General features: G+C 46.0%; 3 protein-coding genes across 4 annotated transcripts; 2 read left to right on the forward strand and 1 right to left on the reverse strand.

Annotated features, from left to right (window-relative positions):
* The first annotated feature begins 1849 nt into the window (after positions 1 to 1849).
* ASCC2 (activating signal cointegrator 1 complex subunit 2) lies at positions 1850 to 28282 on the forward strand. Of its 2 annotated transcripts, none has more exons than XM_081892325.1 (19): positions 1850 to 1976; positions 4908 to 5007; positions 6737 to 6898; positions 8181 to 8351; positions 10704 to 10833; positions 11488 to 11555; positions 12399 to 12509; positions 13537 to 13649; positions 17041 to 17115; positions 17894 to 18001; positions 18790 to 18858; positions 19195 to 19269; positions 19662 to 19830; positions 20444 to 20658; positions 21562 to 21681; positions 24054 to 24278; positions 24624 to 24732; positions 25304 to 25380; positions 27914 to 28282. In XM_081892325.1, exons 2-19 carry the CDS (start codon positions 4927 to 4929, stop codon positions 28083 to 28085), a joined length of 2250 nt encoding a protein of 749 aa, XP_081748451.1. In that variant the 5' UTR covers positions 1850 to 1976; positions 4908 to 4926; the 3' UTR covers positions 28086 to 28282. The 2 variants fall into 2 exon arrangements, with proteins under 2 accessions (XP_081748451.1, XP_081748450.1); XM_081892324.1 differs by having other exon boundaries at positions 1851 to 1976; positions 25301 to 25380.
* Positions 28283 to 30795: 2513 nt separating this feature from the next.
* UQCR10 (ubiquinol-cytochrome c reductase, complex III subunit X) lies at positions 30796 to 33105 on the reverse strand. Its single transcript, XM_081892626.1, has 2 exons — positions 32909 to 33105; positions 30796 to 31044 (listed from the first exon to the last, which is right to left on the reverse strand). Exons 1-2 carry the CDS (start codon positions 33047 to 33049, stop codon positions 30994 to 30996), a joined length of 192 nt encoding a protein of 63 aa, XP_081748752.1. The 5' UTR covers positions 33050 to 33105; the 3' UTR covers positions 30796 to 30993.
* A 180-nt stretch (positions 33106 to 33285) lies between these two features.
* ZMAT5 (zinc finger matrin-type 5) lies at positions 33286 to 46644 on the forward strand. The gene is made up of 6 exons (XM_081892597.1): positions 33286 to 33430; positions 36267 to 36417; positions 37687 to 37749; positions 38795 to 38875; positions 43281 to 43392; positions 45544 to 46644. The coding sequence occupies exons 2-6, from the start codon at positions 36291 to 36293 to the stop codon at positions 45671 to 45673; spliced, it is 513 nt and encodes a 170-aa protein (XP_081748723.1). The 5' UTR covers positions 33286 to 33430; positions 36267 to 36290; the 3' UTR covers positions 45674 to 46644.
* The last annotated feature ends 15242 nt before the right edge of the window (positions 46645 to 61886 follow it).

Below are 61886 nucleotides of genomic sequence, written 5' to 3' on the forward strand. Positions count from 1 at the left end.
TGCTTGTGGGTTTCACACAGGCATCTGGTTGGCTACTGTGAGAACTGGATTCTAGATTAGTTGGGCTACTGGCCTGATCCAACAGGTTCTTCTTACCTCTCTCAGCCAGCACCCATTCTCTTTCTAATACCCCTTCTCTCTCTCTCTCTTTCTGCCACCCCCTATCCCCTCACTCTTCCTTCTCCTCGACACCCCCATTAAATTAGTCCATGGGCCACATGTGGCCCATAGGCTGCAAACTGCCTGATCCTGCCATAAAGAAATATTGAGAATTGTCGACTGCTGAAGGCCCTGAGCATTCTCAGGGCCTTCACTCCACAGAATGAGAGTTCCCCTGGTCCTTTTCCTGTTGTGAGAGAATAACTTTCAAAACAGTTTTAGGTTGCAATCATAAACAAACTGACTGGGGTGCAAACTACACTGAACACAGCAGGGGGTTACTTCTGAGTAAACCTGCATAGAATTCAACTCTGACAATTTAAGTTTGGGAGCTCAAGGCAGTGTACACTCCCTCTCAATTATAGTGTTGGACTAGGACCTGGGACACCAGGGTTCAAATCCCCACATGGCCACAATGAAACTCACTGGGTGACCTTGGACCAGCCACTGTCTCTCAGCCTAATCAACCTCACAGGGTTATTCTGAGGATAAAATGGGGAGAGGAAAAACCATGTATCCATGACATCACGGGCAAATGTATCAAAAATTTGGAGAACCTTTATTTTAGATACTGCAATTTGTATTATTGGTGCTCCAAGGTCTAGCAGATAGTCCTACTTGAGAAATTTCCCACAAATTATAGTGGCTTTAGTTTTAAAAAAGTCAGGTTTCCGCCCCGCCCCCCACAACATGGTTTGATTTAATCTCATTTACAAACTAAGAGGCACAAGGTCAGATGGTTCCTACAGCTTATGCTAAAATTCAGTATAAACCATAGTCAGCAAGGTTTCCTGCTCTTCAATATTACTCTTCTTTTGTATTAAGACACACATATTGAAAAAACACAGGAAACAGTGTTAACATTTGAACCACCATTTGGTTAGCAGACCGGTAAACTGTTTATATATATACATCCTTACTGCCAAACATATAGAAGTATCTGCTTATTTACATAGGATTCCATTGCAACTGTACCATTTCAATAATGTTGTTATATGCAACTTGTTTTCTCTTCTGGTAAGTTCTTTCTTTCAACAATTCAAAGATATAATTAAAAAAATATTAGAAATAAAAGGGGGGAAACAATGTGTGCCACCTTGAGCTCCTTGGAGTTGGATATCACCCAATTCCAGGTAGCACTGTACAAAATATTAAAGCACAATAAAACACCAACCATTAAAAAAATAAATCCCTGTACAGGGCTGCCTTCAGGTTCCTTCTAAAAGTCATAAAGTTATTTATCTGTTTGACATCTGGTGGGAGAGCGTTCCACAAGGCAGTCGGGTGCTGCCACCGAGAAGGCCCTCTGGCTGATTCCCTGGTTCCCAGCATGGAAGAGCTGCCAATATTCCTGGTGGCAGAGTATTGTTTCCGGGGGCGGGGAGAAATTATGCCAATTCCAAAACTTTAATGGAGTTTTAGTCGGAGCCCCAGATTTCAACACCATGGAGCATCTGAGTAACCAATTTTCTGCCAAAAATTAATATAAAACATTTACAGTGTGGGCATACTGAAAACTGTTGAATTGAACTTAATTAACTCTGGTTTCAAAGGGTCTACACTTAATCCCGATCCAACCCTTTATCACCCGCAAAAACTGGAAACAGAACCAAAGCTTCTCTCCTGCAGAGGAGCGTAATATGACGATAACAACTGCTACGTTTATTATCTCGGCGGACCTTCCTCCGAACCGGAAGCGCTTCTTCGACCCCGGAAGGACTAGGCCGGCAGGGAAAACCGGGTGGGAGACTATTATTTGAGCCTTGTCGAAAAGAAACGAAAGCGGCCGGGAAAGCTGGAGGGCGTCCGGGCCTCGGGTCAGTGGCTGACTGCGGGGCGCTGTGAGGGAAGGAGGGGAATGAACCGAAGGGGGCGGGGCAGGCGCGCGAAGCAGAGGAATGGCCGTTATGACGTTACACGGGCGGCGTGGCAGCTGGTGGTGGTGGTGGGGGGGTTGGTGGCCAGTGACGTCGTGGCTCGCGGGGTTCGTTAGTGGGTGGCTGGGCAGCGTGGAGCCCTGAGTTCGAATCCCCCCTGGAGCTATGATGTCGTCACCGGATGCCCGTATATTTAAAGTTCACCATTTACATTATTTAAAAGTTATGTTTTATTAAACGCTTACCTGCCTTCCTCCAAGGAGCTCAAGGTAGCGTGCCCGGCTCCCTCCCTCCTCCCCATCCTCTCAACAACCTTGTGAGGGAGGTTAGGCGGGGGGCTGGAGTGGGTTCGAAAACCCCTTTCAGCATAATAATAATAAATAATAAAAAATAATGATAAATTAATTCCTTATAGCCAGTCCATCTGGCTGGGTTTCCCCAGCCACTCTGGGCAGCTCCCAACAGAATATTAATAATAATAAAAATAATAAAAATGCAACGAAGCATCAAATGTTAAAACATCCCTAAACAGCGCTGCCTTCAGATGTCTTCTAAAAGTCAGATAGTTGTTTATTTCCTTATATCTGATGGGAGGGTATTCCACAGGACAGGCGTCACTACCGAGAAGGCCCTCTGCCTGGTTCCCTGCAACATCAGTTCTCACAGTGCGGAAACTGCCAGAAGGCCCTCGGAGCTGGACCTCCATGTCCAGGCTGAATGATGGGGGTTGAAACGCTCCTTCAACAGTGATGTTGGTGCTGGGTGACTTTGCTTATTTACATTATTTTTAAAAAAATTAGTTGTGTTTTATTAAGGCAATGCTCAAGGTGATGTACCTGGTTCTCCCCCAATCCAACCTCTCAGCAACCCTGTGAGGTAGGTGCGGTTGAGAGGAAGTGGCCAGATTTCCCCCTTCAGCAATTGGGTGACTTCATTTTACACACACACACACATTTACAGTACAGTGGTACCTCAGGTTACATACGCTTCAGGTTACAGACTCCTCTAACCCAGAAATAGTGCTTCAAGTTAAGAACTTTGCTTCAGGATGAGAACAGAAATCGTGCTCCGGCGGCGCAGCAGCAGCAGCAGGAGGCCCCATTAACTAAAGTGGTGCTTCAGGTTAAGGACAGTTTCAGGTTCAGAACGGACCTCCGGAATGAATTAAGTACTTAACCCGAGGTACCACTGTATTAATATTAATATTTATTTACATTTCTTATTCTGTTTTGCATCCCAACCTTCCTTGAAGAAGCTCAAAGCAGTGCCCTTGCCTCCCTTCCTCCCTCCACCCCCCCCCATCCTCTCAAAACACCTTGTAAGTTAGGCTGGGCGGCAGTGATGGCTCAATTCCCACCTTCAGCATTGACTTTGTTACTGGGTGACATAATGTTTTTTTTTAATGATTATTTTTATATTATTTTAAAAGTATCATTATATTTTATATCCCTGCTTTCCTCCAAAGATCTCAGGGTGGCATACTTGGATTTCTCTCCCCTCCCCCCACACTCCACTCCATTCCCCATTTTAACCTCAGCAACGCTATGAGGTAGGTTATGCTGAGAGGTAGGGACTGGCCCAAGGTCACCCAGTCAACTTCCAGGCCAAGTGGGGATTTAAACCCTGGCCTCCCAGGTCCTAGTCCAATACCCTAACCACCTCACCGCAACCAGCTCCTTCCCAGCTTAACCTCCCACACAAGGTTGTTGTGATATAAAACTGGAAGGAGTACACTGCCTTGAGCTCCTTGAAGGGGGGATATATCTGTAAGAAATAAATAAATAAATAAATTATTGAAGGGCGGGTAAGGGTACAGTGGTTATCTGCTCAGAGATTTCATCTTCCCTCCTTGCAGGGAAGCAATAAAAAAGAGAGTCATACTGTTTTGGTTCTTACTCTTTTCTCTCCTCTGCTGCATCACAGTGTTGACTCATGTTATGTTTGTTGTCTACTAAGACCCTAGATCCTTTTTGCATGTACTACTCATCTCCTCCTGTTGTGTTTTGAAATGACATCAAATCTGCATAGAGTGGAGAGATCAAGTGTGATATATAGACCTGATAATATACCTGTTCCACCTCTGATTAACAGCTCAAGCATCTTAGAAATATACCATAAGCTCTTATAGTTATCTCCCAACTGCATTCCAGAGAACCCCAATAAAGCTAGTAATAGGAAACAAGCTTGGCTAGATGATGCTATAGGAATGCTGCCGTATACTGAGCCAGACCATTGATCCATCCATTTCAGTACTGCCTCCACTGGCTGGCACTGGCTCCATGATTTCAGACAGGTCTCTCCTAGCTCTGCATGGAGATGCTGGGGACCAGACTTGGGACCTTCTGCATGCAAGGCACAAGCTCTAACCATTTAGCTAGACCACAGAGTATCAGCCTGAGGCAGTGGCTGCTCAGGAGTCCACAAGAAAGCTAGTCAGAAACGTACCCCACTGTACAGAATAGACTCCAGATCCTGCTGGATTACGACTCCCTTCATTTCTGACAGTTTACTATGCTGGCTGAGATTGACAGGTGTTGGAGTCCAACAACACCTGTCTCCATCTCTGATTCTGTTGCCTTTAGGATATTTGTATTGCTTTGTACACCTTAAGATTCCCTCACTCCCTGGTGCCTATTCATGAAGCGGTGACCAATATCTCTAAATTATGCTTAGCTCTCTGGGCCTCGTGCAGGAAGCCCAAAAATACTTTTCCTCCTGAGTTGCACATCAGCTCCTCTGTTTGTGTAAAAAACATAGCTGATGTCTCTAGGTGTGGCTGCTGTACTAGGAGCAACCTGTCTTGCTTGTTGCTGGTTGTGCATTCTTGAAACAGTTCCTGATGCAACCTGTCTATGTGCTTATGTTTTAAAGGCAGAGATAACACAGCAGCATGCCAGCACTGCCACTGGATGAGCTCCAGTTGACAGAGAAAGATTCACTGACTGGGAAGATGAAAACTTTACCCGCCCTGGTAAGCGGGGTGCTTTTATTTTTATTTTTTTGCAGTTCAGAAGCCTGACCCATTCTCTTCTTATTTTTGTTAATGCATAGAATAAAATTAGCTGAGGCGTGAAAATGCAGTATATGACTCCTTTGACTTGGGGTGGGAACCTCCTGAGCATGTTTGACTCCAGCTTCCATAATCCCCCATTCACTATGACCAATAGTCAGGGATGGTAGAAGCTGCACTCCAGCAACATCTAGAGGGCCACATGTTTCCCTCTCTGGGTCTACACTGGCTGGTTGCAGGTTTCTATGCTATTGGTCCTATGCTCTTGAAGGTTTCAGACAGGGCACTTTCTTAGCATTACCTGGAAACTCTGGGGATCAAACCTGGAGCTTTCGGCATGCAAAACAGTTGCTCTACCACTGAGCTGTTTTATACTGTTCTAAAATTGGTCCAAAAGCAAATCAAGTACAATAACAAAATAGAGAATTCCCTTCCTCTTTTTGCCTGGTATTCCTGGTTATAACTGGAAACCTAGTGATCTGGCATCTGTCCACTGAACTGTAGGTTTCCTGCACTAAAAACAGAAACTGCCCTAAAAATAGCACAAATTAGCAAGCTGTGTAAATTATGCAAATATTTGTTTTGTCTAATGCATTCTGTCATTGTTTCTATTTTGCATAATTTATCCTGCTTCTCTTCATTATGGGGAAAACCAGTTGCTGTTTAGGGCACCACAGCCCCACCCCTACCCACCAGAAATCTCATTTGGCCTCCTCTCTGGCTTCTGATTTTTTCCTCCCTCTGCTACACCAGGAAGGTTTTCTCAAACTTGTCCCAGCGAGCTCTCTAGCTGCAAAACCAGTTTCATCAAAAACCACGGTCGGACACTAAAAATACAAAATGGAAAAACTAAAGCAAAACCTAAACCACATGGAGCAAAATAAATGGATATGTGCTTTTCCTGTGAGTAGCACTGAATCCACAATTCCCCCTTCCAGCTCCCTTGAAAAGCTGTCACCTGTGCACAGTCACAGTAGATACTACTCCATTAGGGCAAATAGGGCACTCTAACATGTCTGCCTCCACCTGCCTGCTTTCTCACTTACTGCCTGTCAGCTTCTTCCTCCTTAGTCTCAGTGTTGCTCTCATGGAGCTCAGTAGGGAGCAGGAGGATGGAGACAAAACTAGAATTGGTTGGCTCTGCCTCTCATTGGTTTGGCTCCATCTACTGATTGACCCCATGCCTTCTGCCCTACCAGTCCCAATGGACACTGGTCACCCCTGGAATACGGGTTTTCCATTTTCATACTATGTTGTGGCTGTTAGTGCAGGATCCTGGCATATTCTCAACACATCCAAAGGGTCTCTCCGTCCAGCTTCTGCTATTTTAGTTTTGAAAACACGTGAGCACGAGGAAGGTGCCAGCTCTTATCTTAACAGGAGCCAGGCAGAGTCTGTTGTGACTTCTGCAGGATTCTAAAAGTGTCGTTTGCAAGACAAGGAGTTCTTCCCAAACCGCCACCCAGCAGGCCCCTTGTGATGAAAGAGAAACAGGAGCAGTCAGCAAGCCAAAGGCAGCAACAAATGAGGGGCTGGATTCCTGCTAAACCACAGGCCAAGTTTCTGACAAATAGGAGAATTATCCCTGGTGTGCCCAGGTTTCTGAGATAGCTCAGAAAGCCAACACCGAGGACTTCTGTTTAGTCTTTGACCTGTTGACATCCCGTGGCATTCCTCCCCCTCTCTGCAGCATCCTGAAAAGAAAACAGAGCGGTCTTTTGTGATGTATAAGCCCCCACCGAAAGCCAGAGGCGACCGTGCCCTGCTGGAGGAGTTCTGGGAGAGAGCCAAGTTTGTTGCAGATGACCTGGAGTGGCTTTTGACTCTGCCTCATGACAAATTCTGGTGCCAGGTATAATTTCTTTTGTAAAGGAAGAAAGAAGCATGTGTAGATGTGTTGGTGGTGACATACTTTCATCGTCATAAGTCCTCCTTCTATACTGGGTTGGCGAACCTTTTTTTCATGCTGGAGGCTGCATTTCCCTCCTGGGCGACCTTCTGGGGGCCATGTGCTAGGGATGGGTGGGGCCAGAGGCAAAAGCGGGTGAGACAAAAGGTATGAATCGTTCCTTTCTGCAGCAGGCTAAGTTCCAGCCACGAAGAAGTCAGGCGTTTCTACACCCCCAGTCGTACACACATCTCTCGATCCGGGCAAATGAGAGACATTAACTGTGTTCAAGGACACATATCAGTCAAGTGAAAGCAGTCAAGGAGGGGGCAGGGAAGGGTTGTGTACTAGAGAGAGTCCTAGGGGTTGTATTTCATCCCTAGCCCTCAGGTTCTCCACCCGTTCTCACAACTCTTTAAGCCCTACCCTTTCTTCTTTCATCTGAGCACTCTAGCACCGGCTGTAGAAGCATCAGTAAGGACCTCTAGGGGAGGGGTGAGGAGCCTTTGGTCATCCAGGTCCTGTTGGACTCCAACTCCCATCAACCCCAGCATTTCAGGCAGGCAGGGATGATGGGAGTTTGTGGTTCCAACAGCAATTGAGGAGTGGGCTTCCCCATTTCTGCTGCTTGAAGTAAGGGGAAAAAATGTAACAAATGCAGTTTTGATAGTTGAGGCTGAGAGTTATGGACACACCTTTTGTGGGTTTTTTTAGGAGGACCTTGAGTCTCTAGTGTTACTGAACACAGTAAAAAGATAGTATTCAGGATCATATTTTATTCAAGATGTGACATTTTATTTACCAGATTCTTTTATTTATTAAATTGTAAGTTATCTTAATGCTTCCTTCAATACCTCAAAAGGCATAGCTTGAGATTTTGATACATGAATCAATAGGCTTAACCAGCCAGTTAAAAGGCAATTAAAATGGTCAGTGGTCCTATTTATTTATTTATTTGACTCTGTAAATGAGTATAATACGGATTATAAAATCCATAAAGGGGGTGAGGCCAAGCCTCTGCATTACACTCAAGATAAATGTGTGATGTTTTGAAACTTTGAAAATGTCCCCCCCCCCCAAGTGTCCTGGAATCTTTGCTTCTTTGGCGCAGCCTTCATCTTAAAATGTTTTGCTCACTTGTTGATTCAACGTGCAATAGACTGACATAAGTTCCTCCGGTGATCTGCTGTCCTGCTAGGCAGCCAGATTTCTTTTTCCCATGAGACCTTTTGTTTCCTTGTGGCAGGTGATATTTGATGAGACGCTCCAGAAATGCCTGGATTCGTACCTGCGCCACGCCCCTCGCAAGTTTGACACAGTGGCGGACTTGCCTCCAGAGGTGAATGACCTCCAGAGACGCCTCCATCGGAACGTTTTCCTAACCTTCCTCCGCATGTCCACTCACAAGGAGTCCAAAGTAAATAATTTCTTTACTCAGCCTGCTTTTGAGATGTGTGTACATGTTTTTGTGTGTGGAAAAATAGCAGGTTTCTGTTTGTCTTTCCTAATGGCTTTCCCTTCATAGCCTCTACCTGGAGTTTCTCTCATATATATATATATATGTGCCATTCCCTAGTCATTAATGAATAGAAGCACAGTTACGCTCCAATATATTCAAATGGTTTTCGGGAAATGTTAATGTATTTGTTTAGGTATATAGCCCATTCTGTCCTGAAGGCCGAGGTGGGAAAGAACATTTTCTTCTTTCCTTTCACCTTCGCAAATAACATGTGTGGTGCCTTTTCAGCCAAAGAGGAGCCCAGTTTGAACCTAGGTCCTGATCCAATATTCTGTCAGCTGTTTCCTCTGGGGGCTCCTATGTACCTAAATTGCCTTGCCACCAGGGAGGTTCAATTAGTTGGAACCTTCAAAGAGATGTAGTTCCATGGAGGCTATTTATTTCAGGGGCAGAAAACCTTTATCGTCCCCAGGGCTGCATTTCCTTCTGGGCAACCTTCTAAGGGCCACATGCCAGTGGCAGGCAGGGCCAGAGGCAAAAGCAGGTGGAGCAATGAATGCCAATCTTAACGTTTCATATTAGGCCGGTTTTGATGCACACCCCTCTCTGTCCTGTATCCAGGCGAGCAAGAAGCTTGATCAGAGTTTCAGGACATTGTCCTGCCAGGCAAAAACACTCATGATGCAAAGTAAGACCATTGAGGGGTGTGGCCTGGGGAGAGGAGGTGTGGCCTGGGGGGGGGACTTCTGAGGGCCAGATAGGGAAGCCTCCATGCCTGAGGCTCCCTACCCTTAATTACCTCAACTCTTTTCAAGTTAATTTTCATAGAAGTAACTTCAATACATCCTGTAAGAAATAAGGCAAAACTGGCCGTTCCTATTGGTTTTCTCTGCAAGAACACCATTGGCTCCCTCTTTTCCTTTTTTAGATGGATTATATCCAGTGCTTAGAGTAGACCAGCTGAAATTAATGGACCTAAGTGAGCCATGTTGATTGATTTTAGTGGGTCTACTTTGAGTAGGGCTAGCATTGGAAACAAGCCACTGTTCTTAACACAGGTGTCTAATGTGTGGTCATCTAGATGTTGCTGGAATACAACCCCCATCTCTGACCATTGGCCATGCTACCTGGGGGTGATGGAAGTTGTAGTCCAGCAACAGGTGACCTCAGTGGTGTACTTCTCATATATGACCCTCTTTGTTCACTAAGGTCATTGGAAGAGCCTCTTTGCTGTGAATCCTTCCACTTTTCTGAAGTTCTGATGGTTTTTTCAACTAGTTTCTGGCAGTCATGCAAGAGGTATCCCTGGTCTTGTGTTGGGCTTCAGAGGCAATTGAAAAGCTGTACACCTCCTTCTGAGTGCCTCCAAAGCTCAGCTGAAACTTCTGGATGCCTGGTCAGATTGATATAGCCAAGGAATACATCCTTTTCAGTAGTGGTACCAATGCTGTGGAAATAAAACCCTGGGAAATGTTCATAGGTCCTGCCCTGTCACTGTCCTTAGGTATATTATGTGGATGTTTGGAGCTACAGAGGGGTGGGTGGCTGCTTGCGTGCGATTTTATCCTGTTTTACAGTGTTTGTGGCTTTAAGATGTCAGTTCTGCTGATTTAGGGAGATGAATTTTAATCTGTGCTCATTGATCATGGTGCTATGTTTTTGTCATGCTGTGAGCTGCCCTGGAGGTTCTTTGGAGGCATGTGGTATAGTCTAAATTCTGAATGCCTATGCGTACTTAAAAGCTACTCTGTAGAGCCTTTTAGCCCTAAATATACGCTGCTCAAAGGATGCTCTGTAAAGGCAGCAAAATCCAGAGCACTTTTAGATCTCTCCAGGCCAGCCCCTAAATCAAGGGCTTGTGCTCTTCCTGCTGACTATAAAGACTGGCTTGTCCTTTGTCCTCTTAAACTTTTACATCACAGCATGAAGGGCAATTACGCACACATGTGCATCATCCCTCCCTAACCCCCTCAGGGCACTTGCAGTAGAGGGCCAGCGTGGTTAAGAGCGGTGGACTCGTAATCTGGTGAACCGGGTTCGCGTCCCCGCTCCTCCACATGCAGCTGCTGGGTAACCTTGGGCTAGTCACACTTCTCTGAAGTCTCTCAGCCCCACTCACCTCACAGAGTGTTTGTTGTGGGGGAGGAAGGGAAAGGAGATTGTTAGCCACTTTGAGACTCCTTAGGGTAGTGATAAAACGGGATATCAAATCCAAACTCCTCCTCCTCATATCTGTCATGACGACAAAGGGCGTTTTGCTAGTTATCCATAAGCATCTTTCAATATCTTTCTCTCCCCACCCCTTTTTAGGATCACTTCATCACGCCATCTGTTTTTGGAGAGATCCTTTACAATAACTTCTTGTTTGATATCCCCAAAATCCTGGATCTGTGTGTGCTCTTTGGAAAAGGCAACGGTCCTCTGCTCCATAAGATGATTGGTTAGTGAGGGAATGGGGTGTGTGTGTGTGAAGTGTTGGGGGGCGGCGCCCTCTAAAAACCAGGATTTAAATCAAATTTGCCACTTTCCTCAGTCCAATTGGTTTTACTAATTGTAGGAGTAAAGTGTCTGTTTCTTAATTTACTGTTTAATATTACTTTTACTTTGGTCTAGCCAGGCTCCATTATTTCTTTACTAGGAAACAGAAAACCAGCATTCAGCTGCAATAGTTTTTAAAGAGGGGCTGTTCCAAACTGGCCCATTGCTAAGGGACATTAAAGCTTTAAAGCAGGGGGGAGGAACCTTGGGCATGGGGTCCAGATATGGCGCTCCAAGCCTTTCTGTCTGACCCTTGGTATTCACTGGTCCTGCTTTATACCCTTCCTCTGTGTTCTTGCCTAGCTGGAGTGTGTCCTTGAACTCTGATGGTGCCTCTCCCTTGCCTGGGTGGAAAATAGAGAGTGATGTGCTAAACCATAGTTTGGCTTAATGCAACATTCAAACCAGGCCAATATGAGTTACGTGTAACATGAAGAAGATGCATGGAGATCTCCTAACTAAGTGTGAAGCCTTTTGTGGTGTTGAATGTTTTAACCTGCCTGAAACCAATCTTTTTCTCTTTCCTTTCTTCCTCCCTCTCCATCCTACCCCTCAGAAAACATCTTTACTCAGCAGCCAAGCTATTTCAGTGACTTGGATGAAACCGTGCCTACAATCCTTCAGGTTGTACTTCTTGTTGGGCTTATTTGAGAAGCTCTGTTCCCATTTGTAACAGTTGTGGGGAAACAAATGTTGTTGGACTGCAGTTCCCATCAGCCCCCAGCCAGTGTGTCAATTGTGACTGACACACACCAGAAAATTGGCATGAAGGAAATGTGAACTGAAAGCTGGAAAAAAAATGCTCCCTGACCCCCATTTATAAGGAAGGGAGTTCTTTCCTTGGAGAGCAGACCTATAAAGTCCCATGTGGCTTGGACCCAGGTGACTTGAAAAATCCTATACGAACCTGCCCAGGTGCTATGATCCTTAGCTCAGCACCTGCTTTTGGTCCCATCAACACCAGAGGCACGATTGTTGGTGACCCGAGAGAGAGCCTTTTCTGTGGCTGCTCTCTTTCCCAAGAGGGGAAAGACTGGCTTCCTCTTTGTTATCCTTCCACCAGCAGGCCAAAATCTTCCTGTTCAGACAGGCCTTTGATAATAACGAAGATTCGGACTATGCTGATCTCTGGGCTGCTGTCAGGGCAAACTGGATTTTCATTGCTGGTTCTAAATGTGTTCTGATGTGTTTTAATCATTGTTTGTAACTAGTTGGATATAATTACTTGGTATTATGTAATGTTTTTAAATGTTGGAAGCTGCCATGAATCCCAGCTTGGGTTAAATGTGGGATATAAATACATTAATTTATTATAATATTATATAAATTATTATTATAATATTTATTTATTTATTTATTATTAACAACAAAACAGCTACAACAATAACCTTGGTCAGATGATTACCATCAATAAAAGGCAAAATGCACCCAGTTGTATTCCGCTTATGGACTCTTTGTTCCTTCTAGGTACTCAGCAGCATTCTGCATACATGTGGCTTGCAGTGTGAAGGAGCTTCATCCACACCACAGAAGCTGGAGGAAAGAATCCGATTGACTCCTGGGGATATTCCTCTGCAGGTGGGGTGGGGCAGGTATTTCCTGGGACCGATGTACTTCCTCCAAACCTGGCCTCAGCTTTAATCTTCACCACAGATACTTTCTCTCTCCCCACCCCACCCAACAGCTTATGTCTCATTCTGCACATGGTTGCTAGTAACACATTCCCTTCCCTGTCCTGTGACTGGGTGAGGCAGCTTTTCCTCATCACATGAATTTTCCTGTGCTTTGCGATACACTTTTTTCTGTATTGATATTTTATGTGTTCGGTTTTAAAATCTCACTGAACACTTCCTTTCTTTGTATTCTTTGATAAACAGAACCATGGGCATCTGCAATAATTCTTCTGGGGGGCAAAGGAGATGGGGGGTAAGCAGGCTAGTTTCTCATGAAAAATGAGAATATACTGCCTGTAAATTTGGTTTCATCTGGTTCTGCAAATGCTAGAAGCTTGTGTGTGTGTTTGTGTGTGTGTGTGTGTGTGTATGTGTATGTGTGTGTGTTTAATGACAGCTGGGAATTTGTGGATCAGGGCTGCATAGACACCATATATTTAAAGGACATGACTTCCCCCAAAGAATCTTGAGGAAGAGCTCTGCCCCTCATTTGTTGTCCTGATCACTCACTTGCATGGAATTTTATGTGCTTAAATGTTCTCCAGATGTTTTGGATGACAGCTCCTGGCAGCCACAGCATGGCCACGCTTGTGGGAGTTGGTCTAAAATGTTATAAGCGCATCAGGCAGGAAAAAGCTGCCTTAAAATTAAAAGCTGATATAAAGAATTGTTGGTTTGCTGCCCTTTAATGCTACCGCTTGTGGTGGGCCTAATAATGGAGCTGACCGCTCTAGGACTTCCCTGGCTCAGATTTCGAGGTGTGATATTATGCCAACTCTGAGGAGGAAGTGAACCCAGAGACTGGGGCTGGGGAGGAATCTAGGGCAGGGAATTGCTTTGTTTGGCAGCTTACTTTTAAAATAAAAATAAAATTGTGCTTAAAATCTGATTTTTTTAAAAAAATGAAAGACCTTCCTTTCTTTTCCTCCTAGGAGCTGAAGGATATTGTCCTGTACCTGTGTGACACTTGCATCACCCTCTGGGCCTTTCTGGATGTTTTCCCTTTGGCTTGCCAGACATTCCAAAAGCATGACTTCTGCTACAGGTATATTGGTAGGCTGCCTGCCTGTGTGTGTGTGTGTGTGTGTGTGTGCACGTGCTTCAATTCCACTAGATAAGTGTTGTTGGATTCCAACTCTTATCATCCCTAGCCAGTTTAGCCTTTGGTCAGGGATGATGGGAGATGTAGTCCAACTACACTGGGATCACACCAGGTTGAAGAACACTGCCTCAGAAAAGGTTACAGCTGAGAGAGATACAGATCATTACAATAACAAATACTAAATCATTTCAAAACATAACACGACAATCTAACAACTCGGTTTGATTCTGTTATATTATTTTAAGGTCATTGTAAGACAAGCATTGAAACAGATCAGTTAATGACAGATACAATAAACATCCCAAGGCGATCACTCATCAAGAAAAATAGAACCAGTACTTAAGTACTTATACCAAATGGTATGAAAGCTAAAAAGTGTTTCCTAGAGTTGCTTACAATATATATATATATATATATATATGCTTTCGTAGATTTTCACGGGTACAGGAATGCAGGTTTTGGTGTCCTCGGGTGTCTTCCCGTGTAAAAGTTGGGGTGTCTATGCGACGTTTCGACGAGGTCTCACTCGTCATCTTCAGGCTGGTGCTTTCGGCTTCTTGTTACTGGAACAGAGCAGGATCTCAGTGTTTTAGTTCCTATAAATACTGTTGAGGGGGTGTGGTGTATAGCCTCCAATGTTCTGGGCAGAGAGGAAGTTCCCAGGCTAGTGTGCCTTTTCTTCTTTTGTTCCTTAATTACTTGAGGGATATCTTGAGTGATTTCTTGAGTGATATCCTGAGTACCACTTAGGTGGGTCATTAGGTGTGGATTAGTTGCTAAAGTCTTTGTGTCTTGACCTCTTGAACTTTGTGAAGAGTTTTTCTGAGAAGATGGCTGTACTGCACTTAGTTGTGCTCTGGCTTGGCTTCGTGTATAGGGGCGAGCTGTGGTTTTGTGGCCTGTGTCAGCCAGATCTGTGTAGGGATTGCAGGGGGGTGCAGCATCCGGAGGTGCCTCCATGGTTTGGCTACTGGATGGTGTCTGTAATTTATCTGTGGAGAGGGTCTGGGTTTGGGTCTGGTGTGGTTGATTGGTGATGGCGTTCTGTGTGCCTCTGGATCTGGTGTCAGTTTTTGTGGGGAGGGCTAATTTCCAGATGTCTGGCAAGCGGGATGTGTCGTCACGCTTGTTCATGTTGTGAGGGTGTTTCTCTATCTCGCTAAATTTCTCGCCAAGCAACTTCAGCCCTATGCAGAATCCATCTCTTCACACGTTCCAAACTCCTTCCAGTTCATAGAAACAATAAAGAAGCAAAACCTACATCCTAATGACCTACTTGTGAGCTTCGATGTTGTATCTCTCTTCACACAAGTGCCCATTAATGAAGCCTTGACAGCCATTCAAAACAAATACAATCCCCCCGAATACATCTTGGACCTGACCAACCACTGCCTAACCAACACGTACTTCATCCACAATGGACAAAGATACAAACAGATAGAAGGAGCACCTATGGGATCACCCCTCTCACCGGTCATCGCAAACCTGTACATGGAACACTTTGAAACCAATGCTTTAGACAAGTCAGAACACAAACCCAAACTTTGGCTCAGATATGTTGACGACACCTTTGTAATTTGGCCACACGGGAAGGAAAAACTGGATAGCTTCCTCACACATCTCAACAGCCTACACCCCAAAATACAATTCACTATGGAAATAGAAGCCAACAACCAACTTCCCTTCCTTGACGTCCTAATCTACAAAAAACCTGATGGCTCCCTAGGACACACTATCTACCGGAAAAAAACACACACCAACCGCTACTTACATGCACAATCACACCACCACCCTGCACAAATAAACTCCGTAGCCAAGACTCTCATCTCCAGAACCAAACGCCTGGCTGACAAAGACCACTTGACAACTGAGTTACAGAATCTCTCAAATGTGTTAATTGCCAATGGATACCAGCAAAACAGGGTTACGAAGCTAATCCAAAAAGAAACACCCCCCAAAAACCAAGACACAGAAGAAAACAATGGCATGGCCCTCCTGCCTTATATCAAGGGCACTACAGATAAAATTAGCAAAATCCTCCATAAACACAATATCAAAACAGCCTTTTGCACCAACCAAAAAATAGCCAATATCCTCAGAAACCCCAAGGATAAAATCCAGTTGGAAAACCAAGGGGTCTATGAAATACCCTGCAAAGTCTGCGCAGCCACGTACATTGGACAAACAAACAGACGAATAAATGCACGTATCGCAGAACACAAGAATGCCGTCAAAAAAGAAGAAAAAACTTCCTCTCTTTTCCAACACATGAAAGAAACAGGACACGAAATTAATTTTGCAGATTCCAAATTGCTCTTTAACATGGAACATCACCACAAGAGAATAATCATGGAAGCCATCGAGATAGAGAAACACCCTCACAACATGAACAAGCGTGACGACACATCCCGCTTGCCAGACATCTGGAAATTAGCCCTCCCCACAAAAACTGACACCAGATCCAGAGGCACACAGAACGCCATCACCAATCAACCACACCAGACCCAAACCCAGACCCTCTCCACAGATAAATTACAGACACCATCCAGTAGCCAAACCATGGAGGCACCTCCGGATGCTGCACCCCCCTGCAATCCCTACACAGATCTGGCTGACACAGGCCACAAAACCACAGCTCGCCCCTATACACGAAGCCAAGCCAGAGCACAACTAAGTGCAGTACAGCCATCTTCTCAGAAAAACTCTTCACAAAGTTCAAGAGGTCAAGACACAAAGACTTTAGCAACTAATCCACACCTAATGACCCACCTAAGTGGTACTCAGGATATCACTCAAGAAATCACTCAAGATATCCCTCAAGTAATTAAGGAACAAAAGAAGAAAAGGCACACTAGCCTGGGAACTTCCTCTCTGCCCAGAACATTGGAGGCTATACACCACACCCCCTCAACAGTATTTATAGGAACTAAAACACTGAGATCCTGCTCTGTTCCAGTAACAAGAAGCCGAAAGCACCAGCCTGAAGATGACGAGTGAGACCTCGTCGAAACGTCGCATAGACACCCCAACTTTTACACGGGAAGACACCCGAGGACACCAAAACCTGCATATATATATATATATATATATATCCGAGCAACTTACCATTTTTTGAAAATTGCATACAGTACCAGATTTAAAATAGCATCTGTGGGACTATACCTACTCTAGACAGAGCTATGACCCCCCCCCAGCTTCTTCTGTATTATCAATATTAGAATGTTGTACACATATCCTTCCTTGATTTGATTTCTCTCTCGCTCTGTATATATATATATATATATACACATATATCTAAATCACAATTAGGTGTGCTTCACTTTTTTCAAAAAAGGCTTGCTGCATTTTACGAGCTGGTGGTACCTGAACTGGAGGCTGCTATTAAGAAGAGGCAACGCGAGGACAGCAGGTTTGTTTCCTGTGGAGGTGACCATTCCCCTCTGAAATAAGTGCAGTTGTCCCCTCCAGGCACAAGCCCTGCAATATATCTGCCCAGGTTGCTCCTGCAGCATACCTGAAGTTCCACCATCCTTTAGGAGCAGGTGGTGGGAAAACGTTTATGCTCCATGGGCCAGATCCTCATCAGGATTGGCTTTGGGCGGCTGCCCACCTGACAGTTGCCTGACATCACAATGACATCAGGTGCAAAGTGCAGCTACAACAAAGGCTCTCTCACTCCATTTTAGCTGTGGGTTCCTGCTAAATTCAGGAAGGGGGTTGTATAGAATCTTGCTGGACTGAGCAGGATTTAACCCCTACTCATCAGTAACTCATCCTGCTCAGTTGTGTTGTCCCTGTTCCCTGTTGTAATTTATTGGGCTGGAGGTCCCCCCCCCCCCGAGATGTAGTAGAGCCAGTAAGGTATAATGGTTAGAGCAGCTTTCTCCATCCTGCTGCCATTTCAGATGTTCTTGGACTTCAGGTTGCATCATGGGAGGGAAGCTCCATTGAGCTAGGAGAAGTCCTAGCCTGGACTTTCACCAGCGGGACTGCTTAGTTAAATCTAGCCTTTGTTACTTAATCATGGCTTTAATATTTTTTAGTGTTTTATTGAACGTATATACCCCACTTTGGAACCTTGCAATGAAGAGTGGGTCGAAGAAAATAATAGTAATAACAACTATCACTGCAACTTCCTTTTGCTTCTGTGTCAGAAATTCTCACTCCCCTTCCCTCCCCACCATCAGCTTATTGTCAGATTTGTGGAAGAGGCTGTCTCATTCTCGAAAGAAGATGGTGGAAGTTTTCCATATGATCATAAACCAGTTGTGCCTTCAGCCCATTTTGGAAAGCAGGTACTTGTTAACGTGCATGGATTTCATGCAGTGGGTTGCCCTTATACACACTCATTTCTATGACACCAGGAAAGAAACCTCAGAATCAGATAATGTTTACAGATGTTGGGGAACGAATCTAGGAGCTTCTGTGTTCAAAGCAGATGCTCTCTCACTCAGCTGTGGCCCTTCCCCTGTCACAGGAAGCTGCTTTATGTCAAGCCAAACTATTGGTCCATCTAGCTCAGCATCTGACAGCAACTGTCCAGAGTTTCAGACAGGAGACATTCCAAGTGCTACTTGATGGTGCTGGGATTGAGCCTGGGACTTTCTGCATGGAAAGCTGATGGTCTACTGCTGAGCGATGGCCCTTCGGTGTACTGAGTCAGATCATTGGTCCACCCAGCTCAGTATTGCCTGCACTAACTGGCAGTGGCTTTCCGGGCTATTTTCTTAGCCTACCTGGAGATTGAGGGGATTGAACCTGGAACCTTCTGCATGCATAGGAGATGCTCTACCACTAAGCTACAGCTCTCCACGATTTTGAGCAGAGCAGTATCTTTCCCAATCACTTGCCGCTTGAACCTTTTAACTTGAGGTGTCAGGAACTGTACTTGGGAGCTCTGAATGCACAGCGTGTGCTCTCCCACTAAGCTCTAGCTTTCTTTCCTAGGAACATGGGCTTGCCTGGGAACTGAACTCAGGACTTCTTGCTCCCAGCTCCAAGGATCAGCCCCCTTGGATGAACAAGCTGCACCTAAGCCTATACAGGTTCCTTGGTTGTTGTTAACATTACCCTCTTGTTTCAGCTGTGATAATATCCAGCCTTACATAGAAGACTTCCTGCAGATCTTCACCTCAGTGCTTCAGGAGAGGAGGTGAGAAACCTGACTGGGTGTTGGAGGTCCTTTACAACCTCTGGAATATAGTTTGTCAATGCAGCCTGGCCTACAGCAGCCATTAGCCCCAGTCAGTACAGCCGTGTTGCAAACCTGCTTTGTCCGGCAACAACAGTGGGGATGGAGAAAGCGTAGGGCAGCTGGCTTGAAAGACACACATCTCTTTCACCCAGGTTTTGGGTGGCTCATTACACTTTTAAAAACCTCCCTAGCCATTGAAACTGTTTGGGAGTCCATTTTGCATGTAAATTTCACAAGGCAGGCATTTTTGCTGAGAAGGTCTCCCTAGTAATTGTGCAGTGTTTATATTTGCAGGTTTCTCCGTGACTATGATGAGCTCTTTCCTGTAGCAGATGATGTGAGCCTCCTCCAGCAAGCCTCCTCAACCCTGTATCTTTTTCTGCTGGCATTTCTGGGGAACTTCCTTCACCAGCCTGATGGCCCCAGATGTTCTGGACTTCCACTTGCCTGGCTGAGGCTGATGGGAGTTGTAGTCCAAATCCTATGGAGGGCACCACGTGGGGGAAGACTGGCTTGCATCCTCCAAAACATTGCTCCTCTTCAAGGTTTAATGAATGCAGGCATTCACCACAATTCAGGCTTGGAATCTGTAACAATAGGGAACAAGGGTGCTTCTGAGAATGTGCAAGTTATCTTTCCCCGAATGCATGAAAATCCACAACCTACCCCTGCACATCTGCCCTGAATGCCAGGGCTTATAGTTACATTGTGTGTGATTTACATCAGATTTATCTGTGTGGTGCCTTAATGCTGTTGGGCAGAGATGAGACCAGGACAGCTTACATCCTGCAAGGAGTGGACAGTGCCTGGGAGGGAGTGGACAGGAGGAAAAAACCAGCTCACGACCTGCCCCTGCCGGAAACCATGGCCCCGGGGCTGCCCAGTAATACAGAGGGGCTAGAGACACTCAGGGAAGAAAACCACACAGAGGTGAGTCTTCAGGGCGTGCTACTAGCCTTGACTTGCTGTGAACTGGGGAACAAGGTTGTTGGGGAGCTATCTATGTTAGTCATGGAGCTTGCATATCTGTGGGATGGGGAACCTGTACCCCGCCCCCCAAATGCTGCTGGAGTCCGATCATTCCTGACCATTGTCAGGTAGAAAAGGAGGGGAGGGAGGTGGCCGGTGGTGCCCACTGGTAGGCAGAATCAACTAATTTTAGTTTTATCTGACCTCCCTCTTGAATTCTACAAGGGCAGTACTGAGGCTAAGATTATAGGTTGTGCCACTCCCTGGGCTGATTGTAAGGAGTGTTCTGAACAAAGTGGGCCCTGCTGCTCCTGAGAGATTCATCCTCCCTTCCATGTTTGCCTCTTTCATATGGAAACTTCTTTGAGCCTGCACTGCATTTAGATAATGGGGGAAAGCTAGAGGGTTGTGGGGGGGCCGAATTTGATTTATGCATATTTGGTACAAAAACTGGATGACAACCTGATGACAACCACCCCCCACCCTTCCCCTGGCTATGGTTCTGCACACCCAGCTACTTTCAGCATTGTGCCTCTTCTGGGGTAACGCTGCCTGTTGCCTTTGATGTGTCTAGTACGCTGGAGCAGCCGCGGCCCCTGTGTGCAAGGTCTCTGGGGTGGAGCTGGATTCCCTGATCTCCCAAGTGAAGGACCTGCTCCCTGACCTTGGAGAAGGCTTTGTCCTGGCCTGCTTGGAGGAGTACAACTACAGCGTAGAGCAGGTGATCAACAACGTTCTGGAGGACAAGCTGGTGGCAGCCTTGCAGAAGCTGGACCGAGCAATGCCCAGGTAGTTCTGGATGGGGGAGTTGCTTCTCTTACCCACTTGGAGCCCCTGCAGGCTGCCATGTTCTGTTTTTTTGTTTTTGTTTGTTTGTTTTGAATTTTGTTTTGCTGGCATGTTACGGACACGATAATAGTGCATCCGTGGTGGGTTTAACCTGGACCATCCACACATCATTTTTCTTTGTTAGTAGTTTTGAGGATGCTTTAAATCTGATTTTTACCTTATTGTGGAAAGAAGCATTCTTTTAAACCAGGCATTTGACTAGGAATAAAAAAGTGGCAGTGGTGCTATTTCGTATTATTAATTTTAATTTTGTTTGTTTGAATACCACCCTACACCCAGAGGTCTCAGGGCAGTTCACAGAAAAGATCACAATATATAAAATAAAAATAAAAACAATAACCCAATAATGTATTTATATATTATATATAAATATGCATATTTATAATCAGTGTATTGGTGACTGACCTTGATTGAAATCCCCTTAAATGAGCTATAGCATATGTCTGCTGTACATGTCTGCTCAAAAGCATGCCCTGTTGAGTTTGGGAGGTGCAACTCTCAGATTAGTGGGCTTAGAATTGCAGCTCCAGAGCCACAGGCTGCTGCTTGGTTTTGTGAGGAATTTTTCAAGATTGTGCTTCTGAAGGGTATGGTGTAGTGGACAGAGTAATGAGTTAAGAACTGCGTCCCCAGGGTTCATATAGCCACTTAGCCATGTTAAAGCTCATTGGCTGACCATGGGCCATCCGCTCTTTCAGCTTAAGCTTTCCCACAGGGTCATTGTACGGATAACATGGGGAGAGGAAGAACCATCTACTTCACCTTGAGCTCTTTGGAGGAAAAGTGGGATATAATAGCAATAATAAATAAAATAAATTGGAGGGCTCGATCTTTTTCTGTCAGGTCAGTGAAGCCAGACCCAACACCTCTTCTCACTTCCCGATGCAACGTTTTCCAGAACGATGAGTTTGATGTTTTCAGCCAGGACTCTCTGGATCTCTCCCGCGTGCAGAAAGGCAAGAGGTGAGTTGCCTGGGGCCTGGGCAACCCTTTCAGGCTGCGTCTGATCAATGGCTGTCAAGTTAGGAAATATTACCCATAAAGATAAAGACCCTACATCAGGAGTGGCCCTCTAGGTGTTGCTGAAAACAACTCCAATTAGCCTTAGCAAGCTTGGCCAATAGCTGGGGATGATGGGAGTTGTGGTTCAGCAACATTTGGAGGGCCAAAGCTTTCCTGCCCTGCGTAATTTCTGTGGGTTGGGATTGGCGGATCTGTTTTTCTAGCCAACAGTGTTGGGCATTGTTCCTTTTTCATAGTGCTCCGGTTTTTAACATCCCCGAGGCAGGAAGGTTCTGTCCCTTCCCCTCTCCTCCCACCATGGGTAGGAAGGAATCTGGAAAGGGCCATTTTTCAGAGAGCAGAGGTTGACTTCTGGAGTGTTATCATGAGTGATGGCTGTTGTAACCGGTATTTTAAAAAAACAAAACCTGTTTTTTGCCATTGTTTGGCGTGGTGGCAGCTCCTTTTCACAACCCCTGTTACCTTTCTAATCCTCACTCCCAATTGTTCTAATGCCAGAATACCACCTGAATCAGCCTTCACCAGCCTGGTGGCCTTCAGGTGCTATGGATAACAACTCCCATATGCCCCAACCAGCACAGTCTGCCCACCTGCTGCTCTCACGGCACTATGATAATTTTTTAAAACCACTTTGCTGATTAAGATTAAGACCACATTTGCACCATACATTTAAAGTACTGTGATCCCACTTTAAACGGTCATGGCTTCCCTCCACAGGTTATGGGAGCTGTAGGTGGGGAGCTGTTTGTTAAGGGTCCTGAGAGTTGTTAAGAAGAGACCCCTATCCCCTTCCTTGGAACTACAATCTTCAAACCGCTCTGGGAATTGTAGCTCCCTCTAGTGGTTTCCTGGTGTAAGGAAAGCCAAGGGTGGAGCCCTGGAGGGGACTTCCCCTCTGCTTCTTTGCTTGCAAGGAAGCCTTTCATTAAGTCAACACTGGGATGCCTCAAGCAGCTGGTTGTTCCAGTTGCACTTGCTCCTGAGACGTGACCTTCTATCCATGGTATGAGAGGAATGCTGCACGGAAAAGCCCAGACGTGAATACCTTGTATATCCCCGGGAGCAAAGTAATAACAATAAATTGCTGGCTTGGCAGTTAGGAAGCAGATTTTGACATTGTTCCTTGGTAAGGCTTACTGAAGCATAGGGGGTGTGGCACTGATCAAAAGTGTAGGTTGCTGGTGGGAGTTCCAGGCTTAGCATCTGCAGGATCAGGGCCCAGCGTGGCACGACAGCCCCAGGCAGTATCACCAGAAGATGTCTGCAGAAAGGACAAGTCCAAAATGTCATTTGCTTGGCTGGGATCTCAAAACCAAAGTGTCAGCCCAAAGGGAGCCAGCCAGCCAGGGAAATGGGATAGGCCAGAGACAAGGGAAGGAGGTGGTGTCATTCTCAAGAATAAGGAGCGGTCACATAGGAACATAGGAGGCTACTGATTCAGACCCATCGGTTCATCTAGTGTAGCATTTCAGACACAGAGTCTTTCCCAACCCTACCTGGAAATGCCATTGGGGAGTGAACCTGTGACCTTCTTCAGAGCAGATGCCCTACCACTGAGCTACAGCGCTTCCACATTACAATGACAATGTGGTTATATAATATAGACATTGTTCAATTTGTGGAGTATATAAATGGCTAAACATTAGAGGGAGCTGCCTTATATTGAGTCAGACTGTTGGTCCATTTCACTCAGCATTGTCTATTACACTGACTGGCAGCTGCTGTCTCCTAAGCCCTACCTGGAGATGCCAGGAATTGAACCTTTGACCTTTTGCCTGCAAAGCATGTGTTCTGCCACTGCATAACAGCGAATACCTCCCTAAGGTGAGGTAAGATTCTAGTCCTCATGGTTCCAAATTAAAGGCTGTTTTAAATAGGAATTCTGTGTGTCTTATATGAAGTCAGGCCATTGGTACATCTAGTTCAGTATTGCCCATGCTTGACTGGCAGTGGCTCTCTGGGTTTTTGAGCAGGGGACAGTGCTCCTGTAGATGCTGGGGATTGAACCTGAGACTTTTTCCATGCAAAGCCGATGCTCTGCCAGTGAGCTACAGCCTTTCCTTAAAACGCAGGAAGCTCCCTAATGCCCAGTCATGCCATTGGTTCATCTAGTTGTGTGCACTGACTGCTAGCGGTGTTCTAGGATTTAGAGGAGCCTCTATCAGCCCTACCTTGGAAATGCAGGAGATTGAATCTGGGAACTTCTGAAGCAAATGTTCCACTACTGACCCATGGCCGTTCCCCAGGGGCTTCTGTGTGGAAACCGGATCAGCCTTTGTTCTGATCTGGTTGGGCTTTCCTTGCGTTCCCAGGAGTGACAAAGCCTCAACCAAAAGTCTGGTGAATGACAAGCGCCTTGTGAATGAGCAGAGGGAGCGCTACAGCCAGTACTCTGTGATAGTGGAGGAGGTCCCAGAGCAGAGCGGAGCAGGTCTTTCCTACCCGGATGAGTATGAGGACGAATACGATGACACCTATGATGGCAACCAGGTGGGAGCAAACGACGCCGACTCAGATGACGAGCTGATCAGCAGGAGGTGAGTTTAGAGGCCTTTCTGAATGGAGCCTGCCATAATCATTTGTGTAGTGCAGCAAGTGTGTTTTGAAGGGCACTCCCTCTCCCTCCATTCTCAGCTAGGTCCCATCTGTAGCTTTTCCACAGTCAGGATGTATTTACACCGTGCAACTAAAACCCTGTGCTTCCACTTTAAACAGTCGTGGCTTCTCCCAAAGAATTCTGGGAGCTATAGTTTTTTAAAGGGTGCCGAGAGTTGTTAGGAGAAACCCCTCTTCCCCTCCCAGAGCTACAGTTCTCAGAAAAGCAATTGAAAAGCAATCCCTCTCTTTGGAACGTCTCATCCATTCATTTCTCCCTGCATTAGGCCATTTACCATCCCTCAAGTTCTGAGACCAAAAGATCAGAAAGAAGAGGACGAGGAAGATGACAATGAAGAGGAGTTGGCGGCAGCTGATGAAAAGGCGGCTGCAAAGGTGATTGTTGCAGGGCAGCTCTGAAGGGGGAGGAAGGGGTTGTGAGGCAACCCTTGCACTGCTGTTCTTTGGGGAGATGGCTCTTTGGGAACAGGCTGGGGAGGTCTCTGAGATCCCTGTGGCTAAGTGGAGCTGATGTGCTTCAGCCTATGGAGATATAATGATAACCATAGTCTGTGGGGCTGTACAGAGCAGCAGCAAGAAGATGGGTCCCTGCCCTGAGGAGGTTACAGGCTAAAATTCAACACAGAGAAGACAGTGGAGGGAGGGAAGTAAGTAAGATGTAGGGGAGGGTAGATTGGGGAAGTGCAGAGGGCTGCAAAGATCCATCTCCACAACAAAGAGCATACTGCCTTGTTGAGGACTAGGCCCTTTTCTGCGGGGATAAGGGAGGTGGGGCCCCTCCCCTTCATCCACATTGCAGATGCTGCTGGGCTCTGATTCCCATCAGCCTCAGCCAGCCTGGCCCATCAGGGATGTTTGGAGCATTAGTTCAACAGCACTTGAGGGCCCATCAGCATTTTGAACTGGACATGAACTGGGGCTCCATTCTTTCCTTCATGTGCAGCAGGACCACTTTGTGCAGGATCCAGCTGTGCTGCGGGAGAGAGCTGAAGCCCGGCGGATGACTTTTCTCGCCAGGAAAGGGTAAGATGCAACTCCCCTTCTGTGGCTCCTGGTCTTTCTACCACATGTGGCTCGACAGCCCTCAAACAGGGGACACCTTCAAACAGAGGGCTGCATCTGACAACCCTTCACAACAAACAGCTGGTCTAGCTCCCACTGCTGTATCTGTGGGACTTGGAATTCCTCTGTGCAATATTAAAATGGGTGTTATGTTGGCTGCCATGGGACACGGGTGGCACTGTGGGTTAAACCACAGAGCCTAGGACTTGCCGATCAGAAGGTCGGTGGTTTGAATCCCCGTGATGGGGTGAGCTCCCGTTGCTCGGTCCCTGCTCCTGCCCACCTAGCAGTTTGAAAGCACATCAAAGTGCAAGTAGATAAATACGTACCGCTCCAGTGGGAAGGTAAACGGCATTTCCGTGCGCTGCTCTGGTTCGCCAGAAGCAGCTTAGTCATGCTGGCCACATGACCCGGAAGCTGCACGCCGGCTCCCTCAGCCAATAAAGCGAGATGAGCACCGCAACCCGAGTCGGCCATGACTGGACCTAATGGTTAGGGGTCCCTTTATCTTATGTTGGCTACCTTTCAATCCTCTGCTAAGAAAACCAGTTTCATGAACAAGGTTGCATACTCTTGTTAGAAGATCACCAAATTCACATTTGAGTTCTTCCAAGAATTCTTGGTTGCAAGCCATTTAGGCCCAGGGACTTGCTCTGTGCTGTAACCAGCTGAGTTGCTCAGCTGACAGGAAAGCTTCCATCAGATGAATGGGAAGGGAAAAACTTTTGGGTGATTACCCCTCCTCATTTAGTCCTCCGCATCCCCTTAAATCCACTCCAAAGGGTTGGAGGACTTTCTCAAGCAGATGTTTTTAAAGTGGGAGTGTCAGCTGACCATCACTAATCTTATGGGGATGTTTTTAATGTTTGATGTCTTATTATGCTTTGATATCTGTTGGAAGCTGCCCAGAGTGGCTGGGGCAACCCAGTCAGCTGGATGGAGTATTTATATTGTTGTTGTTGTTGTACCTCATTCCTGCTGCTTCCCTGATTAGTTTCTAACTTATTTAGCATTTAAATGCATGTTATTTCAATGTCTTTTTTCACTGTCAATTCCCCTTTTCCCACCCACCCATCTTTTTTTTAATCCTGAGCATCCTGCTTCTTCACAAACCACATATTTAACTATGGAACTCACTTTGACAAGAGGCAGCAATCACTAACTTGGATGGCTTGCAAAGAGGATTGGACGGATTCATAGAGGATAGGGCTGTCATTGGCTACTGACTGCAATAGCTATGTTCACCTTTAACTGTGAGAAGCAGTAATGCTTCTTAAGAAAACTACGCAGGTGGGTGGGGAGGGGAGTACTCTGCTTGAATCCTGCTTGTAGGTTTTCTATAGAGAACAGAATGCTGGATTAGATGGGCCATTGGTCTGATGCAGCAGCCTCTTATGTTTCGGCCTTTTTGAAAGGATGTGATCCACCTCATTGTCTCCCATTTTCTTTTCACTAATTCCCTTATTTTTCTTCTGCGCCCCCCCATTAGAAATATAACTGTGAATATGTTGGGCTTTCCATTCACATATGTGCTGAATTTGATAACTTTGTGAGTACAGTCGCAAACTACTGGTCAGAACTACTTGGATGAGGGTCCTGGGTGCCCTGCAAGATTAAATCAAGGGCTGCTTCCATGACTAACTATCCTAAGGCACAATCATATCTACAAATCATAACTGTGACCCCAATGTGAATTTTCCCAGATATTGTGAGGGCACTTGAAGGCTTCCACTAAGACAAGATTTACTCCTTTTGTCCTGTCTTCAGACGTCTGAAGGAAATAAAAGAGGCAGTGTCAGAGTTTTGATTGGTGGAATGGAGAATAGTATATATCTAGTGTTCTGTTACTTTGAGGGACTAATATTTAGAAGTATACCTGAGAGCCTTTGCAGTTTAGTGGTCTGAATGTTGGACGAGGACTTGGGAGGCCTGTGTGCAAATCCGCAGTCAACCAGCCATGAACTTGTGACCTTGAGCCAGTTGATGTTTCTTAGCCCAACCTAACTCACAGGGTTTGTGGGAGGACAAAACGGGGAAGGGAAGAGTCACGGATGCCGCCTCAAACTCCTTCAAGGAAAGATGGGTTACAATGTATAATAATAAACAAGCACAGCAATCTTGGGATGGGAAACTTGGGGGATGTTGAATTCCTGCTTCCATCTGCCCAGCATGGCCAATGCTCAGCGATGATGGGAGATGTACAGCAGCTTCTGGAGGCCCGCTGCTCCCCTGGCAGAATTTTTAAGACTTTTCGTTACTTGGATACTGCCACATTTGACATATAGAGCAGTATCACTTCTGAGACGGCTGTCCCTGTGTTTTCTACAGATTTTGCATTTCAGGATTACTGTGACCCTCTGGTGCTCAGACCCACTAGGTTTCTGTCGACCTGTACTGCCTCCCCTCCCCACCCCACTCTTACACTACCAGCGAGATTTGTTGTGCCTATTTGGTGGAACTTAGCAATGAAACTTTTCTCCTTCCTCTTACACAGGCACAAGCCGGACAATTCAGGTGTCATTTTGGGCAGCGCCAAGGGACATGGCCAGAGCCGAGAGACAGTCCAGGAGCGCAGGAAGAAAGAAGCCAGCAAAGGGACCAGGGCGAATCATAATCGGCGTGCCATGGCAGACCGGAAGCGAAACAAAGGCATGATCCCTTCCTGAAGAGGTGGAGAATGGGGCAACTCTTCCTCTTAGAGACTCATAGTGCAATGCCTTTATCCTAAGGGACAGTACTTTTCCGTTCTTGTTTGTGGAGAGCATCAGCATGTAACAACCAGCAACCCATTACAGAGAACTACAACAGCTGTGCATTGTTATTTATAGGAGAATGCAACAAAGATATTTATGCAGACACAATGGACCTTGCTGTGCAGGCAGTTCCTTGTGAACATTTGTCAGCACGAATAATAATACATCAGCCTTGATGCATGAGATCAAGTTCCCAACTAGTCCACCAGCTCTTTTTTGCAAGCCCAGGGGCTACTTGTGTTCTGCCTCTGGCCTCTGTTGTGCAGAGGGGTACTACTTCTGGGGGAGGGGTTGTAGCTCAGTGGTATAGAAGCTGCTTTGCATGCAGCAGGTCTCTGGTTCAATCCTCAATATGCCCAGGTACGGCTGGGAAAAGGCACCTGCCTGAAACCCTGGAGACCTGCTGCCAGTGTAGACAATACTAAGCTAAATGGGCCAGCGATTTAACTCCATACAAGGCAACTTCGTAAGTCCACCTGAATAGGGGGCCCAATGCCCTTTTCAAGAAATCTATAGATTGTTGGCCATCATCTCCAACTTTTATTCTTAGCGAATTCCTCAATTACGCATCAGGATTATGTAAAGTACTTCATGCTTTCAATCCTGCATTGTGTCAGTTTTTTCCTCACTGCCCAGGCCAACCTAGCTCCAGCAAGCAAGATGGTGACCTCATGTATCCTCAGACCATGTTCTGGGCTATTATTATTGCATAATGATGTTCTATTTGCAACCGCCTTCCGAAATGCTCAAAAACAGAGGATCAGGGAGCTGTCAGAGAGTTCAATGGGGAAAACTGAGAAACGCCTTGGAAGTCATTTGACTTCCGAGGCGCATTCGAAAACAAGCATTCACTTCCGGGTTTTCGGCGTTCAGCTTTAGAAATGTTTGGCAGCCAAGACGTTTGAAAACCGAAGTTTGACTGTATGTTGTACTCTACTGCAGTAGGCAAGTGTGAAATCTGTGTGTAGGCATCTCATGAGCCTAAATGGGGATGAAGATCTTTAGCAACAGAGGCCTTACTTACCACTTCCTGAAGACTCCCCAAAATGCTAAAGGCTGGGAAAAGAATTGGGGACAAAGTAAGGCACGTGTTCTTAGTTTTCCTCCCTATCCCTCCAAAAGAGAAAGGGGAAATAGATGTTAGAATATGTACTTCCCAGTTCCACCCCCCGTCCCACTTTTGAACTCCACTTACATTTTTTCACTAATAGGCTGATTTAGTCACCCGTCTCTTCCACCCATTCTGTCAAATGTTTTCTTTGATAATTGCAGCCAGTTCAAACTTCAGCAAGGTTGAGAGATTCCTGATCATTAAATATGTGTGTCTTGTGCTTATGCCCAGGCTGTGGGGCTCTCCTATTCCCCCAGCACACAGCTGTTCAAATATCTGGCATCAATGTTATTTTGATGCTGGGCATACAATAAATGTACTGGCCTCAGCTAGTCCATGAGAACCCCTGGGGCCTGCCCAGCAGGTGATGGGCTAGAACACACTTTGACACAGCTCTGAAAAGCATTGATGTGTCAAAAGTTGTGCACTGAAATTTTCTCGTAAGGAACCAAAACTTCAGCCTGTCAGTTGGATGTTCTTTAGCAGCGAACCTTACCTAATGTAATTCCACGTTAAGTCTAGTGCCAAGATTTGAATCAGTGAAGTGAACCAGTTCAGCAGCAGGCGGACCCCAAGAACAGGCACTTGAAATCTGATAGGATGGCATTTTCAGTCAATACTGCAGCATGGAAATCAGCCAAAAGAAAGGTAGCATAGAGTGAGCTTTTGCTGATTTGGTCAGTTCCTGCATAATGGTTTTTACTGTGTCTGCATTGATCATGAAGCGTCAGCAGCTATTAAAAGTTAGGAAAGGAAGATTTTTTTCCATTTGTCCAGCACTGTAGCAAACAGAGTTAAAAGAGTTAAGAACAAAGGAATCTGGCTTATAGCAGGGTCAGGCCGTTGGTGCATCTAGCTCAGTAGTCTACATCTGGTGTGGGGAACCTGTGGCTCTCCAGCTGCTGCTAAACTTCCGCCAGGTCCACCTAGCATAGCCAGTGGTTAGGGATGATGGGAGTTGTAGTCTAGCAATGGGGGGGGGGGGCACAGGTTCTGCATCAATGGCCATCTTCCAGAGTAAACCTGTGGTGGAGGATGGTAGTGGAATGCTCTGCTTGAGCCTCTTCGCCTTATAGAGCAGGAGTGGGTCTAACCTGTGCCCCTCCATAGGTTTAACTCTTAACTGTCTTCATCCCCAGCCAGCATGGTCAATCAGTGGTCTGGGATGATGTGAGCTGTATTCCAACAACTTTTAGAGGATCGCAGGTTAACCAACCTGATGGAGGGCAAGGTTGGCACCCTGAACAGAAAGCAGCCCCATTCAGTGCAGATCTGCTTGAAGATTTTGCATCACTCTATTTGAGGCTTTCCAAATAAGCGAGTATTTAGAAAGCAGACACTTAAACTAGCCTTAAGCCTATAATTGCATGCAGATTTTTAGGTGAGAGCAAGCACAGAATGACATGCTTTTCATTGATTTTTTTTCTTTATCCAAAAATAGAGAGCTTAAAGTCCCACATTTCTAAGGAATCAGCTCAGAGGAAATTAAAACAGAAGGTCTGAAGTATACAATGTCTTAGAATGTATTTTATTAAGCTACATTTCAGCACAATAAGTTCATAAGCCCAGGTAGCTTGTTCTTGGGAGGATGCACTCTGGCTCAAACTGCCACATATGGACAAACATTTTCTGCCTCAGCAGCTGGTGGTCGAGAAGAGGAGCTTGTAGTGAAGATCACAGAAGATTCATCAGGAATCCAGCATCTCTGCTTCACTCGTCACGTGGCTCTTCGTACTTGTGCTTGATGTGCTTCCAGAGTTTCTGCATCATAAGAGACACAAGAATAAAGTAATCTTAAGCAACAACCTCAGGAATGGTTGTTTGCAGCTGAACAGAATACTACAACCTGGCACAGTCCACTGCTTACTGCCACCAGGATTAATGGGTGGTATTTTGCAAAGCACAGCAATACCACTCAATAGTACTCCCAAGGTGATTTCAAATAAAGATGTGTAAGTAACAAGATGTACATCTGCTTTGATAACCTGAACATGATAGGAGTGTCATCATTCCAGTAAATATGTTCATTCAGAAGTCCTGTTGAACTGAACTTACTCCATTCTCAAAAGTGAGATGAGCGCTGCACTCCATAGTCGCCTTTGACTGGACTTAACCGTCCAGGGGTCCTTTACCTTTTTACTCCCTAAAGGTGTAATTAGGACTACAGCGTTAAAGTCTATATTATGCACCCTCATTTTCTCATACAACTGCACTCTTTACTTGTCAACTGTTCTCTTTCTTTGCCTTTAATACTCTCTTTGCCTCAAAATCAGTGCTGTGGCCTCCCCAATTCTCCCCCAAAAGTACAACCACATTGAGAACAAAACATCTAGATATATGTCAACAGCAAAAAAACCCTCAGAATAAGAAAGCTTGATTTCTATTATCTTTATAGATCACCAAAGTGCCTATAAAATAAATAAAATGATGATGAGCAGATGATAGGTGCCTGCCCCAGGGAGATTACAATCTGAATATCTGTCACAGGGAAGATGTGGAGAATGATAAAAGAGGAAAAATATGCCATTATTTCAGCTACACATTCTTAAGGTTATAGTTACAGTAGGACATGAAAACTAGAAGGTTGTGGCAAATGCTTCACAGAAAACATGAGTTTGATTGACGGATTTTGAAGGAATGAGGTTGCATTCATCCTGCGATGCTACATTTTAATATTTTAATGTTTCAATGTTGTATTTTAATTTTTGTTTTTAACTTGTAATCATTCAACTTGTTTTTATTATTGCTTGTTAGCTGCCCTGAGCCCGGCCTTGGCTGGGGAGGGCGGGGTATAAATAAAAAGTATTATTATTATTATCATCCCACAGGTGTTCTGGAAAGCAGTTCCAAGCATTCTGGGCAGCAGGAGAGAAACTGCTGAATCTTTTGAGGGAGCAAGAGACCTTGATTTATTTGCAAAAGCAGCCACTTCCTATGGCTCTTTCCCAGAAGCACAGGCCATTGTTCTCTTCCATGTATAAGGTGAAACACATGTTCTTCTCAAGTAGATGCTTCACAACCTGAACTACAAATTTCACAGGTGAACTAACAGATCATAATGGGTGGTAAGAACCATAGAATAACAATGCCATGGCCTTTGGCTAGCACAATAAAAGTTCATGCATGTAATTCAGCATTAAGTAGACACTTGGGACTTGACTTGGCACAGCTTATTTGTTTATAGTTTACCTGCCATGGCGTCTCCCCAAGACTTCTAGGAACTGTAGTCCCAACTGTTGTTAGTTCTGCTATAAATTAAAGTGCGTTAGTGACTGATTAAATTCTTTCATTACCCCGCTATGCTCACAATCCTGGTAGTTAAGATTGGTCACCACTCAAGATAAAACAAGGATCTTAACAGACCGTAGTCATTGCAAGCTGCACATCCTTTCAGGCCCTCTGGCCTTCGCTTGTTTGGGAGACTGTCCTTCGTACCTTCCTGGTGGCCCCATGCAAGACACACAGAGAAAGCCCAAGCAGGCGTTCAGCTGTTTCGAAGAAGCGCGAGAGGCCCGAAGCCGGGGCCTCTCGTATATCAAGGCCCCGTTTGACCTTCGCCCAGCCCGGGCCCGCGTTCTACGCAAGTCCCCGGCTCGGGCCTGCGCGACCCTACAGGCCAACTTACCTCCTTGTTAACCTGCTCGAAGATGGAGTCCGCGCCCTGGTCGAAAGCTCGCTCGAAGAGCAAGGCGCCCACCACGACCGTGAGAGTGAAGGTAGCGCTGCGGCGTAAAAGCACTCGGTAGACCTGCTTGGCGAGCGTCATCTTCGGCAGCCTTCAGGTACCGCGCACGCGCAGCTCTCGCCCTCCTCTAGCAAGGGCGACCCCTCCGGCTGCCAAAGCTTTATGGGTAACGAAGCCTTTTCCCGCGCGGGATGATGGGCTTTGGAGTCCCACTCCAGACCCCTAACATGTAGTCTGCCGGGTAGATAAACTTCATTTCCCGGGATGCACCACGGTTGGTGTCACGTGATCCTTGAGCCTCATGCCTTTGGGAATCGTAGTCTTGTGTGCTTTCCGGGGATTTTAGAATCCTGCACCAACTACAGCTGCTAGTTGGATAGAGTACTATAGTTAGAGATGCTGCCTGCTGGGTTCCTCTACCAGGTGTGAGGGGCGAGGCCTGTGATGTCTGTGTAAAGGGAGGTGAGTAGTCTGTTGGGCTGTTTTGCTTTACTTCCTTGCCGCCCATGGCTCCGGCTCTTATTTACAGTGGCATGGTCAGCTGCCTTCTACCTGGTAAGACCCGCTTGTCCATCCTGGTTGCCTTGGCTTATACTGAGTCAGACCATTGGTCCACCTAGCTCAGTATTGTCTACACGGACTAGCAGCAGCTCTGTATAGGTATAGGCAGGAGACGCTCCCAGCCCTGGCGGGAGGTGCTGGGGAATGAACCTGAGACTTTGGTATAAAGAGGTGTGGGAAATAGCTATTACAGTGGTACCTCGGGTTACATACGCTTCAGCTTACAGACTCCGTTAACCCAGAAATAGTGCTTCAGGTTAAGAACTTTGCTTCAGGATGAGAACAGAAATCGTGCTCCAGCAGCGCGGCAGCAGCGGGAGGCCCCATTAGCTAAAGTGGTGCTTCAGGTTAAGAACAGTTTCAGGTTAAGAACAAACCTCCGGAACGAATTAAGTACTTAACCCGAGGTACCACTGTAATGGTAAATTAGCATGTACTGCTAAGGTAAGATGGGGAATATGCCGATTCTCATTCCTACACAGGAGAAATGATTTTGAGGAGATATGGAAGGTGTTTGTAGAATTTGTACTGTTAAAACCGACAGGGGTCAAACCATCGCAAGAGGTGATGAAATTTTGGGAAGCTGGATAGTTACAATGGAACGGTCTCAGGGGTGGGGTGCACATTTTTATTCTTATTTATTCTTATTACTTTGTCAAAATAAAAAATAAAATTATATATATATATCTGAGACTTTCACTGGTATCATCACATAGAACAAGGAGTGTTAACTGCTTGGCAATACAGTGTTAACTGCTTGGCAATACAGTGGTACCTCGGGTTACATATGCTTCAGGTTACAGACTCTGCTAACCCAGAAACAGTACCTTGGGTTAAGAACTTTGCTTCAGGATGAGAACAGAAATCATGCTCCGGCAGCGCAGCAGCAGCAGGAGGCCCCATTAGCTAAAGTGGTGCTTCAGGTTAAGAACAGTTTCAGGTTAAGAACGGACCTTCAGAACGAATTAAGTACTTAACCTGAGGTAACATTTGTTTGATTCATCTTAGGAATGTTTGGGTGCCTAATTCCTTGATTGTTTGTTTGTTTAAAGCTTTATAAATTGCATTCTTGTTAAAAAAAAAAAAAGTTCCAAAAAGAATGAAAACATCAAGAAAATATCCCAAAAAATGTCCATAAATACCAGTTCGGTTAAAAAAAATAATCACATTGCAAAGGCTGGTCTAAATAACACCATTTTCAGAAGATGTCTGGAAGAAGGGAGTGATGTTTCCTGTCAAACTTCTACTGACAGTGAGTTCCACTGGGCAGGGCCTGCAATGCTAAAGGTTCTGTCCCCAGTAATAATAATAATAATAAAATTTTATTTATACCCCGCCCTCCCCAGCCAAGACCGGGCTCAGGGCGGCTAACAACCAATAATAAAAACAAGTTGATTAAAATACAGTAGAGGCCAACCGAACCTCAGGGGAGTCAGGAACCACCAGAAATACCCCATCAGAGAACCTTTATGATTGAGGTGGAGCATAAGGAGCAATTGTTTTCCCATTGTATAGTTTTGGCTCAAAAAATCATGTGCCTCTATGACTTTAATAGCTTTTTAGGTGCCACTACTAGACTCCAGCCTATTTGCAACCATCATCCCAGCATCCGAAGCAAATCTCAGTTGCCTTCTGGGCAGCAAATGAGCTGATTTGATCGATGAAGCCCAAAATGATTCTGACTCAACCATAAATTAGACTAGTCTCCTCTGCTGAGCTGTAATGTTGTTGTTTTTTTTATAATTTTTACAATATTTATATACTGATTATCAACCATCATGGTTCTTGAAGCGGTATGCAATAATGCTGATCAGATTTATAGGCGGATGGGATTGCTATTACTGCAATAGACCCTATTAAGTCAGCCTGGTAAATGAGCCCACAAATAGTATTAGGCTGCAAAAATAAATATTGCTAGCCTGTTAATGAGGCTAGTGGAAGAGCGGGAGCTGTAGTCTCTGAAGCTGTAAGAATGTACCAAGAGCCTGTCTGCTGGATCTGGCCAAACACCCATCTAGTCCACTATCCTGTTCTCAGATTGACCAAATAGATGCTACTTCTGGGAAGCCCATAGCCAGATCTGAACACGCCAGCTCTTTTCCCACTTGTGATTTTCAGTGACTGGTATTCAAAGGCTTACTGCCTTCATTAGTGAAGAAGAGGGCATACCCATTGTGGCTTAGTAGCCAACGATAGCCTTCTGTTCCATGAATTTGTCTAATCTTCATTTTAAAGCTGTTCCCCAAGTCACTACATCTTGTGGGAGTAAACCTGTAGGAAAGCTGTGCAATCAAGGAAAATAAGCCAAAGTCTGATCATTTCTCTCTCTCCCCCCCCCCAATAATCTTTATTAGTTTTTCAATTAGATACTCCACATACACATATTGCATTACATTTTACATTTATACATGCTCTTCAGAGCTGACTTCCCTCCTTCTGGTTTTTTATATCACATATAATTTTATCGCATTATTTTCTTCCATTTTATATATTTTTATTCATTTCCATATTTGTCCATAGTGTATCGATAAACAAGTAAGTCCTTATGTTTATAGAATTCTTGTTGTCTGTATTCATTTACTACTACTGTTAGTTATATTAGTTTCCTTATACATTCTGCTTCTTATTATTTTCATTATCCATCGCTTTTCTTAATCTTTCCTGTTATGAGGTTTGTTTCCCAAAGTCTGATCATTTCATTGACATGTGGGAAAACAGTATTTGATCTTCCCCGCAGAGGTTTGCTTCAGCAAGCGTCTCCATGGGGAAGCGCTATTTCTGCGACTACTGCAACCGCTCTTTCCAGGACAACCTCCACAACAGGAAGAAGCACCTAAACGGGGTTCAGCACCTCCGGGCCAAGAAAGTCTGGTACGATCTGTTTCGAGGTAAGAGGCTGCTTGGTAAGAAAGAAGAGCCCTTCAGATGGATCAGGCCTGTGGCTTATCTGGTCCACCATCCACCGGCCAAGAAGATGCTTATGTTGGCTATTTGCAGTATGTTAGTGCTGCAGAGAGCTTGCTGGGGAGACCATGCATTAAAAGGGACTCAAAAATAACTTAAACAAGGTTTTAATAAGAAAAACAAAAACTCCTTTTACACTAAATACATTAACAAACAAACATGACCCATCCCCCCGGGTAATGGGAGAGCTAGGTGCTGCTCCTTATATACTACACCCAATTGCTGACAGAGCTTAATCAATACAACTCAGCAGCACCTGCTATGTTTCACAGCTTAAAGACATACACATCGAGTGGAACAATGATGAACCTTTACATATAAGGAAACCATTCAACAGCTTATTAGGGGAAGCCCGCAAAGGGGACCTGAGAACGACAGGACTCTCTTCCCACTTACAAGTCCCAGCAAATGGTATTCAGAGGCATTTGCTGTCCCCGACAGGGGATATGGGACTCCCGATTGTAAGCCTGGGTGGGATTCTTGTGGGACGCCTCTTGCTTGCCCTAGGGGATGTGCAGAGCGAGGCCCCCTCACCTTATTTTACCCCTTAAGGTCCATAAATAGCAACACCCTAGTGGTCCCGGGCCCTAAGGAGGTCAGATTAGCCTCAACCAGAGCCAGGGCCTTTTCAATACTGGCTCCGGCCTGGTGGAACGCTCTGCCTCACGAGACCAGGGCCCTGCAGGATCTGATTTCTTTCCGCGGGGCCTGTAAGACAGAGTTGTTCCGCCTGGCTTTTGGCCTGGAATTAACTTGACCCCCCCCTTTCTTTTTTCCTTTTTCCTTCTGTGACGGAACTCCTGCTTGGGGACTTCCCTGGCTTTTTTCTGGCCCATGTAGGGCCAGTCTGGATAGTTAGCCTTGGTGAAGACTTGACCTTCTCATCCCCCAAAAAGTTTTTGAGTTTCTGCCGAAGTGAGGCTGCATTTTAATGTTGTATTTTAATCTTGTTTTTAAGTTGTATTTCAATCAATTGTTTTATATTTGGTGTTAGCCGCCCTAAGCCTGGTCTTGGCTGGGGAGGGCAGGGAATATATAAAAATTATTATTATTATTATTATTATTATTATTATTATTATTATTATTATCCTCTCCATACTTTTAAGCAGATTCCTGCATTGCAGGGGGTTGGACTAGATGACCTTTGGGAGCCTTTCCAACTCTATGCTTCTGTAATCTTTTGCCTTCTACAGATAATGCAACCATCCTGCAGGAGGAGCAGAGTAAGAAGCCGTGTCGGGAATTCCTGCTATCGGGTATGCTTTTCTTTTCATTGGGTTCCTCCCACCCCCAAAAAGGTGTTCTCAGGGGCAGGGAGAAGAGTATCAAATATGGGAGGTGCCCTGCTGGATCTGACCAAAGTAAACAAACCAACCCCTGTGTTGCAAAATATGAGTCAGCAATATCAGAAGCAACACGATGGCCAGAAACAATAACAATGTGAAAAACTGTATGGAATAATTCAAAACATCAAAACTAACAAACTGAAGTCTCTGAAATGAATTACAGTGCCAGACTTTACCCGGCGGAGAGCAAGCTGTGAAGCTTTGTATAATCGCATGAGCACTGTTCCAGAGTATCTTTTATTATATCTATTTGAAAAAAGATTGGTTAATGAAGAAATTACATATCTTTCTATTTACAAGTGTTGAACTAATTGGCTGATGAAGAATTCAACGAAACAGTAGTTGTTATCCGGAAGCACAATTCAGCAGAGTTCAGAGTTGAACATCAGAATTGGACATTTGATGATAAATATCATTTGCTAGATAAATAGGAAGATAAACGGTGTTTCCGTGTGCTGCTCTGGTTCTCCAGAAGTGGCTTAGTGATGCTGGCCACATGACCCGGAAGCTGTACGCCGGCTCCCTCGGCCAATAAAGCAAGATGAGCGCTGCAACCCCCAGAGTTGGTCATGACTGGGCCTAATGATCAGGAGTCCCTTTACCTTTAAGCCTCCATAAATTTGTCTTCCCACCCTTTTGAAACCGCTGAAGCTAGTAGCTGTCGCAGTGCATTTATTTCTCCCTAATTTTTAATTTGCGGCAGGTGGCAATAGACTGTAATAAATAATTGAATTTGTTTGCTCAAATGGTTATATAAAAATCCCGCGAATGGAGTTTTGTACACAGGAAGGGCCATACTGCCAGTAATGGAAAGGGGGGGTGGTGGTGATGCAAGTTTTGACAATTCTTGAATGCTGTAATATCTCTTGGTCCTGCTGTGGCTCTTAGCTCCTTTGTTCTCCTGAGGCTGTGGTTTCGTTCTTTAAAATTGTGCTTGCTTTGGATCTCTCGGCAGGACGGTGTGATTTCGGCCCCAACTGCAGGTTCTCCCACATGACAGAGGAAGATCTGGAGCAGCTGAATGCTCATGTACAAGGTAAATGGGGTCTGGAGAACGTAGGCACCCATGGCCTTAACAGGGTGTGGGATAAACATAAGGAAAAGTGCTAATCCCTTCTGTAGACCCTGTGCAAATCACTGTTAGGCTGCCTTTAAGCCAAGAGCTAGCTAGCATCTCCTGTGTTGCATTATGCCTGCTGTGGCACTGAGGCTGGCTTCTTGCCAGAGCCTTGACTGCAGTCATTGTGATGGACATCTTTCCCCAAACGCAGCCCCCCACTCCACAGCCAACACTACAAAGTGGAGGCCAGGGAAGGCCAGAGAGATCTGAGCAGCTGTTCCCAGCTCCTGTTGTGTTTGTTCACCAATTATACAGCTATTGATTACCAATGTAGGGTAAATGGGCTGGGCAAAAGCAAATAATTGAATCAGCTGGAGAGAGAAAGAGAAAGGCAGGGGAGCACAACTCTCCGTCCCCAACTCCTCTGCTTGATTCCGCAAATCGAAACCTTTTTAATTAAAGACTCTCCCCTGCAAAGATGACCCTGCTGCCTAGACTTCTGGCATTTGGCAAGCCTGCCGCAATTGATTTTTCGTGTCCCCACTGTGCAGAAAGGGGCACTCGGTTGGGGTTAAGCTTTCTTTGCTATCTCCCTGGGAGTTCTGAGCAAGATAAGCTGAACCCACAATGCTTTTTTGGGGGGGTGGGGGGCTCTTGGACGGGGGTGGGGAGCAATGGCTGCAGCGTTTCTGTTTTATGGAAGTTGTTGACAATTTAACAATTATCCCATTGTCTTTGGGGATGGGCTGTAGCTCAATGGTAGGGTGTCTAGCAAGCAGGAGGTCCCAGATTCAATCCCCCAGCTCTCCAGGTAGACAGGAGAGAGGTGCCTGGCTGAAATCCTGGAGAGCTGGTCAGTGTATACAATACTGAGCTTGGTGGACTGAGTATAAGGCAGCTTCCTATGTAAGTATGGAAAAGAGGCTAAAGTCAGGGGTGGTGGGGGCCTTGTCCAAGGGGAAGCAATATGAATTTCACTTGGACAGGCTGGGGGTAAGCAAGATGTTTTATACCCTTCAAGTGTAGGGCCAGGCCAGGCACTTGATTCATTTATTTTAAAAGCGTTTCCATACCACTCGATAGTTTGACGTCTCTAAGCGGTATGCATGGAGGCAACTTAAAAACAGTACAGTGGTACCTCGGGTTACATACACTTCAGGTTACAGACGCTTCAGGTTACAGACTCCGCTAACCCAGAAATAGTACCTTGGGTTAAGAACTTTGCTTCAGGATGAGAACAGAAATCGTGCTACGGTGGCAGCGGGAGGCCCCATTAGCTAAAGTGGTGCTTCAGGTTAAGAACAGTTTCAGGTTAAGAACGGACCTCCGGAACGAATTAAGTTCTTAACCTGAGGTACCGCTGTATTGTTGAAAACGGAGCTGCAACATTTTCAAAAAACAACAAAGCAGCATTATTACAAACAAACAAATCGGAAATTCAGTAGTAGCAGGGCCAGTTTTCTGGGTCAGGGAAAGCCTGGGCAAAAAGATGTCTTTGCAAGGCATATGACACAATGAGTGGGTGATGGATGGGCCAGGGCATTCCACAACGGTAGAAAATGCCTGTTTTAGGCTCCTCTCTTGAACCTAAACCAGAGAGGTTGTGGGATGGATGGCGGGGAGACTCTTCCATGTTACCCGTTTCTGGCTACTCCTCCCTCATTCCCCCCTCTTTCCCCGGCTGCACTCATGAATATTCAGCAGGCTGGAAGAATAATTGGCTGCCACTGCCGAGCTGGCGCGATCCTTCACTCTGCTGGAGTGGTGGCGGTGTTAATTTCACACCCTGTCGGAAAATGTTTAACATTTTGCTTAAAAGCGTGACATATGGCACCGTCTTGGTTTGGAGCAGGTGGTTGGCAGGAGGGTGGGTGCTGCAGGAGGTGGGTGGGGGGTCCTCCGGGGTAGGTGGTAGGAGATGCCTTTTTTGGATTCTGTTCTGGAATGGGGACTGGGCAGGGTGATCTGATCATTAGTATGGGGAGCAGCGTTGTCCAAGTCCCTGTCTCCCCGCTTTCCCATTGAGTTTTTTGGTATTCAGGTGCCCCCAGGAATCTGTGTTCTCGTTGCTGATGAATGGAACGTTTCCTCCCGACTGCCTCCTGCAATCACTCAAGCTGTCTCTGGCTTATTCTGCCTTTGGGCCCATGATTGTGCTGTTAATGTCAACGAGCCGGGATGTTTCCCCTCCCCGAATATGCATTAATGCACCAAAGCCGTAGAAAAGCAACAGCACAGGCCGCCTTTGAAAGGAGAGACTATCCTGGGGAAGGGGCTTGCTTTGGGTCGCCAAGGCAAAATTTCCATGCCTGGCTTGTTTTGCAACGGGCATCAGTGTGAGTCCTGTGTCCCTGCTCAGGGACAGAGGGTGAGAATGCGAGTTCTGCCCCAGTCGTAACCGGGCGGCAGGAAAACCACAGCTCCAAGCCTGCGCAGATTCCTGAACCAAGGGTGTAGAAATTCAGCCTGCGTGTAAGAAGAGGATGGCTGCTGGATCAGGCCAGCATCCTGTTCTCACAGTGGCCAACCAGGTGCCTGTGGGAAGCCAGAAAGCAGGCCCTGAGCACAAGTTCACTTTTCTCTCCCGGGAGTTACAGCAACTGATGTTTAGAAGCATTGCTGCTTCTGACCATTGAAGCAGAGCAATAGCCATCATGGTGTTTGCGGCAGCTAGGCTGGTGACTGGGAGCAGCTGCTGTGACCACATCATACTGGTCCTAAAGGATCTGACTGGCTCCCCGTACGTTTCCAAGCACTATTCAAAGTGTTGGTGCTGACCTTTAAAGCCCTAAGCGGCCTCGGCCCTGTATACCTGAAGGAGCGTCTCCACCCCCATCGTTGAGCCCGGACACTGAGGTCCAGCTCCGAGGGCCTTCTGGCGGTTCCCTCCCTGCGAGAAGTGAGGTTACAGGGAACCAGGCATAATAGGGCCTTCTTGGTAGTGGCACCCGACCTGTAGAATGCCCTCCAATGAGATGTCAAGGAAATGAGTAACTATATTATCTTCAGGACACAGCTGAAGGCAGCCCTGTACTGTATAGGGAATCTTTATAATGTGCAATGTGTTATTATTATTTTATATCAGATGGAAGCTGGGCAAAATGGCTCCGGCAACCCTGTCAGATGGGTGGGGTACAATAATATAACTATTATTATTTACTGGATCAGGCCAATAGTCAGTCTAATCCAGCATCCTGTTCTCACAGTGGCCAACGAAGTGCCACTTCTGCAAAGCCTGTAAGCAAAGACTTGAGTCCCTCCTGGGGTTTCCAGCAACTGTACTGCTCCCAGCACATAAACCACAGAATTTGATCCCACAAGATCTAGTCCCCCTTTTTCCTAATACTAGGAAATACGACTCCAAACGTTGGAAAATTTGGGACAGACAAAAGTGCTTCCTCACACAGTGACGAACTCACCAAGCCGAGGTTGCGGCAATACTTCAGGCATCAAACCTGTTTCCAAATCTCCTCCTTCTCCTTCTTGTGCCTTGCAGTCATGCCATTGCTCCATTGAACTATGGAACTCGCTGCTGCAGGGGGCCACCAACCAGGGCAGCTTTAAAACAGGACTGGATAAATTGGTGGAGGAGAAGGCTGATCAACAGCTGTTCAGCACCACAAAGGCTTCGCTTTGCCTCCGCAGTCGGAGACAGTAATGCTTCTGAATTCTAATAATAATAAATAAATAATAAAATTTTATTTATCTCCCGCCCTCCCCAGCCAACGCTGTGCTCAGAGCGGCTAACAACATTAAATTCTAGTTGCGGGAAGCCACAGGAGGAGAGAAGGCTCTTGTATTCAGGTCTGGCTTGTGGGCTTAATAGAAAAGGCTTCTGGTTAGCCACAGTGAGAACAGGAACGCTGGACTATTGGCCTGATCCTTCAGAGCTCTTTTGATGTTCTTGTGGCTCTTCTGTCTGTTTTTGGAGAGCAACATGGACCTGTCTTCTGAAGCAGGAACTGCAGCTGGCCCTTCTCTTGCTGCTCTGTGCACAACCTGTGAGTCTCATTGGCCCTCTCCCCGGTTTCTTTTTAACTGCTGTGTGGACCGCACTCGGTGATCCTTCCAGCCTGTATAAATTCTGCCAAGGCAAAGGAGGTTGTTGCTGTTGTTCTTTTGAAAAAAAGCTGTTCCACGATTTGGAGCTGCGTAGGTGGAGGACTGGATAAGATGGGAAGGCAGAACCATCCGTCCAGAACTGGCCAAATCGCAGACGGAACGGCAGCTGGGAAGGTGGTTCCGTAAAGGGAACCACGGCGTCCGGGCCAGAACTGTCAGCTGCAGGAATACAAGGGGAAATAACCAGGAGTGTGTTCAATGGGGCGAAAGGCTGTTGGGCTAAATGAGATTGCCCTTGTCTGTCTTTCCAAAAAAACAGAAGAGAGGAGGGCGAAAGAGCAGCGGCTGGACAAGGCAGTCGTCATGCCTGGCACCATTGACGAGTGGCTGGAGAAGAGAGCCAAGCGGCTTGGCACAGCTCAGACTGACAGGTAATGCACTCTCTGCAGCTGGGGGGGTCGGGGCACTAGATTTAGGTGATGGCAAAGCTCTGCCTCCACAGTTGGAAGCAGTAATGTGGGAGGGGAGAGTGCTCTTTTTTTATTTTAAATAAATTTTATTAGTATTTTCCACACAACAACAACAACACGAAAGATATCGAAAAATAACAATACACAACGCACAAAAATCAACATTCGAAAACTAAAGAAAGCAACAACAAAAACAAATCCATATCTTACAAGTTAATATTATAGACACTAAAACAACAACAACAAGACATTGACTTCTACCAATCCCACAGCACCTCCTTTATCTCTCATTGCGTCTTTCTGTTTTCTTTATCATCTCTATCCTAACATCTAGATATAAATCCCTCTTTCATATCCTTTCACTTCACAAGGTTATTCCAGACTCAGCCAGATTTCTGTCCTCGAACCTTGACTTTTGAGGTATTCATTTAGGCACTCCCATGCTTTTTTTACTTCACTTTTTGGGAGGGGAGAGTGCTCTTGCGGTCAGGTCCTGCTCGCAGATTTGCCTAGGGCTGGAAGCTGACAGCAGTATGCTGGATTAGATTGGCCATGTCAGGCACCGGGCAGAAGTGGAATGGCGGAGACCACTTCCCCAGCCTGACCCTTCTAGAGAAGAAGAAGACAGTTCAGAATTACAACAGGGGGTTGAGGGAGGTCACAGCTCAGAGGCAGATGAGGGGGAAAGGTGGGAAAGAATGGGAGAAGAGGAGGAGGAAGAGGAAGAACCAGGAGAGCAACAGCTGAAGGACACAGTGGCTTTAGAAAGCATTCCAGACCCACTCCCTTCTCCCAGAACCCGGCGAGCCTTGAAAGTAGGAGAGCAAAGGGCTCAGAAGCAAAGGGCCCTCAGTGCCACCCGTAGAAGAGAAGATGAATGAGGAAGTGGGAGAAAAAGGGGGCGGAGAGTCACTCAGGACAACGCCATTCTTCCAAGAGGCTGCCTTCCCAAGCCTCTCTCTGTGAATATTGAATAAAAAGCAGATGGTAAGGACTTTTCCTTGTCTTATCCATTCCTGGATAAGGGCCTTCTGGCAGTTCCCTCGCTGTGAGAAGTGAGGTTACAGGGAACCAGGCAGAGGGCCTTCTCGGTAATGGCACCTGCCCTGTGGAACACCCTCCCAGCAGATGTCAAGGCAATATTTTAAAAGACAACTGAAGGGGGCCCTGTTTAGGGAAGTCTTTAATGTCTGACGCTGTATTGTTTTTAATATCCTGTTGGAAGCCGCCCAGAGTGGTTGGGAAACCCAGCCAGATGGGCAGAGTATAAATTATAAATTATTATTATTATTATTATCCTGGCAACCTGCCATGGGGGTTGTTGCCTCTGCCACCGGACAGGCCATTGGCCTGATCCAGCAGCCAGGCTCTTACGTTCTCAATTGGATTAGGAGGGGAAGTGGAAAGCTACTTCGTTAGTGTGGTTCAGTGTCTGGCATCTCCAGATAGGTGTGGGAAAGCCCCCTGTCTGAAACCCTGGAGAGCCACTGCAGGTGGACTGGGGACCGGGACCTTTGAGACCTCCAGATGTTGTTGGACTCCCAACTCCCATGAGCCCCAGCGGGCTGGCTGGTGGTCAGGGATGATGGGAGTTGCAGTTCAGCAGCACCTGGAACAGCAAAAGTCCCACCTATCCCAACGAAGGAGACAGAAAACAGTCTGACTTTAACAGAAGGAAGTTGTCCTTTGGGCCATGAAGTGCATTCTTCAAATCTCAAACCTTGGGGTTTCCCTAATTCAGTGACTCCAGCCCAAGCCATGACCTTCTACACCAGCCTTTCTCAACCTGTGGGTCCCCAGATGTTGTTGGACTACAACTCGCATCACCCCTAGCTAGGAAGGCTAGAGCTCAGGGATGATGGGAATTGTAGTCCAACAAGATCTGGGACCCACAGGCTGAGAACTGCTCTCTAATCTGACCCTCCCTGTTTGCAATATTGAGATGTTGACACTGACCCTACCTCACAGGGTTGTTGTTGCAAAGGTTACTGAGATGTTGGTGGTGCACCCTGAGCCCTGCAAAAGCTCTGTAGAAATATGGAGTCTTGTAGGGTTTTTTTTTTTAATATAAAAAAGTATCTGATTTCCAATGCTGTGCTTTTCTTCTCTCAGTCCCCTCTCCGAGGAAGAGTCAGTTTTCCAGTATCCACCTGGTTGGCCTTCGGTCCAGGATCTTCCACCTTCCCTTCAGGCTCCACCTCCTGGTGGATGGCAGATCCCGCCCAATCTCCAATGGGGATGACTCCGCTGACGCAACCAGGACGCCCTTCAGAACACCAGGCGGTGTCCCTTATGCCTTTGCTCCCAGTGTTGCGGAGGAAATACAACAGGCCTCCAGATGTTGAACTGCAGCTCCCATCCTCATCAGAGGGTGGCTGTGTTGGTTGGTGCTGATTGGAGCTGGAATCTTTGGGCGGCGCCACATTCTTCCTATCCCTGATACAGGATGTACATGTATATCCTTTCAGCTGTTCCGATTATTGACAGGTATCCTGGTGCTCAAGTTCATGCATATATAACGCGGAAAATGCAAAGGGGAATCAAAACGAAGTGGACCTTATTTAAGGTAATGGTTTGGTGAGAAAAAAGAAAATGTGAAAATTGCTAATGGAAGAAGTCAGCCGATTGGGCACTGAAGGGTTCGCTCTGGCAGTCCTTGGAAGGGTGTCCCAGGGTAGAATGGTCCCATCTCAAGGCTCTCCGTTGTGAGGGGCAGACCTATTCTCCGCTTTGTGGCTCCACTGTCAGTACTGTGGGGGTTAACAGCAAAAGGGGGGGACGTTATGGAGGGGTGCACTTTGGATTAACCAGATCCAAAGTGCTCATCTTCCCACAGTGTGGCTCCAAAGCGTGGTGGGTGTGGGGCTAAGACCCACCAACCCTGGGAGAGAAAATTCAGAAGGAGGAAGCGTTCTGGATGATGAAAGCAGAAGAAAATGGGGAGGGGAAGGGGAAACCATCCTAACCCACAGATGCCATCAACCACCCCAGCAAGAACCCCATAGCTCCCTGGATTTTGCAGTCCCTCCAACTTGGATTCTTTGCTTTACCTGCAGAGGGTGGGAATGTCTATTGTTGTTGTTTAAATAAAGCTGAAATTTGTACTTCCTGTGTACTTGTAAATATAAATGTTTATATTTCTACAGAACCAAGATTTTGGGACATGTGTGTGGGAGAGAATATTAAATCGGCAGTACCATTTGAGTGTCCAAACTTGCGTTCTTTGACTTCCTTCTCTTTGCTGCCTAGTATAAATGTGTGCTGGGGGAACGCCAAGAGTTTTAACTCCTGTGACATTGCACATGCCCAGCGTTGTGTTTAAGATTTGGCCCTTGGCTGCTATGCATATGCTGTTTGTGTGCCAGGGATCTGCAGCTGGTGTGGGCACTGTGCTTGGTGTGCTGATGGCAAGGCTGAGGACAGGGCTGGCATCATAGGGCACCTGTCAAGGTGCCACCTGTTTAAAAGCCCTCATTGCAGAGCAGCAATGGGAGATCTGTGGCCCTTGTTTTTTTGCTGGGTTTTGCACCTCCCATCATCGTTTGCCTGACTTGCCAATTGGGTCCAATCTACTGGGAGAGCGGGGCTTGCTCTGAGGATCTTAAAAACCAGGTAGGTTCATAAAGGCAAAGGGGGTAAAACAGAGGGGACACTTATACATGTTTGGTGGACCTGCGAAAAAATCAAAAGCTTCTGGAACACAGTATATGATGAGCTTAAAAAAATGTTTAAGCATAACTTTATAAAAAATACAGAAGCTTTTCTACTAGGGATAATGGACACAGGTATAGCAAGAGAAGATCAGAAAATATCCCTCTATGCCACAGGAGTGGCAAGGATCCTAATGGCTAAAAACTGGAAAAAAGAAACTGCCAACAAAAAAAGAATGTCAAGACAAACTGTTAGAGTATATTGAACTGGCTAGATTAACAGAGGCAATTGGAGATCACACAAGAGTTTCAAAAAGCATGGGGAAAATGCAGAGAATACTTCACAAAACAGTGCCCTAAAATACATACCAGGATTTGTTTTGATTAATGTCTGTAGGATATTTAAGTTATAATTTGAAAAATCTTAATAATTATTCATAAAGGAAACAGTTTATAAGAAGTAAATAAGGAGGCCAGATACAGGATAAAGGAAGTCTTTTATTTTGTTGTTTGTATTGTTGTATGTTATACTCACTGTATGTTATGTTCATGTTTAATGAGGGTGGATTGTGTATTGGGGTGGGGTGGGGGGGTTATGTTATGTTGTAAATAAAATTCCAATTAAAATATATTTTAAAAAACCAACAACATAAAGGCAAAGAGCCAGGCCTTTCAGTAACCGGGTCCCAGATCATTTAGGGTTTTGAAGGGAAAAACCAGCACAAGAAAGCATGCCCTGAAGCTGGAACCAAATTGGTAACCAATGTAGCTGCTGTAGGGAGAGTGCTTCGTGATCCTTCTACCAGCATCCTGGTGTTTTGAACCATTCAAGATCTCTACAGTGTCTTCAAGGGCAGCCCAACTGCGAGAGCATTACTCCCACCTTGTCTGGATGGCGACAACGCCTGTGTGACTGAAACTCTAGAGGATTGTGGATCTAGTGCAAAATATCTCTTGTCCCTGTAATCTCATTGAGCAGTCTAAAACCACCATAAGGCTACTAAGAAATGGGACGCTGGAAGAAGGTGAATGTTGGGGGCTGGACTGAGGAAGAATGGTGGGGACTGCCCCCCCTCCTCCTGAACCTTCCTGGAAACAGGAGGACAGTACAGCAGAGGTTTGCAGAAGGTCATAGAGATGACAGAGGGGAGAAGCTGGGAAATATTGGGAGAGCAGCAGGAAGAAGAAGAAGCACCAGGGGAGAGACAGCTGACAGACTCACATGTCTTTAGACAGCATTCCAGACCACCACCTCCCCATCTCCCAGGACTAAGCGGGCATTGAGAGTAGTAGAACAGAAAACTCAGAGACTGAAAGCTCAGATCAGCTGGCACAGGGGTGATGTAGAATAAGAGAGACAGAGGGGATGGGACTTGGAGCAACACCATTATCTAAGAGAGACTGCATGTCTTCATCTCTCTATGAATATTGAATGAAGTACAGTGGTACCTTGGGTTAAGTACTTAATTCATTCCGGAGGTCCGTACTTGACCTGAAACTGTTCTTAACCTGAAGCACCACTTTAACTAATGCGGCCTCCTGCTGCTGCCGTGCCGCCAGAGCACAATTTCTGTTCTCATCCTGAAGCAAAGTTCTTAACCTGAAGCAATATTTCTGGGTTAACGTAGTTTGTAACCTGAAGCATATGTAACCTGAAGCGTATGTAACCTGAGGTACCACTGTACTTGGTAAGAAGGGACGCAGGTGGCGCTGTTCGAATCCCTGTGACGGGGTGAGCTCCCATTGCTCGGTCCTTGCTCCTGCCAACCTAGCAGTTCGAAAGCACGTCAAAGTGCAAGTAGATAAATAGGTACCGCTCCGGCGGGAAGGTAAACAGCGTTTCCGTGCGCTGCTCTGGTTCGCCAGAAGCAGCTTAGTCATGCTGGCCACATGACCCGGAAGCTGTACGCCGGCTCCCTCGGCCAATAAAGCGGGATGAGCACCGCAACCCCAGGGTCGGTCACGACTGGACCTAATGGTCAGGGGTCTCTTTACCTTTACTTGGTAAGAACTCTTGTTTATCTGCTTCTTGGCTGCCACCATGGGAGGGTTTGGATTCCTCGAAGCCTGATGGTGAACCAGTGCAGAGCAGTGTTTAGAATGCTGGACTAGGACCTAATAGATCAGGAGTCATGGACTGGCTGAATGTAGAGGAGTGGTGGGAGCAAACCCAAGGGGAAGAAGGCTCAGAGCCAGGGAAAGAAAAGGGATATAAATTTAAAAAGAGAGAGAAGGTGTCTCCCTCTTAAGTGTGGTAAACGACAGGTTCTAATATAATACATAGATGCCTGCTGGCAACAGGTTTTGATCTAAACACACACACACACACACACATGGTTCTGTGTCAACAGCAGAAGCCATTGCAAGGGGACAGGGAAGAAGCTATATGGGGACGACCTGATCTCATCAAACTCTGAAGCCATTGAGTTGTGTGATCACAGTCCTAGAGCTCACAGTTTACCTGTAGGGAGTCATAAATTACCAGCTTTTTATAGCCTTGTATTCTCCTTATTTTTTAAACAGTGCTGTGAGTAGGAAGCTGTAATGGCACGATGCATCATCGATGTGCCAGCTGTTAGGGGCGAACTTGTTAAAGAGTGCCATCGGAAAGGAGCTTGGCTGGGGGAAGTGCAGGCAGCGTGTGCCCCAGCAGGGTATTAATTCAGCATGTATAGCCTATTAACCAGAGGTGCCTAGGCGGAGGGGCCAGAGATCGCAGGGTGGTTGCTGGGGGCCTGGAGGTAGCTTGATGGGTCATCACCCACAGCCTATCACTCTAGATTGCTCCCAGCTGTTGCCTCCCATTAAGAGCTTGTTAAAATGCATTGCACTTTTCCTCCACATTTATGCGTTCCCCTATTTCATTCAGCTTCTCCGTGCCAGTGGTCACTGGAACAGTTGTGGTGGGACTCTGAATAGGGAGGGAGGGTTGGTGGTACTAATGGAACGAAGTGTCCGTGTGAAAGTATCTCTCCACTCAGAAGGGAATTGCCATCTGGTTCATTCCTCTTCTCTACAAACAGGAAGAGGCTTTTCACCAGAATCTGCTAAAAGAAAGGGGAAAGCCTTCATTTTAAATGGGAGTTTTCAAGCAACCCTCTTCCTGAATCAGAGAGGAGGTTGCATGGGATCCTGCCAAACTGAGCAGGATTTAAGCCCCCTGCAAAGGTAAAGGGACCCCTGACCGTTAGGTCCAGTCGTGGACAGCTGGGGTTGCGGCGCTTATCTCTCTTTACTGGCTGAGGGAGCCGGCGTACAGCTTTCAGGTCATGTGGCCAGCATGACTAAGCTGCTTCTGGCAAACCAGAGCAGCACACGGAAACGTCGTATACCTTCCCTCCAGAGTGGTACCTATTTATCTGCTCGCACTTCGTGCTTTCAAACTGCTAGGTTGGCAGGAACAGGGACCGAGGAATGGGAGCTCACACTGTTGGGGGATTCAAACCACCGACCTTATGATCGGCAAGCCCAAGAGGCTCAGTGGTTTAACCGCTACACACACACACACACACACACACACACAAACCACACACCAGCCGACTTGCTGGGGACTGAATACTGCTGCTTTTGTCTGCACACACCTATTGCCTACTGAGAACAGGTGCCAACATAGGATTGAACCTCCACCAACCTGCCCATCAGCTGGCATCACAAACTGGGGGGTGGGGATGGACTTACTGGCTGAACTGGACTCCTCTGGAGGTCCAGGAATGGCCTGTGGGCTGGAGATTCCTCACCCTTGCAATATCTCATCTTTCTCAGGGCACTGCTGGGTTCATGAGCCTGAGACCAGCATTAAATATTGGAATCTGTTGGCTTCCTGTGCCATGGTCCTTTTGCTGAGCACCCTTGAAGCAGAGAGATAGAATCACAGAACTGCAGAGTTGGAACAGATCCTCCTGCAGGATGGTTGCATTATCTGTAGATAGCAAAAGATCACAGAAGCATAGAAAGAGAGCCCACCACCTTCTGAAGGAGTCTGTTCCACTGAAGAATGGCTCTTGCTGTCAAAAAGTTCTTCCTGTTGTTGAGTCGCAATCTCCTTATCCTTTGAAGCCATTGGTTCAGGTCTTCTCTTCTGGAACATCAGAAAACAAGCTTGCTCCACCTTCCATGGGATGCACCTTCAGATGCTTGAAGCTGGCTATAGTATCGCCACTCAGTTTCCTCTTTTCCAGGCTAAACATACCCAATTCCTTCAACTGTTCCTAATGAGGCTTGAGTTTCCAGACCCTTGATCATCTTGGTCACCCTCCTCTGCACACCTTCCAGCTTGTCAATATCCTTAAACAACGATGACTCCAGGTGAGGTCTAACCAAGGCAGAATACAGTGGTACCTCAGTTTAAGAACAGCCCTGTTTACAAACTATTCGGTATAAGAACTCCGCAAAACCGGAAGTAGTGTTCCGGTCAGCGAACTTTGGTCTACGAATGGAAGCCGAACAGCGGAAGGGCATCGTTGGTGGGAGGCCTCATTAGGGAAAGCGTGCCTCGGTTTAAGAACGGACTTCTGGAACGGATTAAGTTCGTAAACCGAGGTACCACTGTAGAGTGGTACAATTACTTCCCTTGATCTGGATACTTTACCTGTGTTACTGCAGCAAATAATTGCATTACCCTTTTCAAAGCTATTTTTGCTGCTGCATCACACTGTCTTGTTACCATCAATCTGTTTGAAGACATAGACTGCTTATATTAATATGTAGGTTTAAATTAGAATTGATGTGTTGTTCTTATTGCTAATGTGAGGTGATGCTGCTTCTGTTTTTCTTTCTGGTTTTGTGTGTGTGTGTGTGTGTGTGTCCTGCAAGGCATAATTCAGTGTTCTCACAGAACTCCAGTTACTGACACCCTCCCCCCCTCCTTTTATAAACGATTGCAGAGTGACAGCTTTGGGAAAGCTTTTTTCCTTTAGCAAATTTGTGTGTCATTTACCATGTCTGATATGCACTTAAGCTTCCTGAACTGGGCTTGGGAGAGGGTTGGGGGGAGGGAGATACAAATGTACAGATCTATAACTCTTATCGTAGCAACAGGAAATTGGAGACAAGCAAAGCAAATCAGACACTTTTTTTTTTTAATAAGAAGAAGACCAGAAAATCCATTGATCAGAAATAGGCATCTTGAGCATGGCCAATCCTGTCAAGTAAGAAGGGGGGGAAAGGGCTAGGACTTTGGAGAAGAGCCATAGCTCAGTGGTCAGAGCATCTGCCTTGCATGCGGAAGCTCGCAGGTTCAATCCCTGCCATCTCCAAGTAGCGGTGCAAGAGAGTCCTGTCTGAAATCCTGGAACTCCACTGCCAGTCCATGTACCAATGATCTGACTCAATACAGTGGTACCTTGGTTCTCAAATGCCTTGGTACTCAAACAGCTTGGAACCCAAACACTGCAAACCCAGATGTAAGTGTTCCGGTTTGCGAAATATTTTTGGAAGCTGAACGGGCCCCATTTGAGTGTTACGCTTCCAATTTGAGTGCCACAGTTCCGTTTTGAGTGTTACGCTCTTTGTTTTTGCTTTTTTCTTTGCATTTTTTTTTATGACTCTTTTTTGTTTTGTTTTTGTGGCTGTGTGGAACCCATTTCAGCTACTGACTGATTGATTGTGTGACTGCAGTACATTGTTTATTGTTTTCATTTTATGGATCAGTGGTCTCGTTAGATCGTAAAATTCATGTTAAATTTCTGTTTTAGGGGTAGTTTTTAAAAGTCTGGAATGGATTAATGCATGGGTAGGCAAGCTAAGGCCCGGGGGGCCGGATCCGGCCCAATCGCCTTCTAAATACGGCCCGTGGACAGTCCAGGAATCATCGTGTTTTTACATGAGTAGATTGTGTCCTTTTATTTAAAATGCATCTCTGGGTTATTTGTGGGGCATAGGGATTCGTTCACCCCTCCCAAAAAAATATAGTCCAGCCCCCCAGAAGGTCTGAGGGACAGTGGACCAGCCCCTGCTGAAAAAGTTTGCTGACCCCTGGATTAATGCATTTTGCATTACTTTCTATGGGAAAGCGCACCTTGGTTTTGGAACTCTTTGGTTTTGGAACGGACTTCCAGAATGGATTAAGTTTGAGAACCAAGGGACCACTGTATAAGGCAGCTACCTATGGATATTCTCAGGCAATGCATCCTTATCGAACCTCCATTAAGCAGGTAAATCATGGATGGGTAAATCTGTCAATTTCACTTCCTCATTTTTCCATTAGTCTTGCACATCAGTTTGAGATTATTATTTTTTTAAAAAGTCCTCAGTATTTTAAGGCGATTTTCTCTTAATATACCCATTTTATGGAACTTTGCCTAATACTTTTTTTTTTTGCAAATAAGTTTTCCCTACCTTATGCAAAGTCTGTTGCTTTCACTATAATATGCACTTTTATGCACGCTTCCATGCATTTTTGAATGCATAACTTGGCTAGAGAACTCCACTGCGCAATACAGATTAGGGTGAATCTGGGAGGATGGCTGTTTCCCCTGTATCATTTCAGGAAGTGCAAATGAGTCAGGTTCCCCTTTAATTGTGCGCTGAACCAAATTTCTCCTCTGCCCCAAGTTTAAACTGAGAATTCTCATTCATTATGACATGGTCTACAAGAGCAAATCCTGGTTTCATAAGCTTTTTGCAACCATATACAACCCTCCTTGTTTCTCTAAACCAGGAAGCTACAGGCAACAGGAGAGCCAGGAATTATATTTATTGGCTTCCTAACAACCTGGGATCTGTAAACCTGCTTTAAACCACAGCTTCATTACCTAGCTTGTTTGGAAGCCACTAACCATTGTTTCCTGCTTCATATGTAATTGAAAGCTACAGCTGATTGCAGCTTTCTGGCTTCTTTTCCCATATGAAGGGAAGAGGCAAATGGGGGTGCATAGTTAAACTATGGAACTCGCTGCCACAAGAGACATTGGTGACCACAAACTTGTTGTATTATTTAGTCGTGTCCAACTCTTCGTGACCCCATGGACCAGAGCATGCAAGGCACTCCTGTCTTCCACTGCCTCCCGCAGTTTGGTCAAACTCATGCTGGTAGCTTCGAGAACACTGTCCAACCATCTCGTCCTCTGTCATCCCCTTCTCCTTGTGCCCTTCATCTTTCCCAACATCAGGGTCTTTTCCAGGGGGTCTTCTCTTCTCATGAGGTGGCCAAAGTACTGGAGCCTCAGCTTCAGGATCTGTCCTTCCAGGGAGCACTCAGGGCTGATTTCCTTCAGAATGGATACGTTTGATCATCTTGCAGTCCATGGGACTCTCAAGAGTCTCCTCCAGCACCATAATTCAAAAGCACCAATTCTTTGGCAACCAGCCTTCTTTATGGTCCAGCTCTCACTTCCATACACCACTACTAGGGAAACCATAGCTTTCACTATACAGACCTTTGTTGGCAAGGTGATGTCTCTGCTTTTTAAGATGCTGTCTAGTTTTGTCATTGCTTTTCTCCCAAGAAGCAGGCGTCTTTTAATTTCGATGGCATTAAAAGAGAACTGGACACATTCATGGAAGAGAAGCCTATCAATGGCTACTAGCCCTGATGACTATGCTCTGCTCCATGGTTGGAGGCAGTAATGCTTTTAAATACCAGTTGCTGGAAACCACAGGAGATGAGAGTGCTCTTGTGGTTGTGTTTCTACTTGCAGGTTTATTGCAGATATCTGGGTGGCCACTGCGAGAATAGGTTGGGCCACTGGCTTGATCCAGCAGCCTCTTCTTATATTCTCATGTGGAAGGAAAGGGGCTATGGGTGAATGCATTGGACCTGGCATATTGAGCTGGGGTTTGATCATCTGGATGTGGCCGCTGCCTTTGCTTTCCCATTGGATCCCTGTAGTACGGCCAAGGCATTGCATTCCTGCCAATAGTGGGAAGTGGAGCTTGAATGAAGGTTCTATACCATCTCTCAGAATAGTACCATCTTCTCCAGCAATGCCTTTTCCTTGTGGCCGACTTCCAAGTTATAATGTTTCTTTGGAAATAAGTCCCTTTCAGCAACGGTTCGCTGCAATGTTGAATACTGTAGAAAGTTGCTCTCTTGTAGTGAGGCCACTTAAGAGACTGTTGAAGGGATGAGTGATAGTCCTATTCATCAGTAACACCTCTGCTCATCAGAGAGCAATAAAACAAGCAGGACCTGAAAACAGGGAACTTTAAATTAAAGGCACAGGAGGCCCCAGAAGTCTCAACAACACTTTGCCCACCCCACATTAGATGGGTGGATGTTGCAATTGTGATTTTGTTGAAGAAAAAGCACAAAAAACACAAGGAAGGGCAAGACAGGGAATGCGGGATTTGAACAAACTAATAGTGACTGGGTCAGGACCGAGGAAATCTGGGAAAGATGGTAATTCCAGAGAACAGAGGGCGCATGAAAGAACACTGGGTCGTTCTCCAGATTTCTAAGGTTGCAGATTTGGAGGAAAAGCAAACCCAGCTTAATTCATATTCTGAATTAAATGGTGCCTCCCGTATGGTAGGAGGCCTAGGATGTGAAAGGCACACCAGGGCGGGGGGGAGGACAGAGGTTCTGCAGATATAGTGCTGGGGGATTTGCTAATGACTCTTGGAGTTTATCCCATTTTTATTTATTATTTTAATCTGTTTCCTATTAAAAATTCATAGTTTGGGGGACTAAGGGAGGATCATCCATTAGGTAAGTGTCAGAGACTTCTGCCTAGAATGCAGGCAGAAATGATCTCGAGAAAGTATTTTACATAAACGAGACATCGTTTTCATTAGTAACACATTTCACATCCCTCTTTGCAGAGCTGGAATTATAGCTGAGCACAATGTTATGGCAAAGACACAGGAGTATGCGTCCTCTGATCCTGGTCGCACGGTCAAATTGCTCTGTCTTCAACAGGTCAAAGCTAATATCAGCTGCAGCATTTAAGAGAATTGAGTTAAATCTGCGCTCACTGTGCCTTGCGGAACTTAGCATGCCCTTAAAGTTAAGTGAGGCTTTAACAGGCTTTGCTGCTGTGGGATGAAACACTTTATCTGGTTATAGCTGTGCAAGGTAAGAGAATATTTTTTCTAGAGCAGTCTTCCCAAACCTGGATGACAATTCCCAGCAAACCCAGCAAAATATGGTCATGCTGGTTTTGGCTGATGGAAGCTGTAGTCCAAAACATATGAAGGGAACCAGGTTGAGTTAATATAGGTTAATGCCCTGAGCTGTACTTGTCTGGAAGTCTACAGGCAGGCTGGTAGTTTAAGCACCATGGAGAGCTCCAAGCAAGCAAGTTGCTCCAGGAATATCTGGAGCTCTTCTTCTCAGTTCTGATTGAAATTGGGGGTTTTTTTTGGGGGGGGGGATGCATCAAAATGCAGTATTTAATATGGTCAAGCTTGCAGGGGCTTATTGGAGCTGCAGTCCCAAGTCCTGACTTGACTTGGATTGGGAGCCCACAGAGCACCAGCTAGGCTGTTAGTTTCAGCAGCACACAGAGGCCACAGGGCTAATTACTGGTTTCAGCACCACAGAGAGCTCCAAGTGAGCACATTGCCCCAGGAATATCTACAGCTCTTTTCCTCATTTTGGATCGAAGTTGGTGTTTGGGGGAAATGCATCAAAATGCAGCATTTCATAAGAAATGACAGGATAGATGTAGATTGTTGCTCACACCAACTCTACACCGCCTCCGAAACCTGCAGTGGAAGCTCACAGGATGCAGAGCAAATGGGTGTGTGTACACAGCCTTAGATTAGAAGCCAGGGGTTGTGCTGTTCATTATTAATATTGTGTCAACCAGTCCAAGGCCTACTGGCCCATCGAATCCAGTATCCTGTTCTCACAGTGACCACCTTGAGAAACCTACAAGCAGGATTCGAGTGCAAAAGAACTCCCCTTTCCTGTGGATTTCAGCAACTGGTACCCAAAAGCATCACTGCCTCCAGTTGTGGAGGCAGAGCTTAGTCACTATGGCTACAGCCATTACTAGCCTTCTCCTCCATGTACATGTCCAATTCTCTTTTAAAGCCATCCAGGTTGGTGGCCATCACTGCCTCTTGTGGGAGTGAGTTCCATAGTTTAACTATGTGCTGCATGAATGGCTCTTACTGGACTGCACAGAGAGGTGCAATATGTTTTGGCAGCACAAAGAGACACGTTCTGCACTGTCATGCATGTGCACACACAAATGTACACACAGGGTCTTGGAAAAGAGCAGCTACCACCTCCCTCGCCACACATAACCTGCCCATCAAATTGACAGGCATTCCCCCCCCCAAAGAAAAACAACAGTAAGGACTGTTGTCACCAGCATGCAAAAATTATGGTTAATAATGCACAGCAGGCTGAATTGTTTAATCTATACTTAAAAAAACAAACAGCAACCAAGAGCTCTTTATTTAGAAATTAGCAGTATGATTTATGCCTTTTATTATAAATGATGGCGAGCAATTCCCTCTTTGATTGTAACAATGGAACAATATTCACTCTGTCAGGAGCATTGCAAACAGAACCCAAGACTCTCTCTTTTTTTAAAATAAACCCCCTCGGGCTTACATTTTTGAATAAATTCTGAGAATGTGCATATTATTTCAAACACCTTGGCGAATTGTACCAGCGGGGTTTTTGTCATGGCAACTTTTAGTTCAGCCTTCCCCATCCTGGGGCCCTCCGAATGTGTTGACTACGACTCCCATCATCTCATGCTACCTGTCCTTGACCCAGATCACAGGGGACCATAGCTCAGTGGCAGAGCATATACCTGCAGAAGATCCAAAGTTCAAGCCCCAGCCTTTCCAGGTAGGGCTGGGAATGTCCTCTGCCTAATACCCCAGAAAGCTCCTCGCAGTCAGTGTAGACAGCCAGAGCTCAGGGATGGACCATAGCTCAGGGATACAGCTTCTGATCTGCATGCAGGAGACTTCAAGTTCAATCTCCAGTTAGGGCTGGGATATTATTACATACTCCTTGCCATCATTACTTACTCCATGTATTCCACCTCACTCTGCCCAATGGAGGGACTCGCCTAGCAGACCGAGACTGTCAATTGGTGGATGCAAGTCCTCACCATGATTGGATTATTATTATTTTAAAAAACCCTTATAGAAAGGTCAAAGTCAGATATGGAAGTAAATGTGTGCACTTAATGTGTCTGGTTCCCACCCCCCTAAAAAAAAAACCCAGCACTTGCAGTGGTGGAGAGAGCAGGATCAAGATTACAACACACACAAAGGTTTGAAAACAACAACCCTAAACTCTTCCTCTTCCCTTCCCAAAAGTGCCCCTGAAGCACTAACACCTGTTAGCTCAAAGAGAGAAGCTTCTGTAGCTAGTTTCTGGCATCTGGATGCACAGATCCTTCCGGGTGCTCAGCACTTTCTGTTGGCTGTGTGCATAGGTTTCGGAAGAATGTGTGACAGTGAAAATCCTCAAATACATCTCACGGTTTTCCCCTGTTATCTGAAGTGGTCTCACAAATTACTAAAAGGCAGGTCTTAGAAAGGATGCTGGTAGATGCCAGCTGCCACCAGGTGGGGTCGCCTTTGCTATCTGAAACTGGCCAGAGAGGATTCCGGTGTGATTTTGCTATTGTACCAGCCCCAAATGGAAAGCTATACCTGAACATTCAGACCGATAGCGTTTATTGGGTGGGAGAGTGCGGTGGGGGTGTTTGCCAAGCAAAGTGAACATATATAGTGCAGTCCACACCTTATTCTGGGTTCCGTCCTTTTTTTGTCCTCAAAAGCTTACTTTTTTGATCCCAGGTCCCTGATAAAAAAACCAGGACAGGTTTTTGACATCCCAATTCTGCCAAATCACTTCCTTTCCTCCTCACCCCTAATACACAAGTGATTGACCATGGAAGAAGCTCTATAGTATTCTTCACCAACCAGGTGCTCTCCAGAAGTCCTGGACTACAATTCCCATTAGCCTCAGCCAGCACAGCTGAGGGGAGTTGTAGTCCAAAACATCTGGAAGGGGACAAGGTTGGCCCAACCTGCTTTGCAGGTAGCCAGCATGGAACCTTTTGGATGTCATTGGACTTCAACTCCCATCAGCCTCAGCGAGCATAGCTAGTTGTCAATACCACACCAGTATCTAGCTTATTTGGCAATAGCTCATCTGTTGATTTAAAAGCAGAGGGGATGGTTTTGTTCTTTCGGTTAAATATATGTTTTTTTTGGGGGGGGGGGACCCATACTGGTCTTACAATATATTATCAACACAAGGAAAGCCCTGCTAGATCAGGCCAATGGCCCATCTAGTCCAATGTTCTGTTCTCACAAAGACCAACTGAATCCCCATGGGAAGCCCATAGTGGTTAGAATGTCAGACTATGACTAGGGAGACCAGGGTTCAAATCCCCACTTGGCCTTGAAGCTCACTGGGTGACCTCTCAGCCTAGCCTACCTCATGCGGTTGTTGTGGGGATTAAATGAGGAGGGGGAACCATGTAAGTCATCTTGAGCTCTCTGGAGAAAATGTTGGGATATATAGTGGTACCTCCGGTTGCGAATGGGATCCGTTCCGGAGGCCCGTTTGCAACATGAAAAGAGTGCAACCTGAAGCACCATTTCTGCGCAGGTGTGCGGCACAACTTGGCGCTTGTGTGCATGCGTGAAGCACGATTTAGTGCTTCTGTGCATGCACGAGGGGCGAAACCCAGAAGTAACCCTTTCTGGTACTTCCGGGTCGCCGTAGGATGTAACCTGAAAGAACATAACATGAAGCAAACGTAACATGAGGTATGACTGTAAATGAAATGAGTAAGATATAAATAATAATATACCTGAGTGAAAGAGAACATTCCATACTTCTGAGCCCCAGCAAACTGGCATTCAGAGGCACATACCCTCTAATACTGGAGGCCTAGGATAGTCATCTTAGCTAAAAGCCACTGACAGCCCTCTCCTCCTCGAATCTGCCCAATCCTCTTTTAAATCCATCCAGGTTGGCGGGCACCATTGCCTCCTGTGGAAGGGAGTTCCATAGTTTAACTACGCACTGCATGAAGAAGTTCTTTCTTTGGTCTGTCCTGAACCTTCCAACATTCAGCTTCGTAGGATTTCTACAAGTTCTAGCGTTATGAGAGAGGGAGGAAAAACCTTTCTCTCTCTCCGCTTCCTCTTTCCTCCTTCCTATGAGTGCTTTTTATAAACCTCTATAATGTTGCCTCTGATTCACCTTTTCAAAGCGGGCGGCTGGAGTGCTTCATTCACATAATCAGCCATTCAAGGACATTCACTAGCTTCCCCCTAAAAGCAGCCAATGCACAGTTGCCAACAAAAAAACTGAACATGTGAAAGCTCCATAGAAAACCATGATACAGGTTGACACAATAGGAGGGTTTTCCATTGTTGGTATTATGTCTCAGGTGGCCTAGTCATGCGTACAAGCCATCCCCTTGATGGACATGCACATGTGTGAACCAGACAGGCCCAAATGCACAGGAATTCAAGGCAGAGAACTCCCATGATGTCCACTGCTTGCTTAGGCCAGTCCCAAGAGCAGGAAAAATGTAGCTCAGCAAAGATGGCTGAGCTGTCTCACCTTATCCTTGACCAGAGCTTTGATTCACAATACAGTTACTAACAATTCCATCTCTTTCTGATGTCCAGGCTACAAGTGCTGTCCCAAAGATACATGATTCATCTAGCCAGCATGATGTCTAAACCTCCAACTGATGAGTGGATTTACACTAAAGACATATCAGTTTTCTGCGGCATATAATACTCTCTGCAAAGCAGGGAATGTTCACAGGGCCATCTCTACCAGTAGGCAAGACAAGGCATCCTTGAACCACGGCAGCAGCCCCTGGCTGCTCCTCCTAAGACCCCCTGGCCAATTCCTCTCTCTTGGAGGGCATTGCATTAAGATTCAACAGGCAGTCCAGTCATCTTTGATACATGGAATCAGGATAGGGAGTTGTCTTCTCCATTAACATAGGCAGCAAAATGTATCTGGGTGGACCTGCCTGTTCAGATATCTGTACTACCTCAACATGCAATAAGTGGGACCACTCTTGCTGGCTGTGCCCCCAGGGCCAACATGCCCCGCTCTCACTGCTGCATGCATAGAACCATATAGAACTGTAGAGTTCGAAGGGACCCAAAGAGTTATCTAGTCCAACCTGTGATGGATGGAACGCCCTTTCTGATGAACACCAAATGCTGAGGGGTTGTGACTGGCATGTGCTTCAGTCTTGATCCTACGCCCCCCCCCTCTCATGCACATGAGGGGTTTCTGCTGAACAGCTCTAGTGTTAGGCTGGATTAAATTTAACGTGACTCGGAGGTGCCCGTAGGGATTGTTGGGTGGAAGGCAGGGAGCCCAACACTAGGGGGCGCCAGAGCCAATGGCATGCAGAGCCTGCTAATTCTAGGTTTTTTTCCCATCCTCCTTCGTGCTGAGTTCTACAAGGGCAACACTGCTGAGACTACAGAGGAGGAATCTGATGGTCAGGTCTCCCCTGCCCACCCCCGCCCCCACCCCACCATGGACTGGCTGTAAGTAAGAAGGCAGGCAGATGGGGGCTGGCTGACGACAGACTGAGTTTGGTGGGGCAGTGCCCCATACGATGCTAATGTACCAGCTTCCGGTGTACTTTTCTGAGCAGAACACATTTCCAAAAAACAGAAGCGGAAAAGCGCAACAGACTTGAGGAACAGGACCCGCTTGGCTTTTCTTTAAAGTTTAAGAATTGACTCATTGCGGCACAAAATACATTCATGGAAAGAAAGCATGGGAAGAGCGAAAGTCTCTCTGATCTAGCCATAGTATAACAAGAACCAACAGCTCGCAAGTTAAAAGTTGGACAAATTCAAATCAGAAATAAGGCACAATATATATATAGATAG

The sequence above is a fragment of the Podarcis melisellensis genome (genome assembly GCF_964234715.1).
Source record: "Podarcis melisellensis genome assembly, chromosome: 16".
NCBI lineage: Eukaryota > Metazoa > Chordata > Lepidosauria > Squamata > Lacertidae > Podarcis > Podarcis melisellensis.

Excerpts from the sequence above, each read along its gene's own strand:
- UQCR10 (XM_081892626.1), bottom strand. The coding sequence starts at position 33,049 with ATGACGCTCGCCAAGCAGGTCTACCGAGTGCTTTTACGCCGCAGCGCT. Across the intron at positions 31,045-32,908 it reads TCGAGCAGGTTAACAAGGAG|AAACTCTGGAAGCACATCAA; the intron begins GTAAGTTGGCCT and ends CTTATGATGCAG.
- ZMAT5 (XM_081892597.1), top strand. The coding sequence starts at position 36,291 with ATGGGGAAGCGCTATTTCTGCGACTACTGCAACCGCTCTTTCCAGGAC. Across the intron at positions 36,418-37,686 it reads CTGGTACGATCTGTTTCGAG|ATAATGCAACCATCCTGCAG; the intron begins GTAAGAGGCTGC and ends TGCCTTCTACAG. Across the intron at positions 38,876-43,280 it reads GCTGAATGCTCATGTACAAG|AAGAGAGGAGGGCGAAAGAG; the intron begins GTAAATGGGGTC and ends CCAAAAAAACAG.
- ASCC2 (XM_081892324.1), top strand. The coding sequence starts at position 4,927 with ATGCCAGCACTGCCACTGGATGAGCTCCAGTTGACAGAGAAAGATTCA. Across the intron at positions 8,352-10,703 it reads CCACTCACAAGGAGTCCAAA|GATCACTTCATCACGCCATC; the intron begins GTAAATAATTTC and ends ACCCCTTTTTAG. Across the intron at positions 10,834-11,487 it reads TCTGCTCCATAAGATGATTG|AAAACATCTTTACTCAGCAG; the intron begins GTTAGTGAGGGA and ends CCTACCCCTCAG.